Raw genomic sequence first — 72,089 nt, forward strand, 5'->3', positions numbered from 1 at the left:
GCGGTCTTTTTATATTCACTAGATGCAAATATTACTGTGCTGTTGCTCGCACGGGATTGGTTGTCTTCTGAGCAGGACGGAGCATGCGCTTAACGAGTTTTAGAATCAAAACAGATTGGATGACAACATGTAAAATGAACCCCCCATTGATTATGTATTTGTATTATTGGGGTTTTATAATGTGTTGTACATGAATAAATAAATCGGTTGGAATTAATGTACTTTTAACTCTTTCATATGTTTTTAACTATGTATAACGTGGACAACAGAGAAACATATTTTTCATGACCAACTTTGGAATTTAAATAAAAAAGTGAGGTGAAAGTGATGCTTGTCACCCTCTAGTCCACACTATTAATCCACATGAATCCCAATATGTATGATTTCAAGATCCTGAAATACAAATGTATTCATTATAAGTGAGTTAGTCCTTAACATATCCCAGTGTATATCAACTTAAAACATATTTCAAACGTTTAAGAAACCCCAAACAGCTGGAAGTACAATTCTTTGGAGCAGTCATGGTTGTGGCTGTAGTTGTGGAGACTTTACTTGGATGTCGGATTAACAACGTTGTGAAATTATCTACATTTTTAATATCCTAGCAAGAGTTTTGGAGATGATTGGCCCAGGGAAGATGACACGTGCGCTGTAGCTTATCAACTATTCGACGAAAGTCATTTGAAAAACGAAGCCTCTTCTTAACAGAAGCTGCACCGCCAAAAAAACAAGTGAATAAGAAGAAAAGCAGCTGCCCTAAAGGCCTCTGATTGAATACCTTTGTTTAGTTTAAAGTGAGACTAAACAAAGATAGCAGATTGTTTTTACTCTCTGTAAATAATAAACTAGTATTTGTTCCATGAGCCTTTAGAGGGGATATTAAGACATACCTGTTAAAGCCTCACTGTTTTATTTGTACTTATGAGTGAAAGGTTAACAATAGTTATTCTATCAAAATACATCAACAAGCATAGTCAGAGTTAACCATAACTCTGACTATGCTACCTTCTCCCAAAATACAATATCTAGTTTAACAAACAAAAAAAGAAAAGGAGTTTATAAATTCATTTACACACACAAAAGTAGTCACCTTAAAACACACCAATAACATTAAGAAATCATATTGAATTAACTGAAAAAAAGTGCAGAAACTGAAGCTTTCCATCTGTTGTCAATTACACAGTCAGCACTGTTTGATATAAACACATCTGATTCTATATTTAACTGAAAAAAGGACATTTCCAATATATGCAGTGCACATGTCTCTATAACTTTCAAACACACATGTAAAAGGATAAAATAAATTGAGGTGGAAACATTGAAGGAAAGGTCAATACTGTACAACGGTAATTGGAAGAGGATGGGACCGCTGCCACCGAGCTGGAAGTTCCAGAGCTAGCTAAAGCTGCCAAGCTAAGCTAACATGCTCCCCATCTGCACGCTGCCGTCGCATTTTACGTTTCTAAGGTAAGCGGACATGAAACTATTCAGCAAAACTATAAATAATAATCTAAGTTATTGAGCTTTTAGCATAATACTTCAGAATTTTAAAACCCCTTAACGTTTGTATGCAATTGTGCTAAATTCAACACTGGAATCAAGCAAATATTAATATGTTTGCATGACATTAGTTATTTATATTTTGCCATCACTGAACTATACGTTTAATACATTTAAGTCAAGCTAAGGTACATGTGATGGTAGCTAGTTAGTGCTCTTACCTGTGAGGCCTCCTCCAAACAGCATAATAACCAGACTGTATCATTAAAACTAAGTACCAGTTATAGATCCTTGACTTTAGACAAACAATTCAAAAGACAAAATGTATTTAAAGACCAATCTTTATTTGAATGTGCCTCTTAACCTGAGATATTAGTTATACAGTAATAGTATTGACAATCTAAAAAAACTGAGCAACTCAACAGTCAACTTTATGTTTCTTATTGTCTAAAGCATTTATTATTTTAATTTTCCCAATCTCATATTCAGTGTGGACGGATTGAGACAGCATGGTGTCCAGAGAGCTGCAGAGACTTGAGGGAGAAACCTCCGTGTGATGGACGTCCTGTCTGTTGGTTTGGAGAGGACTGAGGGTCTTCCCTCTGCGAGGAGGACTGAGGGTCTTTCCTCTGCGAGGAGGACCAGGGCTGATGAAGGAGCCCATGCTGGGCAAAGCTGATACCAACTGCACAGGCCTAGTCGGTCACTTTATTTGACTAAATGTGTTTAATACATTTAATAGGTTTACACCTTCTGTCCATATGTGCTTTTTATTTAAAACATTTGATTAACTTTTGGTTCACATTTCAATAAATTGTATTTGTATTTGCACTCCTTTTGTCCATTATTCTTACTGAAAATGTTAGATTACACATTCACATCTGACTGAAGATTGGCCCCATTTATTTGTGACGTTGCAAAACAAGGTACATGTTATGAAGCTCATAAAGTGAGGCAAATAGAAATAATCAGCTGATGGAGTGTAGATGTGGAAATAGCTGCATTCGATCAGCTGACTGTTTTTTACAATAAAAGTAGTTTCTTAGTGAATGTCCTGTACTGGTCTTAAAATCTCATAACATCAGCTTTTAATGTTCCTCTTGGATGTTCTTCTTGACCCTCAGAGAAGGAGAAAATGTCTTGTCTTTCAGGCATGTCCTTTCCTAACAAAAATGACAGGAAACATAAAACATATTATTGCAGAACAAGTGTGTTATTTATGAAAGCGGTGTGTTTGTGTGTTTAGGGGCTGTAGATATAATTATTTTGTAATTGTAATGTTTTTTTTTTTATTTCAACAATGAGCTACAAAGACAATCAGATTAAGAATGAACAGTATGAAGTTCATCAACATTGAAATATATGTTATTATCAAAATAATATTTAACTGTTATCAAAACGTAGTGCAACTGTAGAAGCTTGCTCTGTTGTCTCACTGAAAGAATCACTTTTACCACGTTTTTTACAGACAATATTGAGAGATAAATAGTAGCAGTTCTCACTATGTGTTAAATATCTTTGCCTTCAATACATTAAATTAGAAAGCTGACAAAGTCATATTGCTTGTTATCATCTAAATGTAACTTTTTGCATGGAAAAAACCCTCAACTTAACTGATGTGTAGGTGATCTAGTATTTAGTATTGTTTAATGGAATGTATATCAGTGTATTAAAGTCAATACTTCATTCATTTAAACCAATATCTTTCTTGATTCTTTGTACAGTATGAAAAAATAGTCTTTGTACCTGTGCTGAAGTTCACTGCTGTGAGGAGTCCAGTTCTGTCTCTCACTCTCTGGTCCAGCCTGTCTGCATCACCTGGACACCTTAAACAAACAGATATATATATATAAGTACCATGTGTACAAACAATATAACTGATTATCTTCTGTTGAACATGTTGGATTGTGTATTGTCCGAGTCAGGGGCCTTTTTATTTTACTGTAACTTTGGAAGTTGTGTTACCAATGCTTACTGTTTATTTGATACCCATTTGGTAATACAATTAATAAAAACAACAAGGTTTGGGTTCGTTCTTCAGATGACTGTGACGTTAACGTGTAAGCTCAATAATGAACTCCAGCTCAACCAACCATATTGTAATATATAAGTAATCATCTTGAAATATGACATTAATAATTGTAATATACACACATCTTATTGTGAGGTTGATTTCACATGCACTACTTCGACATTAGCTTGTCTACATACTTGAGCATAGCCAATTTAAATTAACCTTAGATGCATACAGTTCTACCTACATAATAAAATATCTCTAAGTTACAAGGATGTAACCTTATTTTATCAACCTCAAACAGAAGCCGTTTGTTCAACAGTATTATCCCACTTAACACTTGTCTATTTTGTTGTAACCTTTATATATACAGTCTATGATTTTAACTTGGAGGCTACGATTACAATCGTTAGCACCGATGTAGCTACCACTAGCTTACATGCTAACCCAAGCCTTACCATTCATTACGTAGCTGATTAAAATCATTAAAACATAAATAAAGCACTAGAATTTCACTTACCGCAAAACCGCATTCATGCACCGTCTGTTTTAACCGCAGAGCGAGTCACAATAGTCCGATATATAAGCATGAAGAACAAACAACCACGGCCGGCTACAAGTTGTGTTTCCTGGATGAGCTGAGCAGGCAGAGTCCCTGTAGCTAGCTTCACGGAGCAGCTAGCAGAGAGACAAGAAGCTAACAGCGGCAGGCACTTGACAGAGCCGTCACTCAATGTGACCACGCCCTAATTTATGCACAAACTTTAAGACCTAATATAAATAAAAGGGTCGCGTTAGAAAACAATTCACTCACAGATCCATTATCATGAAGGTGGAATCTAACTATATCGATAATAAAATGTATGGAGCCAGGGGTAGAAAATGTTTTTTTCTGCTGTAAAGTTGGGCATTTTAACATGGGGGTCTATGGAAATTGCTCCTTTCTGCAGCCATCGCCTATCGGCTAATATATGAACTGCAGTGTGTGGCACTTCCGTATTGGCTTCCCGGCTCTACCCCACAGTTTGCCGCTTGGTTATAGCGCTAACTACACTTCTGGACTTTGTACTAGTGATGTGTCGGTCGCGAACGAGCCGGCTCAAAGAGCCGGTTCTTTCAAGTGAACGACGGGAGCCGGCTCTCGCCCGCGAACGAGCCGTTTTTTTTTTTGTTGCGGAGGGATCTAAATCGGTATGAAGGCACATTATGCAATGTGCACATTATCCCGCTTATTACATGGCCACATTCTCAACAAAGTAACGACATGACTCCCAATATTAATTGAAATGCTTTTATGGATTTAGAAATGATTTTATTGATTTAAAAAATAGTTGTATTTATTTAAATTGACATGCATCCGCTAAGAAAAATAGTCCGTTGTTACTGTTTGAACTAACGTAGCAACGGCAGGAACTGCTTCGATAGTGTTTTTGAGGAGCTTTTTGATTACAGATTTGAAAACATCGTTGCTTGCTTTAAAAGTAGCACAATTCATTATGTCAAACCTTGGAAAGTATCTAGATATCCCTGCCCTAATGCCAAAGTAACTGGCAACTGAATATGTGTCGCCGTTTGATGTCTATGCCTGGACCGCCGCGTAAAAAGGAGGGTTTCTGCCCCGTTACTTCTCTTCCTACTTCTATAAGAATAAAACACGGAGGAGGGAGATCTCTTTTTCTCCCCCTCTTCTGAGAGCCCATCAGCTGATCTCAGAGCACGCTCCCCTCTCCTGCAGGGGGGCGTGGTTTCTATAGCTAATAGTTACTGAAATAGAGCCCTGCTGTTTTGTCAGGGCCTTTTCTTTAAATGTAATTTTAAAATGTCGATACAGTAGCCCCTTTTTTAAAATAGCCTAGTTTTTAAAGGTGTTGCTATCTGTTTTGTGTAGCGTGGTTCTACAAGCAAGTCAGTGCATTCATTGGGTGGTATCAGAGAGTTACAAGGGTCTGTAAATGCAATGAAAACATTTGGCCACAGCAAATCATGTAAATTAAACATGTAATTTTCACTTTTGAATACTTCAGTATAAAGGATGTATTGAATAATTTAAGTGATATATGTGTACACATATACATAATTAATTAGTCAAAACAGGGCTACATTTGATTTAATTAAAAGGTATAATATGTGGTAAAGTGAAGAGCCGTTTGGGAGCCGAAAGAGCCGGCTCTTCTTGGTGAGCCGAGCCAAATGATCCGGCTCACCAAGAAGAGCCGGAATTCCCATCACTACTTTGTACATATTCAACAGTACTGTTTCTGTTAATCGGATTGCCCCTTAGGTATAATAACCACTGTAGCGGAAACTTCTGTGTAGCTATGCAGTGGGAGTCACCGACTCAGGAAGGAGACACGGGAAGAGCAGTAGCTTTGATGTCAAACACATGATGGTTTATTTGGAGTTAAACGGCCGGAGGATTCACATCACAAGTCCAAGAGTCAGAGGTTCTGACTTCACGGTAGAGTTGCCACGTCAATTCTGGAGAGCCTCTCTCTTGCCAGCCCATCTAACTGGTTTCGCAGAGAGTAAACAACATATTTGAGGAGATAGCCTAAACAGTGTGGGAACACAGAGCTACTTGCCTCGGACACTTATGACCTCGAAGATTTTACCTTGGAGTCCACAAATACAGAGAAGGAAGTGTCCCAGTGTACCCACAACACAGACCATCTGTATCCCAGTATTGACCGGTCACAGAATGGGAACAATAACATTATTGGCTAAGCCGCCTGTGTCCTTAAAGAAGGTAAACAGACATCAAGGTTTGTCCTGTATGTTACTAATTGGCGTCTTATGATAATTATTTCCACAACAGTCCTCTCTTTTTATCATTTATGATAACCTAAAAACATTAGTCTAATAATAATTTGGTCAATAATTAACTCAATAGGCGTCTCCAGATTCGAGTGTGGTCTCACCTTACATTAATTACATCACAAAGTAGAATAAGATTGAAACATTCAATCACAATGATTGATACAGCCAATCATAATAGGAAAAATCATCTCTCATCAGTGTTTGATCATCTTTTGTCAAAAGCATAATAATGAACACACATAAAACACAGGTGCACAATAGCTAAATATTTGTTTTTAAACTAATATATTTGATCATTTACCATTAGTTAATTGCATTCATCAAACTATAAAATCAAAACCAGCTTGCCGCTTTAAAGATTTACTTCAAGGCAATCACTAGTCAAAAGCATTTTAAAACTCAGGATCGTAAGAGATCCAGCTAAACATTCACAGTCAGAGTATAGAATTCACACTGGTGATTTGATCAATCTGTAATCTGCAAAAGTGCAGTGTCCTCAATTTTAGGATTACTTTTACGTTTACTTAAATACGCTTTAGTCAAGAGTAAGGCACTTAGTGAAATCAATACATTCATTTTAGTCAAGTACATTGTTCAAAATCTGAAAAGGAAAAGTTAGGCAAATATTCAAAGACTTTTGTAAAAACCTGGAAAGGAAGGATTAAACATTTTTAAACCTTGAATTATTACATTTGTAAATGCTACCACTGATCTGTACCAAATTAAGTCTATCAAGTATTCCTATTAGCCATACTTACCTGAGCTACTTATGGTACTTGGAAAGGATTCTTCTGTGTTTATCTAATGTTGAGAATATCAATTTCTTTAAATTATACTTCTCTAATTTGAGGATCAAATATGCTACATAATTGTTATATGAAATATTATAAATATTTGTTTTGGGCCAAAACTGAAATTAATCCAGTACTTGAAACATCATTGTAGGTCTTTCTATGCATGGATAATACATTAAAGAGTAGTGTTGTTAAGCCTGATTGCTGGATTCAAATCCACTAGAGTGCATGTACCTATCCAGAGGGGAGCCAGAACTTGATAGAGCTTGTCGCCGCACAACCAAACGTAATCTTGTGGCGAGCTAAACCCCACATCACTGGGCCAGGCCAGTTGTATTGCTCACGGTTGCGTTGTCCCAGGCGAGCCGTCATCACGAGGTGGGAATGCTCCATGGGGTGTGTGTATTCCTTCGGTCGATTTTGTGACACGGTCAGTCAGACTCCGCACACCGGTAACACAAACGAGGAACCAGAGAGCATATGGAACCGCTCAGCTGGCACTTGCTCGTGATACCTTGTGTGTAGTGTGTTTTGGTGTATGTAGTGCAAGTGTGGTGCAAGTTGGTGATTAGGACACATCACTTGTTGTCATCTACTTCTGTTGGTGATTAGGACACATCACTTGTTGTCATCTACTTCTGTTGGTGACTAGGACACGTCACTTGTTGTCTTCTGCTTCTACCGTTTCTCCTTTCCTGTGACTACGACCTTGCAGTGGCTGGCGTGGACCCACGTAGCTCTCTCTCTGACCCTTGGCCTTCAGAGCTGTCCTACTGTAGTTATTGGGTTAACACTTGATAGGGATGTTTTCCTGAGTGCAGACAACTCAAGGTAATGGATTAGCACATTATCATTTAAATACAAAAATAGGATAGGCCCCTCAGAATTATTTGGGAGCCTTCCTGAGACATGCACATGCATAAATATAAGGTTTGTGTTAGTCATTTAACATGCAAGAATCATAAACTCATCAGTCCAAAGTAGAGAAATGTTATTGTAATTTAAAGGTGAGCTAGTCCCTGCGGATATCACCCCTTCTCAATGATTCTAAATGTTATATTAATTCACCATTTACCGTTTGATAACATATTAGTTTATCAGAAATATGTTCCTCTTCCATAAAACAGGTTTGAGAAATAAATGTTCCAATATAAAATCAATTACTCAATATAATTGACTCTTCCCTCCCTTTTCTTACATATGTCTCATATGAAATAATAACTTAGGAGTCTATTTAAGCATGGTGTAATCTATTACTCGAGAAGACTCAGTATCACCTGTGTGTAGCTTACAAAAAAACAAACAATTGTGAGAAACATATATTATGCAGGAACTGTATACCTTTGTTGAAAAACAAAGCATATCTGATTTGGGAGGAAAAGCTTCTTCCCCCTAACATCTGAGTCACTACTGAAGGCATAGCATGAATGATAGTGAGTGTCTGAGGGTGTTTTTACTGAGAAATGTCAAACACATTCAAAACCTTACATTTGAAAACAGGTTTGCATTCCTCCACTTAAAATGACGTTATCATTGGAAACAATAAAAGCTAATTGTTTTGATGTAGAATCTATCAATTGAATTGTTAGAGCAGAACAGAATGGTCGTATTATAGCATGAGTACCGTGCAGCCTTCAGTTTCACCAGGTGGAAACATTGTCCATATAATGTGAATACATGTAGAACTAGACATTTAAGAGGCCCCTGACATTTAGGCCTATTTTAAAAAATAGTAGGGGCTTTTAACAGCTTGCCAACCTACAGGCATCCTCTGCATAGCAGTATGAATAGCCTTAAAAAAACAACCCACTCTGCGGTAACGAGAGTCATATTTCTGAACCAAATGCCCTAAGTTAAGCCGTTAGTCCCATCTGACTGACCCAAGGGTTGGTGCTGGTGTGACCGGGAGGCTTCCAGGTGTTCAAAGCAGATGTCAAGCTTTCAGTTCATGGCTTGGTGGGGGGAGTGGCCCACGTTAGACAGTATTGTTCAGTTTGAGGAGCGGCATTGTCTCTGGAAGCAGGTAATGGTGTCCATTCTCAGACCAGACCATTAATGTCATTTCATGTAGAGCAGCCATAGCATCTCTGTGACTGCACTCAGAACTGTGTCAGAACTGGGTGATTCTTAGTGAAGCCGTCCAAGGCCATAGACAGAATGGAACCACGTACCAACAAAAGGGACACAAGGTCATCAATGTCTCTCTTTACCTTTGGCCTAATTGCACAACAAATTAGTGGGAAAAATGTGGAGCACTAATCCATCATCATGTGAAATGTTGAGTTAATCTAAATAATTACTTATGGGTTGAAATCAAATTAACATTAGAACTAAAGTCAGTCATAATTGGACTTTGCACGGATCCGAATCTAAGCAATACACCATTTCCCCAGCTCTGTAATGAAAAGGATAACAAGATTAGGTACATTACAGGAGTGTTCCACACCCAAACATGCACACTTATCTTATTCTAGTAGAGATTAGAGGACAAGGTCTAATGTCGTGAACAAAATGATCAAGTCAAAGTTATTTTGTTTATTGTTATGTACCTAATTTAATTTAATAATTAATCTTGAATTACTAATAACTTTAAAGAAGGCAACAATTTACAATTTGGATGAAGTGATTACTCATCCAAAGTGTGTGTGTGTGTGTGCTTGTCTGCCCCAAGGTTTCAAACATTTGGGACAGCACAGCAGTGAGAATGTTATGAGAACCAATCTGTTGTTTATATTAAACTCGAAGGAAGCTAGACTGGAACATTTTAAATAAATCAAAACACTTGCACTTTAATTAAATACATTTCACATTTAGCTCGAGCTGGGTTCAATACTTTTCTTTATGGTATTTAAAATTGGGCTCGAGTAGAACCCCTGGATTTGGCTTGCAACACAAAGTGATACTGATCTCTGTAGGACTTGGAAGTGTTATGATTCAAAGTGCCTGTGAAAGAGAGGCCCTTGGAAAACAACACCTATTTTTTAACTGTGATTACTTATTTTAAAGAAATTGCAACATTATACTTTTAAAGAATTGCTCAATTAATTTAACACATTTATTATGCACACAATAAAAACTTCAACAAATATATTGATCCTGGCTTAACCAGCAACCTTTACTCTGTTGTTCATAAGCTCGGTTTCAGAAAACTTGTCAGTAGTTTAACAACTATTTTAATTTTAATGTTAAACTATTTTTAAAACTGTAATTGAACTTCAACTTATATTAATTACCTGATTCCAGTGGCCAGTTGGAACAGAATAATTAACACAGTTTCCATTTTGCTGCAACAGCGCAAAAGGTTTCAACAACAATTAATATTATGTCTGAGTCTAGTTCTGCTTTGTTTCGGAATGTGTTCAATACATTACGTTTTTATTCATTATTACTATACAATACATAGATTAAGAATAAATGAAACAAATAATACAACATTGACCTAAAACCAGATTTTGCAACCCTGATCTCCTCAGGCAAGTCTCTGAGGGTCTCGGGGCGCAGGACGGGCATAGGGTTTATACAAGGTCACAAAGATATCTTAACATACCAGCAATACCATCTAAGAATGGATTCTTAAAGAAATATAATCTTATTTTCTTCTTACACCTAGCGCTCACCCTGAACAGTGGGCTTCTTGTTTACATTTGCCCCTGCACTCAGAGGCAGGACATAAAAACACTTTTTATTTTTCTCAGGTCATTTACTTTTGGTGAGATAATTAAAGTTTAGTTCATGTTACCCTGTCTATGGACTGATTAATTATTGTTACAAAACATACACAAGACGGCGGGACAAACCAATATAGACCCCCATACAAACAATCAGACAAACAAAACATGAACTCTTAATAAACACCAGCGCGACAGCAAAGCTCTTCAGCTCAATTTAGTCCGGATTTTAGAGATCTTAGAGGGGGTGGGAATTCTCTCCAGTGCGGCGTCTTCTCACGCCTCACCCTTGCATACAAGTTATTTATCGGTGCCTGAAAGCCGTCCAAGAACGATAACTAGCTTATCCTCTTGCGACAACCACTAGGCTATTTGTTTCTAGTGGCGCTGTGCCCCCCCGATCGGAGCCCACAGACTTTTTCCCTGCCCTTTCTATCCAAACAACAGCTCAGTTGACTGTAGTCCGTACGACCAGCCTATATCTACTCGCCATCGAGTTCACCTCAAGGTGAAACACAGTTTGCCTATGCTTGCTTGCCACTACACACCTCTGATCAATTAGCCTATAATTTTATGTATGCACTCCTGACCGCCACCTGCTCCAGAGAGCCGTAGCGCATCGGGTGATGCACGCACCTCGTGCTGGCCCGTCTAACCATGAGAAAGCGGTCCTAAACAACGAGTGCTTTTAGACCGTCCCGTTTGAAGGACGGCGGTGCCGTGAGTTAAAACCTATAGGCAATAAGCTGTGACTTTCTCCCTCTCAGCCTGCACTGCTCCAGCCCCACACACACACAGTGAGGTTTCTTTTACACACACACACGCAAGGCTGCAGCTGGAGCCGTGTTTTTACAGAGAGGTGATAGCAGTAAATATCTTTGGCTGCTTATTTTCAACTGCTGTGCTTAGCCACTAAGACCCCCAAAATCCGGCGATTTGTCCAATACAAATCTTTTACATTGCTTTCAATTCACACAGAAGCTCCACTTCACTGATGCCCTTTCTTTAAGGTATCTCTAAACATGAGCTGTGTATGCCTGTATGGCACTTCCGTCCCGAGCAGCATACACAGAGGAAATAAGCCAGGACTGAGTCCCCAGACACTGATTCCCTGGGTTTATCATCCCCAAATGTTCATTAACCAAAAGGAAACGCAGCCGATCAGTTTCACAGGTAATTTTAGGATACCGTCAATCACAGATTCTGATAAGGCAATGTCCAAAGTAGATTTGAAAATCACACTTACCACAATCTGAAGATCTGTTGGCATCCTGCCGACAACGCCAATTTGTAGCGGAAACTTCTGTGTAGCTATGCAGTGGGAGTCACCGACTCAGGAAGGAGACACGGGAAGAGCAGTAGCTTTGATGTCAAACACATGATGGTTTATTTGGAGTTAAACGGCCGGAGGATTCACATCACAAGTCCAAGAGTCAGAGGTTCTGACTTCACGGTAGAGTTGCCACGTCAATTCTGGAGAGCCTCTCTCTTGCCAGCCCATCTAACTGGTTTCGCAGAGAGTAAACAACATATTTGAGGAGATAGCCTAAACAGTGTGGGAACACAGAGCTACTTGCCTCGGACACTTATGACCTCGAAGATTTTACCTTGGAGTCCACAAATACAGAGAAGGAAGTGTCCCAGTGTACCCACAACACAGACCATCTGTATCCCAGTATTGACCGGTCACAGAATGGGAACAATAACATTATTGGCTAAGCCGCCTGTGTCCTTAAAGAAGGTAAACAGACATCAAGGTTTGTCCTGTATGTTACTAATTGGCGTCTTATGATAATTATTTCCACAACAACCACGACATTATTTGAATATTAAGATTATTCATTATTATCAAATTGCACATACTGTCTCGATGTCTGAGATCAAACATGTTCATACTAGCAAACGTGTTCATAATAAGACACGTTTTGCATCTCGTCTCTCATCTTATTCTGACTGCAGTTATTGACACAAGAAATATGCTCATTATGACAAAATGGGTGGCTCTTAAAAGAGCCTTTTGTGGATCTTAGTCAGATCAGTCTGATGACAGCTCACTTCTTCTTGGGTGCTGCCTTCTTCGCTTTGGGTTTGGCGACCTTTGCGGGGGATTTCTTGACTGCAGGGGCCTTTTTCACCACCTTCTTGGGGCTCTTTGCAGCCTTTTTAACGACCTTCTTGGGGCTTTTAGCGACCTTCTTCGGGCTCTTGGTGGCCTTCTTGGGGCTCTTGGGAGCTGCTTTCATGGCTGCTGCGGGTTTCTTCACCTTCTTGGGAGACTTATTTCCTGCCGCGGGCTTTTTGGCCGCTGCAGGTTTCTTGGCTGCGGGCTTCTTGGCTTTAGGAGCGACTTTCTTGGCTGCGGGCTTCTTGGTCTTAGGCTCGGCAACCTTTTTGCTCATCTTGAATGATCCGGACGCTCCGATGCCCTTGATCTGGACCAGTGTCCCATTAACGACCAGGCTCTTGATGGTGGTCTTAACGCGGGAATTGTTCTTCTCCACATCGTAGCCTCCGGCAGCCAGAGCCTTCTTGACGGCGGACAGAGACACGCCGCTTCGCTCCTTGGATGCGGCCACAGCTTTAACGATGAGATCGCTGACTTTGGGGCCAGCTGCCTTCGGCTTGGAAACCTTCTTCTTGGCGGCTTTGGCCGGTGCAGCGGCTGGAGGGACTTCTGCCATTTTCTGCTCAAGGTTTCTGTTCCTGCTCACACTAACACGAGTCTGACTGAACTGCTGGAGAGAGCAGAGCAGGGGCTGCCCTTAAACACACCATGAGAACCGTGGAGACTCAACTAAGCCCATGGCGCCACTCTGCAGTCTGAAAACTTTGCCACTTGTGTTTTCTCTTCACTGATAAAAGCCTCCAAAGTCATTGTAGAAAAAGTGCTGTATGCTGACTGTTAATGGAACTGATAGCAGACTTGATTCGCTTCATTTTGAAAGTATGTATAGCTCTGATGCTAACTGAATTTTGTTTGTGGAGCTTCCAATCGTCACATTTCCCCCGCTGTGGCCAGCACTGTTCAGCTGCTTATCCTCTAATTATTCTACTGAAAACATTTCAAATGCACCAAATCTTTGATAAAAGCTGTTTTCAAGTGACTCACATGTGTGTCCAGTGACTCCCTTTAAAAAACAGCTGTATTTTGTTTATGATATTATAATAAAGTGACGTTTTCTGGTAGGAGCAAACACACTGATGATCCGGGGCATAGGGTGCGGTTTAACCAGGCTTCCCATTAAAGTTGCTCGCTGTGAACATGTCTCCAGGTGAAGAGGACTCATTTCATTATACAAAGTTAGGCTTTTAATTATATGAGACAAATGTAACATTTGTGATATTGGGCTATATAAATAAACATTGATTGATTGATTGATTGATTGATATCAAACAGCGTGGCAAATACAGCTAAGTAAACTGTTTGGGAGGCTGTGGCTCAGTGGGTAGTGTGCTGGGGTTCTATTCAGGGGGTAACAAGTTCGAGTCCCACTGCAGTCAGCATGTCGTTGTGTCCCTGAGACACTTCACCCCAAATTGCTCCTGTGGGGATTGCCCACAGTATTGAGTATGTAATTCGCTTTGGATAAAAGCGTCTAACAAGTGACATGTGATGTAATGTTTCACTGACACTCATCAGAAAACTTGATGCTGATTTAATGGGCTAATTAAAATATAAAAAGGACAAGAGTGGCTTTTAAGAGGCACTGATCTGTAAATGTAAACATGACATTGTTTCCCTTATGTTACACACACTATGTATGAAATGTGTGCATACATAATATCAATTTTAAATTTCCCTATTTTAATTACATTTTTACATTGTGTTTTTTTTAATGTTAAAGGGATAGTGGAAATCCGCGAATTTTGGGTTTAACTTATGTATTTTTATTAAAAATAAGCATAATAAACAATTTTTTGTAATTTCATGCGCCTAGTTTCATTTTATTTTCAATTTTACTGCGCCCTCTCAATGAAACGAAATACTTCGGGAATCGTCAGGAATCTTCGGGTGATGACGAGAGCATAGGAAGACGGGCACAAACAATGGCGGACATTCAATAGCATTTGCATGTGAATAGCCGACCTTTATTATGGTACCGAGTATATTGCCATAAATATGATGATTGATTATCAGTAAAAAAATCTACGTGACACAACGACATTAGATTAACCTTGAGATGCGTTTGTATTCCGTTGAACACAACTTTTGATCACAAATCAAAAAAGGTAAGACGTAATTATTGTAATATTTTTGGAACCGGATGTTGTTTACTTTCTCTTTTCTGGCTGATAGCTCCAGGAATTCGAGGTCTTACAGTGATGACATTACATGTGTGGAATCTGTGGAGTCTCAGCTTTAAATCGTATATCTTGTTTGTGCAGTTAAGATAGTAATAAGGGCATTTCTACCGTGTGTTGTGTGTAAAAAAGCGTTAGCATTAGTTAGCATTGTTTCGCTCAATGCTAATTCAAAGGCTTGGTATTACTCTTGTGTTTTTTCTAGCTAACAATTGTTCTTATTGTCAGTTAGCGGAGTTTCTTACCTTTAAAAGGGTATGAAACATTAATAGTTTCATAAATGTTAAGAAGCCCTGAGACATGTGAGAGAAAAAAAACTGTGGGAGGGGTCCACTGGGGGGACCTTCAGGCTTAACTGGTTAACAATGATTAATATTTGTAAAGGCTACAGGTGATCTTAAGATGCGTGAGCTATGCTTAGGGACCTACCAGTCAAGATTATTTGTGCGTAGGGGTGCATCATCTGGCGCCTGGTCCTGGTCATCCTCGCCATTGCCCATGCCGTGAACCATCACCTCGGGCTCGGGCTCGAACAAATAAGGACGTAATGGTCCATCGTCTGGCTCAATATTGTCACCATCGTCGCTTACTGAACCGGATTCAGATTCAGTTCCTAAAACGACATTTTCGTAGGAAAGCCGAGAGGATGTTTCTGACTCGCTATCATCACTGGATACCTCGTACAATCCTTCTTCTTTGTCTGGTATATTTGCCCTTCCACGTTCATTCTGCATAGACGCCATGGTTTGTTATCGTATCGTCTTCCTAAGTTTTCGTCACTTCCGGTTTGGCTGAGTCGAACATTTCGTTTCTAAAAAACTTCGGGGAAGCTGCAATAAAGTGCTTCTAACATGCGTAAGGCAATTATTATATTTTTTAATCAGGTGTGATTGTTTTGGTACGTAATTATGCTTGTATATAAGTTAAAACGAGACTATTTGAGGTTCCATTTCCACTATCCCTTTAATTTAGAACAATGTACATGGAGTCGGTGGACGCATGCGGACCCAGGTGCGCATAATTCTACGTAATTAATCATATATTTTCGATTATAAGGAGTATAAATATGATTCAGATATCCGCGGAATCGCTGGAAGAGTAGCTTTCCAGCGGCATCTCCTGTGAGACTGTAACCAGGGCACAGCAGTCAATATGGCCGCTCAAAGCAGCTTGACTTTACACTGTGTGGGATTGGTGGATTTGTGTGTCCGTCAAGGAAATCTCGGCCTGCAGCCATCATGGTCTGAAAGGACCAATGGACATCGATAAATCACTAAGGACCTACCCACCAAGTAAACAAAACATAAACCACGTGTCTCCCATCAGTTTACGTCTTTGAGGAGAGAGAGAGAGACAGAGAAAATGGCTAAAAAAAACTTTACAGTTGCCGACCTCGCTATAGATTGTTTTCGCTAGCAGCAGTGAAGATAGAGCCTCAGAACCTGAAGTCTTCGACTCTTCTGAAAAAGAAGAATACAAAGACAACAACAAGGATCCATTTGGACATGGGTAAGTGTAAATATTACAGTAATAGTGTACTGGCAATGTGTGGGGAATACCGCGAACATGAACAATAGGTTTATTGATATATATTTTGTATCGATAGTCATGAACTTTTTATTGGGACAAAATAGACTCTCCATTAGTAAACGTTTACTCTGTGTTAATGTTATTTTGGTGTGTAAAAGTGAGATTACATGTGTAGATGATTAAATTAATCATTTATTCGTCCCACAACGGAGACATTTACAGTGATATGTTTTTGCCATCGATTATTTTATCATACTGTTCTGTACAGATGAGACTTTGTCATAGATTTATTGATGTGTGCCTGTTATTATTTTACCGTCCTGTACAGATGAGACTTTGTAATCAGATGTAGCCTATGTATATGTGTGTCTGTGATTTTATACTGAATGTAAAGTAACTGGAAATACCTGTTTGTGTGTGTGTGTGTGTGTGTGTGTGTGTGTGTGTGTGTGTGTGTGTGTGTGTGTGTGTGTGTGTGTGTGTGTGTGTGTGTGTGTGTGTGTGTGTGTGTGTGTGTGTGTGTGTGTGTGTGTGTGTGTGTGTGTGTGTGTGTGTGTGTGTGTGTGTGTGTGAGAGAGATCGAGAGAGACTCCTTCTCCAACCTCCCAAACTTTATTTGTATGTGTGCATTGTTATTTGTGCTTGAGCAACATTTTACTTGAACTTTATTTCAATTAAATTAGTTGTAATTATTGTCCTACATTTTAATTTGTTTTACAGAGATGTTTCATAGATGTCTGGGCCTAGTGGCCGACAGGCGGTGTTTATCCAGCAGCCACAACATCCATCTGTGCCGGCCCCCAGGTCAAGATCTACTGTGGCTCAAGGGCCTTCACCAGAGCCATCACCACCAAGGACCAGCATCACTACAGCTGCCTCCACCTCCATCTGCGGCTGCCACCAGGTCAAGATACACCTCAGCACAAAGGCTCCACCACAGCCATCACCTTCAACCCAGCCAGCAAGGAGGTCTCGTGGAGGTCTCGTATAGCACTTGTACACCCCACCTACACAGCAGCCCATGCACCATCACCCCCACCTAAACAGCAGCCAGACCCACTGTCTTGGAAGACAGACAAAGACCTTGACACTGTCTTAATATTTATAATGAATAGTTGGTTGAAAGTTCTGATGTTCAATATTGTAAATAGTGAGATTTTCCAGTTTCTTATATTTATATAAATAGTTGGTTGAAAAAAACATATTTATAATAAATTGTTGGTTGAAAAAAAAGGTTGAATGCTCAATTTGTATTTGTACACATCATATGAACTGATGTATCTCAGTCCCTGCTGTGGTGAAAGTAGAGTGATAAACACCTATTTTACTCAACATTCAAATTAAAAAAAAATCATTTCAGACATGAATAACACATTTATATACAGTGTAATTCAAAGATTTCACTGCTTTTGTGATCCTAGGACTTTGGAAACCAAATCTAAAACACCAAAACAATTCGATCACATGAGTAAATGTGTGTTTTCACAAGAGTTTTGAAGATTTTCCAAAAATCAGATGTCAAATTTGAAGCTTTCGAGCTACTTATCTCATCAAACAGTGCTCCAAGGTGAGTAATATGCATATATAGCAAGACCAGAGATTGTCCTGAACATTTTGATATGTAACACATGGGGTGCCATGTTAGAAGAAATACATTTAAAAGGTGATTTAAGAAAACATCTAACAATCGAGAAAATACCCTTTGGGTTAATTTTGTTTAGCTCTTCAACATGAGGTTTCTTATGATTATAACATTACAAATATAGTTCTATATGAGGAAATGCAACAGCATCAAATAACCAACTTCTTTAAGAACTCTTAAGTGGAACAATAACTATCTCAGCTCATATTGTTCTTATGTGTTTTGTTTACCATCAACTGGAACATGCATCTACTGGTACATGTTAACAAGATGATAACGGCTTACAGCTAATGCAAAACCAACATTCAGTTTCTCAGAAAATTATAATATTACTTAATTAATAAGTCATAATACCGAAATGTCAGGCTCATAAAAAAGTATGTTCATGTTTCTGCTCTCAGTACTTGGTTGGGCCTCCTTTTGCACAAATGACTGCGTGGCATGGAGGCGATCAGCCTTCGACTCTGCTGAGGTGTGATGGAAGCCACGGTTGTTTCAATAGCGCCCTTCAACTTGTCAGCGTCGTTGGGTCTTGTGTCTCTTATCTTCCTCTTGACAATACCCCATACATTCTCTATGGCGATTTAGGTCAGGCGAGTTTGCTGACCAATGAAGCACAGTATGTCCATGGTCATTCAACCAGGGCTTAGTAATGTTGGCAGTGTGGGCAGGTGCCAAGTCCTGCTGGAAAATAAAATCAGCATTCAGCTTTTCAAAAAAAGGAAGCATGAAGTGCTCTAAAATGTCCTGGTTGACGGCTGCGTTGACTTTTGACTTAATAAAACAGATAAAATAGTACAAGTGAATAAAATAAAATTGAAAATAATCGAAAGAGAATATGATAGAAACTGTGCAGAATAGTCTATACCAGCGGTTCCCAACCTTTTTCAACTCAGGGCCCACTTAAGAATAAAAAAATGTTCCGGCACACATTCAACCATAAACAATACAGAGGCTAAACAAAGTTCTGAACATGTGACACATTGTAAATCCACGATAACAGACCGCTGTCAAGGACTGTAATGACCGTTGCTAAGGAGGATCAAGAAAGAGAAAGGAAAAGAGGTTAAAATAAAAAAAATCTTAATAATGAAAATGTTTCCACACAAATCATAATGCTTTGTAAATTATTTTGGCAGCCCTTAAATATTTTATTTGGGCTTTTAGATGAAGACACAAGACGTACACAGTTAATAAATACAACTATTCTTCTGGCTAAAATACATATTTTAAGTCAATCAAGGAGTAATCTTAATTTAAGGTGTTTGAAGAGTAGATTACAAATCAAAGGGTGGCTCAACACGCCATGAAATGGGAAATAATGAGCGCTAAAGAAGAGTTGGATTAAAGGAACAATAAATATGCTCGCCATGTTGTGTTTTTGGTGACATTTGGTTGTCAACCTATTTTTGTTTGTGAAATGTCGAAGTGATCCTACTGACTGTATCTTCATGTCTTCTGTTTTTGTCTGAGGTGGGAATGTCATGTCCTATATGTTATTGTTATGCCCATGTTTGTGTCTTTAGCCTGTACAACATAAAATAAAAAATGTGCAATGCCTCCGCGGACCACTAGGGAGCCGCGGCCCACAGGTTGGGAACTGCTGGTCTATACGGTAATAGGAATATGTATATGATATGTGAGTTGCAAACTTGTATTATATATAGATATACCTGTATTTACTGTGTGAGTACAATTTAGTCAAATCAGCTCTACATGTCAGCAGATTCCAGTAATGCTTTGATATTATTCCTACACTTTTTAAAACATAGTATGCACATTGTTATATCTCTTTTGCAAATATATCAGTTATTGTTTTGACCACAAAACGCAGTCGTAGCGGTATTTCCATACAGTTCATGTCCAAATGTTAATTTGCAAGGGATGTTATTTAAGTCGTTTTATTTACATTTTGATCCTGAACATGTTTTTCAGAGAAGACACAAAACTCTCGCCTGCACCAACTTCTAGTGCTCACTAATACGGTATCATGAGGGAATGGAGCTCTCTAATTTGAGGATATGGGTGGCCCTTAAAAGGACCTTTGTGTTTTTGTTGTCAGATGGTGACTATTTAACCTCCGAAACCGTACAGAGTGCGGCCCTGCCTCTTGAGGGCATACACCACATCCATGGCGGTCACGGTCTTCCTCTTGGCGTGCTCGGTGTAGGTGACGGCATCACGGATCACATTCTCCAGGAAGACCTTCAGCACCCCGCGGGTCTCCTCGTAGATCAGACCGGAGATACGCTTCACTCCGCCGCGGCGAGCCAGACGGCGGATAGCGGGCTTGGTGATTCCCTGGATGTTATCACGGAGAACTTTACGGTGACGCTTGGCGCCTCCTTTACCGAGTCCCTTTCCTCCTTTTCCTCTTCCACTCATTTTCAAGTCTTGTTGGGTCGGGTCGTTCAAAACGAATGAATAGAAGCAGTTTGACCGGCAGTATTTAAATATTCACTGCGGACCTAAGAGAAGACGGAGAGCGGGAAAGCTGCGAGGCGGGGCCAACGCTGCAGCCTCCACAACATTCAGGGGGAAAAAGGTATTTCTTTAAATAATATTTATATAATTCTTATATATGGATTTGATTATTAAACGTCCGTTAATATTTAATAAACCCTCATATGCTTAATTACATTTATAATTCAAATTAGATCATTCAGCACCCCTCTCTGTAATTATCATTAAGATTGAAAGTATTACAAAAATACTTTTGAGATCATATACTTAAAGTAGAGACAGTGAAAGTAGTCATTGTGCAGATTGGTCCATTTCAGAATAATAGATATATGTTTTATAATGATTGATCATGAAAGTGTTCTCAAAGCTGGTAAAGGTTCAGCTAGTTTGAATGACTTTGTATACCCTCCTGAGACCCAGAAAGAAAAATGTTTCAAATGTCCTTTTTGTTTAGATCACACAAGTCTTTAGGGTGTTATTAACATAATGACTAACACAAACTAAAAAAAATATTTGAATTTTTGTTTTATTGTGTGTCCTTTGTAGAGGACATTGGGTGTTAGTTATGTGAAGCATAGTATACAAACAACATTAACATACAAGTACATTTAGACAACATTAGAGCACAACAACTCAATGCAACAAATACTAAGCCCTCATTTGTAGTACTCCTTCCTTTTTTGAAATGCTGAGATACATCTGACACTTGAGGCACTTGATGTATGTGTTCCCACTGCAATTGTCTGCCATTAAAAAAGCTGAGATGTTCCATTGAACTTCATATTCATTTTATTAAGTATATGTTATGAAGTTAGAAATGGATGTTGGTCAAGCTCCCGCACTTTTTATAAATTAACTGCAAGTACATGCAAACAGCAACATGTATCCATATGTTTTATGGGGCAGGGTGGACAGCAATGTCAGGGACACATGCAAAATGTTCATTATTATGAAAATAGAATATACATTGATACAAATGACTCGTTTTATCAAATAAATCGTGGACAACAAAATCATATACTTTTTCTTTTTTAAATGTAGTATAATTTAATCACTTATTACACACACTGTAGTTAGCAGAGCAGTGTACTGTGGGACATGCCAAAATCACTTACATCCAATGAAAAAAAGGTATAAAATGAAGGAAACACATTTCAAGATGTACAGCACTTTGGCTCGACCAAAAATCGTTTATAAATGTGCTATATAAATAAAACTTGATTTGATTTGAAGAGACTTATCATTGTACTGATGTGTAAATGTTTGGCCTTTTATAATATGACCTCAGTTTCATTATTCTGCTACATTTTCATGATCACCTGTAGCTGCTCCGTCCACACTCACGTCATACAGACATAAATAAAGCAGCGACTGTATTCGCCATGACACAGACAGTCTGTGGTTTGTACATGTTTAACTTTTGTCCAGTTTCTGAACAGATATGAGGAGCTGTGAGCTCTGAGTGCCAACAGCTAACGACTGATGTGTTGGGACATGTTGCGATGTCCAATCACGAAGCGTCATTTGTTGACTGGCAGCAAAAACAACCAATCACAGCAATGCTTCTCTGGCTCTGTCCAATCACAAACAAGTGTTCTCCCTAAAGGAATACCCTTTCCGTCCAATGTGAAATGCTGTGGCGTTTTCTGAAATGCTGTGGTGTCTCGCACTTCAGGTCCACCGTAGGAATCAATACATGGGCTGCACAGGTTGTCAAGTCCGACTATCACAAGTAGAATCATAATGAAAAATACGCCGGTAAAATGTGCCTGTAGAAAACGGCTTATGCCACAATAGGATAGCAACAACAAGTAGTCAGTTTAGCTTCGGTTGCTATGCTAACATCACCCATTTTATACCAGAGAAACTTTAATAACAGCGTTGTGATGCCAAACAGCGTCAATTCATACTGCAACACATTCACTTATGGGGAATTGGGGATATGTATCCCCTGCTTGTGTGACAGTCATACAGTGAATACTTTACAGCGTCCGCTGCCGTGTGAGCTCGCCCGGAGCTAACGGGAGAATACAATCCGGTGGAAGAGCAGCACTGCAGCGGTATGTAAATGCCGCTAAAACACATTAATAAACAATGAACCACGGCACTCTGGAGAAAAGTATAAGGTTGGAGAAGTCGTTATTTAATTTGATCTGGCTTCGTATGATTAAAAGCAACACGATCATCGACCCGATGCAGTCCCCCATTGTTGTTGTTGTTGTTGTTGTAGTGAGCGCCGTAACGCTGTTGGAGAGAATCTGTGCGCTCATGGAGCCTCCAGCATATTTTCCCCTTCTTCTTGACCCTCTTCTATCCCAGGTGTGAAATCCTCATCGATCTCATCATCTGAGAGCTCAACTTCTGAATCATCCTGAACTATCTGGTACAGAAAATGCCTGCTTCAGTTCCGTCTCCTGCAACAATGTTGAGTCATTAAGTCCATGAAGATAATCTTTATTATGGAGAGAGTCGTTAACAGGATGTTCAAAAGAAGCCACTGTACAAAACCTGCCCAGCAACAAGCAGAAGACCCTCATCAGAAAGGCATTTCATTGGTTGATTGATACGAACTGATGACTCTGTGGCATTTGTAAAGTGCAAGTTTCACTGATATTTGTAAGGAAGTTGTATTAAAGTATCCGTATTCTTTAAGAACACCTTAGGAATCTCAATCATTGCAAACTTTGTTAACACACTCTGAAAAATGATGTATAAGAATCAGGCGGAAAGTATTCAATCTTTCGACTTGAAGATCACGTTATAAATAAATATATTACAGAAAATGGTAAATGTAGCTAGGGAAACCAACCAAGACATTACATTACATTACATTGCATTTAGCTGACGCTTTTATCCAAAGCAACTTACAATAAGTACATTCGACCAGGAAGACACAACCTTGAAGAAAACAGAATCATATAAGTACATCAGGTTTCATAGAGCTAAACATTTCAAGTGCTACTCAACTGGCTTTAGGTAAGCCAGTCCTTTATTAGTATAAAAGTGCTTCGTTAATAGTTCTAACGCTCGAAGTGGAGTCGAAAGAGATGAGTTTTCAGTTTGCGCCGGAAGATGTGCAAGCTATCTGCCGTCCTGATGTCAATGGGGAGCTCATTCCACCATCTTGGAGCCAGGACAGCAAACCCACGTGTTTTCGCCGATGGGAACTTGGACCAACCAGTGATACATAATTAGATAAGACATTAGATATCACTCCTACCTTAGGAAGCACAGCTTTTACCCGTAAGAAATACACTGTTTACGAGGAAGAGCTGTACAGCAAATACTTTCTGACAAATATAATTATATCTGTTTGTAAAACTGACTCGATTCTCCCGTGTTAATTCATTTTTCAGTTTCACTTTGTCCCTGCTGTTTTCCACCATAAACTGCCCTATACCACTGTGTGTAGAAGATGAAGTGGACTACATGGAAAGAGATGTTCAAAGTGTTACTCTGAGGAAACATTACTGCTATTTTCTTACAACTGGATGTAGACTTGTTATACCACTGCTTACTAATAAAACACTGTACACCATGAACTGCATGAAACTATCTATGCACACATTAATGGAGTGTCTGATCACTGAGCTATTAATGCTTGATGCACATGCAGCAGATACCACAGTACTTATTTAATAATATTGGCATTTATGTATGAGTTTTGTCCCTTTTATTTAATATTTCTAATAAAGCCACACTGAAGAAAGCTGTTATTGAGTAAACCTGAATATTAAACAGGCTGAAAATGATTATCTGTACTATGTATTTATTGTAGTTTTGACCATCAGGGGGCTTTGGCATCGTGGAAATGCATGGTCCAGATGTTCTCAGGTTAGAAATAAGTGTTGAAAAAGCAGTTACACTACATGATACATCATTACACATCAGGGTAGTGGAAACTACAAATAAGACATTATAGTCGTCGATTAAATAAATGTAAAAGTGTTAGATGAAGGAAAGCTCTCTGGATAGAAGTGTGTGGCTCTTAAAAGAGCCTTTGTTGTTTGTTGAAGCGGGATCAGGGTGTTCACTTCTTGGCAGCCTTCTCGGTCTTCTTGGGCAGAAGCACAGCCTGGATGTTAGGCAGTACACCGCCCTGAGCGATGGTCACTCCTCCCAGCAGCTTGTTCAACTCCTCGTCGTTGCGGACGGCGAGCTGCAGGTGGCGGGGGATGATACGGGTCTTCTTGTTGTCCCGGGCGGCGTTTCCAGCCAGCTCCAGGATCTCAGCGGTCAGGTACTCCAGCACAGCGGCCAGGTACACCGGGGCTCCGGCACCGACACGATGAGCGTAGTTACCCTTCCTCAGATGCCTGTGGACACGGCCGACGGGGAACTGGAGCCCGGCACGGGAGGAGCGGGTCTTAGCCTTGGCTCGAGCCTTTCCTCCGGTCTTCCCTCTTCCAGACATAATTGCTTTCTGGGGGGTTTACAAAGAAGTGTGACAGTCTACTCGCCACAGCGGCTCTTTATATCCACCAGCTACTCTCTGATTGGCCATCAGCGAGCGTATTGAAGATCGTCCAATCAGAAGGAAGCTCACGTCTTCTTCCAGTTGCTACTAAAAATAAAGACACTAAACCTGGAGCTATTCTAGTAAATGTATTATAATCTCTGTCAGATGAGCACAGTGTTAACAATTTCGGCCTATGTATTTATTGTTCATCATTTTACAATGTGACGCTAACAGGCTACTGATGCAGGCAGCTCACAGCAGCAAGTAAAGAGAAAGAGAAAGAGATGAAGTTATACAATGAAATAATAATCAACACATGATGAAACCCAAAGTAATTCTGACAGTGAAGTCCTATGTGTCAATATGTTATCACTTTATTGTATTAAAATGACACACATTTAATACATCATATTGAAGTTCTAGTTGTAAATCACTACTATCATCTGAGCAGATCTAATGGACCTAAAGGCAGCTTTATTCTTTGTTGAGAAAAGGCTCATTGATGTTCAAACAGAACAGGAAGCTTCATTTACTTGTTAAGATAATGTGTATTTAGAAACACTGATTAAATAAAGTGCGTGTTCTCTGACGAAAATCTAAGAATGAGTCAGTGAAGGATGGAGATAATCAAAATAAAAGATGGAAGAAACATATTAATACCACACTGTATGAAGTAATACACTAGAAGTAAAAGCAGTGCAGTAAACATGTTCCTTCAAGTGTTTACATTATCATGAAAAGGCGGATAAGGATGTCCCAGACCGAGTGTTATATCATTATATCTAATATCACTTATTAGTACTACTTGTACATGTAAGAGCAGGATGTTATGAAACTGTTTAGTTCTGATTAATTCTTGTTTTATTTATTTGTTACCTCTTGAAAATCTCTTTCCACATTGTTGTGCGATACATTCCTCATTGAGATTATTACTGATACTGCCTGCTTCTTAGTTATTCCATCTTTTGCTGGTACAAGAATCTGTATCTAACTCTATGTTTCCTTGTTATCTACCTCACTTCCTTCTACATGTTACACTTATTTCATAAATAAGGGAGGATACGATGGACCTTTATTCATCCCTGTTTGTGGATATTCAGGATTTAAAGCAGAAACAGAGTGAGAGTGAAAAACAGGACAGTACATATTCACAAGGATAAAAAATGATACACAAATAAAATAATATAGTAACTGTTGTGATAAATAGATATTTGGGTTCGGATTGTTAGATATATTGACATGTAAGTGTACAGGTGTTTGTACAAACAGTACAGTTACTGTTACTTGGTTCCAGGTTCGGCCCCTGGCTGTTCAGCCTGACGGCTCCAGCCACAGAGGACTGTCCGAGGAGGGATGAGTCTGAGGGAGGACGTACTCCTCATATTTATATCCCCCTGAATGTGTTCCTGTTTTTTGATCATGTTTTATTTTAAAATGGAAGTGCTGTATTGTGTATTATGTAACTTTGCTGTCTGGGACAAATAAAGGTCTTCTGATGTACCCCAAAGCTGTTTGTCATTTTCAATTTCTTTGACCATATTTAATCAAATAAATGTGTATTGTCAATAGGTTTAAAACATATCTGAACTATTTTTGATAGCTTTTAAATTACAAACAAAACAACTAAATCGATTTTAAATAGTCTAAAGTTTATATTAATAATAACAAAATACACAGTTTAATACAAACTTATCATAACTGTGAAAAAGTTCTGTTTCAAGCTAATACAATGTGATAGAAATCACCAATAATACTTACATGTGTTTTGTACATTTGTAATGATCAGGAAGTCTTCATCAATTGTTCCGTTATGAGATTGATGTCATATTCTTTAGGAAATAGTTGACTCTGTTGTGAAATGAATCTAAAACTTGCTTTCTTATTTTACTGATGCATCAAACATCTTGGTGGGAGAACAATTTCACTAAATAAAATACAGTCAAGTCATCCATATTATCCGTTTTGTCACTTTGCCTTAATCACATTAACTTTTTTTCTATTGGCAGAGTAACAAACTATATTATGGCCTTTTATTATTTTAGTACCGTTTATACTTTTACATTAGTTAAAGTTTATATTCAATGTTCTGTTGTAACATTGTTAAATGAATGGTTCTTGGCTTGATTACCTTTAAAATAATAACATGTGTTAATAAGGATAAACCAATCAAATGACACGTTGGACTAAACTATGCCGTTAAATCACTATCCGACTGTTTTTCAGTAGGATGGCAAGTTCCTATCTATAAACAATTATTTGTTTTTTTCTCATAACAGATTTGATTTTCTGAATTGAAGCTAACGTTGGCGACCATGTAAGGTCATTATTAAAAGGTACAATGAATTTGTTTAGGGTTATTTATGTATGTATTTATTTATAGAAGGACCATGCATACAAATACATTAATCTCAGCAAAGAGAAGAGATGCAATATGTCAGATTATAGCCAATAGCTCATTTCCATCTGTGGTCCTCAGGTTGACTAAAATGATGAAATACATTTCATTTGGATAATTTACTGACAGAATACAAAACTCAATACTGACTTCACCACCTTCAAAGAACTTCACTTCTTCAATCTGGTTTTTAATGTGTGGCTGTTGTTATTGCTTGCTTTTAAAATTTGACTTCAACCATATATATTTGTTCTTTTTACCATCTCTGTAAAGCGACTTTGAGCACCTGTAAGAGCGCTTACAAAATACATCCATTATTATTACTCACCTGTTCATAGTGTTTAAAGTGAACAAGTTATAATGATAGCTTTTAGTACTTAAAACAACCTTCCCCCAAAGTTATTAAGGAATATACGTATCACTTGTGGCTCTTGGGTTTTAGAACTTTAATAAATATTTTAAATAAATAGTTTGGATGATCCATAATTGACATACGTTGTGTTTACACTGATCTATTGCTCACATTTTAATGTCTTTGTAACTTTAGTAAACAACAACCTTTCTTGTTTCATTCATCACGGTACAGCTAACCAAAAATAATATGAACCAGTATCATAATTGTTGAATTATGAAATGTAATATATGAATTCTGTTTATTTAATACTCTTATACTAATCACTTCCTGTATTCCCGTGATAAAAGGGACATGCGCAATAAAACGTGTCACTTCCGTTTGAAGCACAGCTGATGGTGTATGTGTGTATTTATTCCTCTGTCACGTTAACTATGTTCACGGTATTCCTGCCCTAAGATCATGGCATCACTAACAGGTTATGGGCCCAGGAGGGACCATGGAAGCCGGTGGAACCGTTTGTGTTTCGACGGAGATGAGAAGAACTACGAGTTATGGGAGACAACGTTTTTGGGTCATCTGCGACTGCTAGGATTGAAGGCTGCCATCCTAGAGGAGCCAGGTGAAGAGGATGAGGCTGATGATCAGAAAAACGAAGAAGCCTATGCGGAATTGATCCAGGTACTGGACGATAAAAGCCTTTCACTGATCATGAGAGAAGCAGCGGACAACGGAAGAAAAGCGTTACAAATATTGAGGGACCACTACGCTGGGAAAGGGAAACCACGGGTGATCAGCCTCTACACTGAACTAACGTCGCTGCAGAAAGCCACTGACTATATTATTCGTGCCGAAACGGCAATTACAGCACTGATAAATGCTGTAGAGACTCTTAGCGACGGGCTGCTGATAGCCATGATTTTAAAGGGACTGCCAATCTGTTTTAGGCTGCTTGCCATCCACATTACACAAGGGGATGAGAAGCTAACTTTTGGTGAGTTCAAAACAAAGTTGAGGAGCTATGAAAGCACCGAAAAATACAATGCCAACTTGAGTGAGGAATCTGATAATATTATGAAAGCGAGTGGCTGGGTGAAGTGGAGAGATGGCCCCAATATCACCTGCTACAACTGCGGTCAGAAAGGACACCGGGCTCGTGAGTGTCGAAGTGCGAGCAGCAAAGACCAGAGACAGTGGTGCAGTTTTTGCAAAAATTCCACACATATAGATGCAAACTGCAGACGCAAAGAGAGAGACAATGCTAAACAAGCAACTGACGTTGAGGACCACTCATTTGTTTTTAAAGTACGTGACAGTCCAGTAACCGGAGTTACACATAAAGGGCTGATGGTCGACACCGGAGCAACGTCACACATAATAACGAACATCGACAAGTTTAAAAGGTTCGATGAGACTTTTCAACCGAAAGACCACTTTGTTGAATTGGCTGACGGGACAAGAACAAGTGGTGTCGCTTTGAAGAAAGGAAAGGCGGAGGTCTGCCTGCAAGACACGGAGGGACGACGAGTGACAGCGATGCTGAAGGACGCGCTCTATATACCGTCCTATCCACAAGACATTTTCTCTGTTAAAGCAGCGACAGCCTACGGAGCATCAGTGAACTTTCGTCAGGGTTGTAACCAGCTGATTCACCAGAGAGGTAAAATATTTGACATCAAGGAATATGATAGACTTTATTTTGTAAACACTGTGGACTGTGAAGCTGAGGACGATGCATGTTATGGATGTTATGACATTCAAACATGGGATGAAATACTTGGTCACTGTAACTATGATGATGTGTCACAACTGGAAAAACTCACTGAGGGGATGAAAATTAAGGGTGGGATTGATGCATCTAACCTTAACTGTGAAGTGTGTACTCGAGGTAAATTTGCTCAGAGTAGGAACAGACAACCAGATGCAAGAGCTAAAGCAGCGCTCAATCTTGTGCACACTGATTTAGCAGGTCCCATTGAGCCAGAGGCTAAGGAGGGATTCAGATACACATTGGCTTTTACAGATGACTTTTCAGGGGCAGTATTTGTGTATTTCCTAAAAGCTAAAAGTGATACTTTCAAAGCCACAGAAAAATTCATTGCTGATGTCGCACCTTATGGTAAAATCAAATGTATAAGGTCTGATAACGGTACAGAATTCACCGGGACAAACTTTCAATCGCTCCTTAGACAACATGCAATACGACATGAAACTTCAGCACCTTACTCACCCCATCAAAATGGGACAGCTGAGAGAAACTGGAGAACACTTTTTGAAATGGCAAGATGCATGCTTCTTGAGAGCAATTTACCAAAGAAGCTATGGACATATGCCGTCATGACTGCAGCTGTAATACGTAACAGATGTTACAACAGACGTGTAGGACAGACACCTTATTATATGCTGACAGGACGTAAGCCGAACCTCTCGAAAATGAATATATTTGGATCTGTATGCTATGCATACAAGCAGGAAAAGAAAAAGTTAGACTCGAGGTGTGAGAAGGGGATTTTTGTAGGGTATGATAAAAACAGCCCAGCATACCTAGTCTACAACCCAGACACTGGTAGTGTTCGAAAACACAGGCAAGTGAAGTTTGTCACAAAAAGTATAGTCGAGCGACATACACAGACTGATTTTGAGGCAAGTGATGATGATTTTTATGAGAAAAGGTTTGTATCCACCAAGCCAGAAACCCAGGGGACTGACTCGTGTCCAAAAGAGACACAGGAGGCTCGAACTGAGACAGATGACACAAACACTCAGACAGGAAAGGGAGCAGAAGGTCAAAATAGAAGCTATCCCCAAAGAGAAAGGAGGAGACCTCAGTATTTACAGGACTATGAATGTAAAGTACAGTGTGACGACCAAAAGTATGTAAATATTGACTACTGCTACAGAGTAATGTGTAATGTACCAAACACCTTTAAAGAGGCCATGAATTCAGCAGAGTCAAAACTCTGGACTGATGCTATGCAGGAGGAAATGAATTATCTTAAGGAAAATGACACATTCACATTGACCACACTACCAGAGGGCAAAAATGCAGTGGGGGGTAGATGGGTCTATACAATCAAAGAAAACACAGAAAAGATATGTTGCCAAGGGATATAGTCAAGTGGCAGGAATAGACTATAAGGAGACATTTTCCCCGACTGCAAACATGACATCAGTACGAAGTTTGATGCAATTGGCAGCTCAACATGACTTACACCTACATCAGATGGATGTTAAAACTGCATATTTACACGCTCCAATTGATTGTGAGCTCTATGTACAGCAACCTGAAGGTTTTGAGGTCAAGTCAGACACAGATGAAAAGCTAGTCTGCAAGCTGAATAAATCACTGTATGGGTTAAAACAATCTGGAAGAAACTGGAATAAAATGTTGCATGATCATCTCTGTGAGAACGGTTTTGCACAAAACCCAGCTGATCACTGTGTCTACAGTAAAGGAATAGAAAATGAGAGGATCATTCTGATTATTTGGGTGGATGACTTAGTTATCGCAGCTAATGATATTCACACAATTAATACTGTGAAAGAAATGTTGAGCACAAAATTCAAAATGAAGGATCTTGGGAAACTTAAACATTTCCTAGGCATTGACTTTACTCAGGAAAAAGGAGAAATAAAGATGGGTCAAAAGAAATTCATTACAAAAATACTGGAAAAGTTTGGTATGAATGACTGTAAGCCAAGGTCCACCCCGTGTGAACAGAAACACAACTTTGATGATGATGGTGAAGCTGTTGATGCAACACAATATCGTGAAGTGGTAGGCAGCTTAATATATGTAATGACATCTACACGGCCTGATCTAAGTTGGATAGTCAGTAAACTGTCACAGTATTTTTCAGAGCCAAAAGAACAACACTGGTTAACTGCTAAACATGTATTGAGGTACTTAAAGGGCACAATTAATCAGGAGCTATGTTTTAAACAAGATGAAAAACTGAAACTTGTTGCATACTGTGATGCGGATTGGGCAACAGACCAAAATGACAGACGGAGTATAACAGGGTACTGTTTTAGTCTAACTAGCAATGGGCCTGTTATTTCTTGGAGATCAAAGAAACAGCAAACAGTAGCTTTGTCGACATGTGAGGCAGAGTACATGGCACTGGCTGCCACAGCACAAGAGAGTGTGTATCTTGTGCAGCTAATAGAGAGCATGGATAGTGAGGGTCAATATACTCCTGTAAAAATCTTTGAAGATAACCAGGGTGCAATTGCTCTATCCAAGAACCCAGAATGTCGTCAACGATGTAAACATGTGGATGTCAAGTATCATTTTGTTCGAACTGTACTGAGTGATAACATGATAACCATTGACTATTGCCCTACAGCTGATATGGTTGCTGATATTTTCACTAAGCCTGCAACAAAGGTAAAAAGTGAGACATTTGTAAAGTATTTGTTTGGAATGTAAATAACCCCAGAAGTTTCAAACACTGAGTTATTGTGCAGGTGTATAAGGTGTTTACATTTGAATTCATGTTGAGAAATTGTGCAGTATAAGAGTAAGTGGGGGTGTTGAATTATGAAAAGTAATATATGAATGTTTATTTAATACTCTTATACTAATCACTTCCTGTATTCCCGTGATAAAAGGGACATGCGCAATAAAACGTGTCACTTCCGTTTGAAGCACAGCTGATGGTGTATGTGTGTATTTATTCCTCTGTCACGTTAACTATGTTCACGGTATTCCTGCCCTAAGATCATGGCATCGCTAACAATAATAATGAGTAGGACTGTAACTCTTTGAAAGTGTGAGTGGCTCTTAAAAGAGCCGTTGTGTTTGGGTGTTCTGGTCTCAGGTCAGTCTAAGCTCTCTCTCCGCGGATACGACGGGCCAGCTGGATGTCCTTTGGCATGATGGTGACCCTCTTGGCATGGATGGCGCACAGGTTGGTGTCCTCGAACAGGCCGACCAGGTAGGCCTCGCTGGACTCCTGCAGAGCCATGATAGCGGAGCTCTGGAAGCGCAGGTCGGTCTTGAAGTCCTGAGCGATTTCTCTCACCAGGCGCTGGAAGGGCAGCTTGCGGATGAGCAGCTCGGTGGACTTCTGGTAGCGGCGGATCTCCCTCAGAGCCACGGTACCGGGCCTGTAACGGTGAGGTTTCTTCACTCCGCCGGTGGCCGGGGCGCTCTTACGAGCAGCCTTGGTGGCCAGCTGCTTCCTGGGAGCCTTTCCTCCGGTGGATTTACGAGCTGTCTGCTTGGTTCTGGCCATTATGGTTTCTCAGTGTTCACAGTGAGAGAAGGAGTGCTGTGGTTCTGTGAGCAGCGCCTTTATAAAGGAGCTGCCGGAGCAGGGCAGCGCTGATTGGTGCATGCCGGGAGACACGTGCGCTGAGCAGCTGCTTTACTATTGGATAATGTAATCCACTCCTCCACAGGGGATGATCCTGGGGTTCCTCAAAATGAACTTTTGTTTAGTTTAGGGGGAAATAAATATGATTACATATAATATAACCCTAACCCTGTCATTTTCTAATGTATAACTATGATTTAATTTGTAGTGAAAAACTCGCCCTGAAATAAAGGAATCATTTAGTCAACAACACTAAACATTTGCCCAAAAGTTAAATATGAGAATTAACATCAGTTACAACCCAAAGGAATGAATTCATTAATAATGTAGTGAGCAGAAACAGTATTTAAATGGCACCAGCTTTTAGTGTGAGTGTAAGACGTCAAATGAATCATGATCTTCTGCAGTAAAATTAGATCACCTTATAAAAGTATTTGAGTTTATTAGTGTGAAAGATGTAGGTATATAGCCTACTTATCCATATGAAATGTATGTGCCCATATGAATGTTGTGTATATGTATTATGTATTTCACAAGCATTTGCAAAGCATTTTTCGTTTGTGTGTTTGACATTACTGATTGGTGAAATGATTCTCTTCTCTTATTAAACCCCATCACTTTGTATTACCGGTATCAATCATTCAAGGGAGGCTTTAAGTGTCAGAAGAAACACCATTTGGATTGTTGTTACAGCACATTAGAGTTTGTGGTGGCAGAGGGACAACATTTAATAATAAATGTGTTCATTTGTCTCCTCTAAAGATTTGCTAAGATAAAGATTACCACTTAGCATTTTCTCTCAGGATTGCAGTAAAATAACCACCATATTTCCTTCATATTGTGAAATGTATTTATTTTCATTTTGGAAAAACAAACACCAGTGAGGTGGTATAAACACGTATAGTGAAGAATGACAATATTCAATCATGGTTTATCTTGATTTACAAAGCATTCTGTATAAATAACATTTAAATATTTAGATTTCTGGTAGAGTAGTTATAGAGTATAACAGGATGAGCTCTTTGGATGGGTTGGGTGGCTCTTAAAAGAGCCTTTGTGTTGTTGGTATGTCAGCAGCAGAGTTTACTTGGAGCTGGTGTACTTGGTCACGGCCTTGGTGCCCTCAGACACGGCGTGTTTAGCCAGCTCTCCGGGCAGCAGCAGGCGGACAGCGGTCTGGATCTCCCTGGAGGTGATGGTGCGGCGCTTGTTGTAGTGAGCCAGACGAGAGGCCTCACCGGCGATGCGCTCAAAGATGTCGCTCACGAAGCAGTTCATGATGCCCATGGCCTTGGAGGAGATGCCGGTGTCGGGATGAACCTGCTTCATCACCTTGTAGACGTAGATGGCGTAGCTCTCCTTCCTGGACTTTCTCCTCTTCTTTCCAGTCTTGGTGGCGGTCTTAGCGACGGCTTTCTTGGAGCCCTTCTTGGCCGCTTTGACGGGGGGTGCATCAGCAGGCATGATGAGAGAGAGAGGTGCGACAGAGTCGAAATACTTCTTTGTCACAGCGCGGTCTATTTATATTCACCAGATGCAAATGTTACTGTGCTGTTACTCGCACGGGATTGGTTGTTTTATGAGCAGGACGGCGCATGCGCTTAACGAGTTTTAGAATCAAAACAGATTGGATGACATGTAAAATGAACACCCCATTGATTATGTATTTATATTATTGGGGTTTTATAATGTGTTGTACATGAATAAATCAACAAATTGGTTAGGATCAATGTCCTTTTAACTCTTTCATATGTTTTTAACTATGTATAGCGTGGACAACAGAGAAACACATATTTTTCATGACCGTTAGAATTTAAATAAAAAAGTGAGGTGAAAGTGATGCTTGTCACCCTCTAGTCCACACGTATTAATCCACATGAATCCCAATACGTATGATTTTAAGATCCTAAAATAAATACAAATGTATTCATTATAAGCGAGTTAGTCCTTAATATCCCGGTGTATTTCACCATTAAAACATATTTCAAAAGTTTAAGAAACCCCACACAGCTGGAAGTAGAAGTTTTTGGAGCAGTCATGGTTGTGTAGACTTTATCCTCTACGAACATATCATTGGATGTCGGATAAACAACATTGTGAAATGGTCTACATTTTTAATATCCAGTATCCTAGCAAGAATTTCGGATGGAATTTAGGTTCGATATAAAGTTCATCAAAAGGAATGTCTCTTTTTGAGTAATGTGGGTGGCTCTTAAAAGAGCCGATGTTGTTCCAAGTATGTCAGGGTGTAGATGTTTAACCTCCGAAGCCGTACAGAGTGCGGCCCTGCCTCTTCAGGGCATACACCACATCCATGGCGGTCACCGTCTTTCTCTTGGCGTGCTCGGTGTAGGTGACGGCATCACGGATCACATTCTCCAGGAAGACCTTCAGCACCCCGCGGGTCTCCTCGTAGATCAGACCGGAGATACGCTTCACTCCGCCGCGGCGAGCCAGACGGCGGATAGCGGGCTTGGTGATGCCCTGGATGTTATCACGGAGAACTTTACGGTGACGCTTGGCGCCTCCTTTGCCGAGTCCCTTTCCTCCTTTTCCTCTTCCACTCATTTTCAGGTATTGTTATGTCGGCTCGTTTAGAATGAATGAGTAGAAGCAGAGTCTTGGTCCTAAATAGTTCCTCAATTTGGTGAATGAAGTCAAAGACTTCTTGGGAGGGACGACAAAGAGCACCTGCCTTGAAGTCTTTCAAGTCCTCTAACAAGCTGTTGTCACCAGAAGGACTCTCATCATGGTGCTCTGTTGCAATTTTGCATTTTTCACAGATGCTGGCAAACTTGATGATTTTGTGGACGATGTAGCCTGCAAGATTGAAGAGAATACATTTCTCAGTTTTTGTGAGGTCAGGTGCTGCTGCTCTGTTCACCGCCATCAGCTGTTCCACTCTGACTGATGGAGTGATTTTTGGCTCCCCTGTGTCCAGGAAGTCTGCCAAAAGCTACTGTGGTCTTCCTGGTAGCTCCCAGAGCTGATGGTGGTGAGGAACTGCCCCACAGATATGATTCTCAGTGCATGATGGAATTCCACTGGAGTTGGGACAGGATTTTTAGACCTCACACAGCTGAATGTATTTTCAAGGCAGTCTTGTGTGAACCTTGACGTTAACACAAACCTGTGTCCTTGTGTAAGCATCTCCTCTTGTATGGCCAAAATTGATGTTGTTGCCATTATCACCCCTGTTTGAACAGGCTTCCAACCTCCCTTTTGACCTATCTTTATCCCACGAAACAGATGGACGATGTTCTGGAGGAAGGTGATGGCCTTTTGGTACTCCTCCATCTTGAGCCTGCTCAGGGCTGTAATTGGATGGCAAGATGACATCAGATCAAACCAACGATCAACCTGCTCCAGGAACCACGCTGTCGTCAGGTATGACAGAGGGCGGTTTTCTTGCTGCACCATGTATTTCAGCCCAGCACTTGTAGCCTTACTGAACACATTTAGAGCAAGACCAACCTTCATCTTATCAAAGTGACTTGGCTCGATGGCTGCAGCTGAAAGATGGGAGCTATTTAAGGCCATCCCTTCCTGAAAGGTCAATAAGTCCTTAATGGGGACCACAGAAACCTCGTTAGAGGGGAGGTTCTCTCTGTTAACAACATCCTCAGGAATTATGAAGACCTGCCCACGGACAAGGGCACTTTTTAAATGTTTTACCAGATGTGGGACATCGGGCATGAAATAGAGCTGCCTGTCTGGTTTTGCTGGATGTGGCACCGATGTTTTATTTTGGTCCACCCCAAAGGATTTCCACATGGCTCGGTTAGGGCTACCCATGTCGGTGGTGACATCAAGCACATGTAGCCCTATGGATGCTGCCCTCTGTATTATCTCAATAATGATTGGCCTGTACTCTGCTCCATTGATAGAATTGCCAGTGTAATGATATGCCACTACTTGCTTCCACCGTGTTGTGTTTCCAGCCAACATAAACACACAAGCATGTGTTGCCACCCCTGTGTGACCTGGTAAAGTCACATCACCGTACAGTTTGCCTGTAATCATGTCTAACTCCACACTTGGTGTGATTGCCATTTCATCCAAGGTCAACACACACTCCCTTTCAAGGTCTGTCAATTTATCTGCCTTCAATTTTAGGAAATCAAAGACCTCTGTCAACACACCAGGCTCAAACTTAACACATTGCATCCTTCTTTGCAGTGTCCTTATTCCTGGAAGAGGAATCTTCAATTCCTGCAGAGTTTTGTAACCCGTTGGTCCGCTCGCAAAGCGAATTTTTAAAGCCTTCTTAATTGTCTCATTGCTCCATTTCATCCCCTTTGTGGTGAGTCTGCCTAATGCCTTCAGTTGGTCTTTTGAAAACGTTTTCTTATATTTCTTGTCCCTAATTTTCATTGTTTTCTTGAGAGCTGCATTTTCCTTCCTGATTTTTCTTAGTGCAGCCTTTGCTTTTTTGGTGATTCCTTCTTGGCTCTTTAATTTTCTCTTTAATTGTTGTAATAGATCTGTTTGAATGGCTGCTGGTTCCCTCGTATGCTGACTGGCTGCTGGTTCCCTCATTTGCTGACTGGCTGCTGGTTCCCTCGTATGCTGACTGGCTGCTGGCTGAGTGGGTGGTGTCCGTCCTCCCTGTCTCTCCTCACCAGCCATGTCCTCTCTTTCTTCACCCTCACTTTCCTTTCTCTCAGTCTCCTCATCCCTTCTTCCCTCAATCTTTGAGACTAATGTAAGTAGAAGACATGGCACTGTAAATGTTCGAACATTTAAAATATTATACCACTTAAAAATAAGAAATATTACTTTTGTTACTAAGAGTTCATACTTATTATACCTGTGTCACCTTTCACACTATATCTGTGATCATGAGCTATGGGCTTTGTAGATACAGGTCCCGGGGTGAATCGTGGTGCAGGGGCCCTTCTCTTTTTGACCACAGGGCAATGCACGAAGATGGTGGGTATAGCCTCTGCTCTCAGCCTAGTCTTGCCCTTTTTTGTCTTGACAAACTGGTCTGCATCAAAATGTGCCTGCGGAGTGACTTGAGGTTACTTCACACACAGAACAACTGTGTCTGAATCTTGTCTGCCCACATACATATTCCATAGTGGTTGAATACACAGTATTAGGAAACACTTTATACTTACTGGACATGTTATACTCATTACATACTGTATATAAAATATGACCAAGAATGTGAGACAACTTTATAGAAATTCATATCACATATGTTACTGATGCCATTTGTCATACTTTATTAAATTCACAAATAATAAAGTTCCATAACTTCAGTTGGGAACAAAGACCACACCTTATCTCCCCAAGGCAATTTCCCATCCAATAGGTGTGCTATATAGGTGTGTATAACCCTTTCTCCTGTCTTTTTATCCCTCTTTCAGCACAAGAACCAGAGGGGGATTCAATGGAGCCTGAATACCTGCACTGAGACCCTCACCCTGCACCCTGAGTCTCAACTCTGTGTTTTTCAAGCCTTTCCCTGTTTTTTTGTATTAAACAAAACATTAAGCTTTCCCAATGGTGTGGTTTTCGTTTTGTGAAAAAGTGCAAATGCAGTGTTTGTATATAATTACCTCACATATTTGTTTGCTGTTGGTTGTGAAATTGCTCCTGCTGACTTGAGCCAGCCATTTTTTCCTCCGCTCTGTGTCAGTGGGGAAACCGTACATTCGTACTCCTTTCTCGGAGCGATTTGAGCATCCCCAGGCAGCACAGCAAACCATGGTGGCGACTGGGAGGCAGCACAGCAAACCATGGTGGCGACTGGGAGGCAGCACAGCAAACCATGGTGGCGACTAGGAGGCAGCACAGCAAACCAGGACAACACGGAGGAAAAGGCACAGACAAACTGCATGATATGCTATTCAATGTTTATTGAATTCCATGTATTTGCAATGGATGTTCCTAAAACAACACATTTAACATCATCATCATGCTGCTGCTGCTAGTCCTTTGATAGTCACCTGTCGGTCTCCTGTCCTTTCTGAAAGCCATAAAGATGACATTAGTCATTTAGATAACTTGTGTCCTCAATTACCATGGGATTACTGAAACTACCATGAATTTAAGAAAATGGTAGACATTAATCTAATCTGAATTTTAAAGCATTACTTTAGATCCCCTCCCTCTAAATATATCAATAAACATTAGAAAGTGATGCTCCTGACTACCATACAAGTTTAAGAAGATAATATTGGTTTTAAAGAATTCAAAGCTATAAACAAACAGCAACAGGCTCTTTAACCAAGGCACTGTTAGCCTACCATGTAAACTAGTTGTTCACACTAATCCTAATATTATCACTTAATATTAGCAAATTCTATTTTATTTTTTAAAACATATTGATGTAAATACATACACATATCGATTTGTTGTATAAATATTGCAAATCAAAACCTTTATTCACTAATAATTACCAAAAATCGTAGTTCTATCTCCTGTTATCAGTGCATTCACATTGCCCGCCATGAACTTCCGGGGAACGATCCTCGTCTACATGAACCACGTGACGATAACCGTTTTTGGACTTCCGTTGTCGTAACTCTTCTATTATACGGCTCTGGGCGGGGCCAACTCTGCAGCCTCCACATTATCTTTCAAAACATTTTCTCTTCCTTCTAATATTGTTTATATAATTCAGTCAGGCTTTATACTAAGCATTTGATGATTAAACGTGTGTTAATATGTAATAAAACCCTCACATGCTTAATAACATTTATAATTGAAATAAGAGCCTTTCTGAGATTAACATTACATTTAAAGTTGATCAAAGTTTTTAAAAAATACTCTTTATAGGAGACTTTCATTCTGTTTCTGATGAGTCAAGACATTCATTTGTATAAAACACGTCAACAATTTGACATAAAAGTAATAATTAGTCCAATAGAAACACCTGAATGTATACACTGTATTTAGGTTTGGGTGTGTGACCATCAAGAAATGTACCAAATTGTTCATGTTAAATATAAAATATAAAGTAACAGACAAATAACCATGGACTTCTTCAACTTATAACATATTTCAGCTCTCACAAAATGTTATAAGTTTGGTCAATTAAAGCTTTTAATTTACACATTTAAAAGATACTTTAGTAGAGAAAACTATTTATTAGAAAATGGTATTGCCTCATGGAAACAGTTTTGACAGATTGTATTTTTTAAAAGAAAAGAAAAACAATATAACTACTGTTTAGCTCTGATAATGATATGCTATTGTATCGAGTCTTTAGAAGGGTTTAGATAGAAACAATTAGAAGGGTCAAACTCCTTTTCTGAGAGTATGATTACGATTCAAAAAGTATTTATTCATCCAGTTTATACTTCTGACAGAAGATTAAAACAAAACATATTCATGATTTGTGTCACTTATGAGATTGAAAGATAAGTCGATTTCATTAATCATATAGAGACATGCCTCGAAAGGAAATGTTTGGAATAGGTGTTCAGATGCAGTGGGTGGCAGAGCCTTTGTGTTGTTGGTATATCATAAGAGGTAGATTCACTTGCAGGTCTACAGTAGAGCCAAATGAAAACAGGGCATACAGTGCCATGCACAAGTATTCACCCCCTTGGCTCTTTTTCTATTTTCTATTATTAAAGCCAATAATAATTCAATATTTTGATTGGGATTTTATGTCATAAACCTGCACAAAGTCAGTCAAGATTGGTGAAGTGAAAATAAAAATTATCCTTTTTTAAACAATGAAAAACTGAAAAGTTGTGTGTGCACATGTATTCACCCTCTTTGCTATTTAGCCCCAACAATGACCTTCAGAGTCAAAACATTATTTAAATAAAGCTAACTTAACCCGTGTGCAATCAAATGTCTGATTATATCTGTATGTATACACTTGTTGTAGAAGGCCCAAATCTCCCACACCACTTAACAAGTGGCAATACTTAGCAAGAAAACGACACTATGAAGACTAAGGAGCTCTGCAAACAGTTCAGGGACAAAGTTGTGGATAAGTATAAATAAGGTTGGGTTATATCAAAACCTCACAAACTTTGTACATCCCACGAAGCACGATTAAATCCATTATTTCATGTTGGAAAAAATATGTCACGACAACAAACCTGCCAAGAGAGGGCCGCCAACCAAACACACTGTGCAAGGTGAGCATTGATCAGAGAGGCAACAAAGAGGTCATGGAAACCCTGAAGGAGCTGGTTAGCACCACAGTAGAGAGAGGAGAATCTATAGGACCACAGTAAGCCGTACACCCCACAGAGCTGGGCTTTATGGAAGAGTCGCCAGAAAGAAGCCATTGCTTAAGGAAAAAAACAAGAAAACACGTTTGGAGTTCACCAAAAGCCATGTGGAAGATTCCCCAAAATGGATGTGCCAAGCTTATAGACACATACCCCAAGAGACTTGCAGCTGTAATTGCTGCAAAAGGTGGCTCTACTAAGTATTGACTTTGGAGGGGTGAATAGTTATGCACGCAAACGTTTTTTCTTATTCATTATTATTTCTTGTTTTTTTCACAATGAAAAATATGTTTTGCATCTTCAAAGATTCATGTTGTGTACATCAATAAAAACAACATCTGCAAAAATCAAATTGAATTAAATGTTGTTGTGCAATAAAACAAGAAAAAGGCCAGGGGGGCTGAATACTTTTGCAAGGCACTGGAATGACACAGAAGGATGGAGCAAGTATGGAGCCAAGACCACTCCATAGTGTTACTAAACTGCAGGACAATAGTATATAATATTGTATATAAATGGTAAGTTATTGCAGCATTTTATCCAAAATTCTGAGCCGACATTTCTCTTCGATTGCTTCGAGCAATAACAATACTTCATGTTTATCCACAGAAATTCAGTTTGCAGGGAAACCTATGTTCAAAGTACATTAGTGCTGACTTAAGAGAACTTAAGGGTCCATATTCGATAAAGGAAATATTTATAAGAATTAGTGATACTAAAATGTGAACAAATCCACAATTTCTCAGGATGTGATAATGGTACAATCCTGTGGATTTTGGTAAACATTAAAACATAGGATAAAACATTTATTTAAATTCAAATGTAGAGAATTAAATAAAGCTACAAATAGTAAATATGTTACTCTAATCAAACAGTATATTATTTTAAAACAGATTCAAGTTAAATCTAAAACGGGTGAAGAAAATATTTCTAATTTGAAAACTGACTAAACCGGGAATTATCATAACAAATCTGAAATATATAATAGAGGAAACTTAACTTATGCCATTAACGTTTAAGTTAAATTAAACAAGAAATAAAAATACTTGGTTTGACTGTAATGAAAACTGTGCTGACCTAAATTGGGAGAATAAACTGATTGAACCCCTCCCAAATAATTAAATAAAATAACAAACACGTACATTTGGTGTGGGGCACAACGAGGGAGGTTACTCAACGTAATTTATTATTTAAAAGAATGGAATATGGAGGCGTATTTGGAGACGTAGACCTAGATATTAAACTTAAAATGACTTTTGTTAAAATGTTTACAGCGGCAATATCAAGGAAAGCACCCTGGGTTGGGGATAAATCAAGGTGGACAAAAAGGAGAGGTAGAGCAAGACATGGCTCATATTACAAATTAATATATACTGATTTCATAAATGAATATACACCTTTGAATGGAATGGACTTCCAAGTATATATATATTTGTTTTAAATAAATGAATACAAATATGGTGGATATATTCTATCACTTATTGAAAGCCCCAAAGTGTTTTCTTCTGCGTCCCTTGTATGCAGATATGGAAGACCAGATGCACCGTGGTAATACATCAAACAATAATTAACAGTTGTACCAAAACAAAACATATCGGAACCGAGCTAAGGAGAAGAGAAAGCCTCGACAAGTCACAGACTACCATGGAGCATACTGAGTCTGTGATTGAACAAAGGCTGATCGGACAATTCCCTTTCTGTCGTCTGAAATACTGTTCTGTTGTGTTTAAGTATGTATTTATGAGTTGTGTGTACATGTTTTTATGCAGTGGTTTGTGTATGTCTATTATGTATTGACAAAACTATTTATGACAGTTTTAAAAATAAAAAATTAACTAATTGAAGTGGTGTATAAAAGGTTGCCTAGAGTTGTCTGGCATGACACACAAACGAAATATATGAAATGATAAAATAATCATGTGTTGTGTCCTGTTGTAGCAGAGGGTGCTGTTGGACAGATATATTGCATTCAGATGCGATAATGTCATAAATGTGTTTTATCCACTAAGGGTACAAAGATTGTGTAGGTTTATATTATATATCACTTTTGAAATATTGTCCCTTTATAGTCAAAAGTCCATCTATGAGCGATACAGCATTTGTGATAACATGATATCATTTCAATAATGTACTGAATTATTATGTTACAGTGTGTTCAGGCATTACACAATAAAAAACGTTTGAATAAAGTATAGAAGTAATAAGATACAAAATAAAATAAACAGTGAATATAAGTATAGAAAATACATATATTAAAAATGATTGACATTATAGAATATTGTGGATGGATTCAAATGTTTAAATGTAGTTGACTTATACCAAAGTATATAAATGACAGATGTGCAAGGTTGCTGTTGTGCATAGGGTTCATGGTTCTGGAGAGGGAGAAGCTAAAGTGAGCTCTCTGCCAGCCGGAGGAGACGCTGGATCAGTATGTGGGAGAAGGAGCTCCGCTGTCTGTCCAGCTGCAGGTGCAGAGGGGGGTGAGGGTAATAGTTCATGTGTAGTAAAGACACGTTTTAATATAATAATAGTATGTCATTATGAAATATGTATTTTAAAACAATGTCTATAGGAAATAATGTACATGTAAGGGATAATGTTTTAGAGAATATGTAAGTAGATGTCTTTATAACAACATAATGAAATGTATTATACTAAGAGGAAATGGATGAATGTAGTATACCAGGTAACATGTTATTCATGTTTCATTCAAGTCATCTTTATATCAGTTAATTGACTTGTAAAAAGTAAGGTAGTCTGGTGTTGTAAAAATATAAACATGTAATATTAAAACAGGAGAAGTGCTCTTTTGGTGTATGTGGGTGGCTCTTAAAAGAGCCTTTTGTAGATTAAGCAGATGGTCTGTTTACTTCTTCGCTGCTTTCCTGGCTGGTGCAACCACCTTCTTCACAGCTTTCTTGGGGGTTAAGGTCTTCTTGGGGGTCGCTGCCTTCTTGGGTGCTGCCTTCTTGGCCGCCACCTTCTTCGGGCTCTTAGTGATCTTCTTCACGGGGGGTTTCTTTGCAGGAGTAGCAGGCTTCTTCGTCGTCTTGGGTGTTACTGCCTTCTTCGCTGCTGGCTTCTTGTTGGCGGGTTTCTTCTTTGCTGCCGGTTTCTTGGTTTTGACGGATTCTGCCATGTTGCTTTCAAAGTGGATTCTCTGGACTCGGTGAGACTGAGAAGAGGCTTCTCAATACTCAAATTTCCCCTCCTCGACTGCTCGACTCCTCGGTCCTCCGGTAGTGACCCGGAAATGAATTTCAGCGCGCCATTTTGCAGGACGTCTCATTTCTCTAAATGCACACCGAGGACCGAGCATCGAGAGTCGAGGAGGCTCTCTGGAGGAGCTATAACCGAGGATACACTGATGGTTCCTCCACGGCTCCTCCACGGATGCATTTCCGGGAACGGTGGAGGCGTGACGCACGGCCGGACTTATCTCAGCCAATGACAGCTATGCAAGCATCCCCTGGATATATTTTAGAAACTGCTTTCATCGCGTCGCGATGTTTCCAGAGAGAACAGCTGTAAGGTCCATGCAGAAAGCAGAGCAGTGTGTATAATATATATCACTCAGTATAACAGGCCTACTCTCTTTATTTGCTTTAGTTTAGTAGATATCTACAAACAAAGAGTCGATATTTTTCTAAGACCATTGCTTCACATAATAAAATACACAACGGCTTATGCTTTTGGAGCTGTAGGTGTGTGTGGTACAGTGTGTAGGTGTGTGTTGTAGAGTGCGTAAATGCGGCGGACAGACGGGTCTCAGTTGGTTTGGTGTCCTCTGCTTTCTTTTAATAGGCCTACTTGTAAATACAACTTTTGGCCCGTAATTTCAATTCCCCATTTCAGCGACCAGAGAGAGGGGGGGATATATCCAGTCTCTGATTGTGTTACGTTATTATGAGAGTGCTCTCATACTTTAAATTGTATATATTTATATAAATATATTTGTGTGTGTGTGTCCGCATCTGTAGCCTGTTATTGTCTCATTATACCGCACTCTCAATGAATTCAAAGTAAATATGTGGGGGAACAATGTTCAGCTGATCTAACAGAGATTATAAAATACAGCGCTATGACAAAACACTCGACAGCTGATGCAGCTGTTGCCACGTAATAATGAACGGACGTCTCTTTAAAATGACCGCTCAGAGGAAAGGAGTTCTCATTTCTTTAAACGTCTGCTGCTTCCCCTCCTCGGTCCTCCGCTCGCATCTCCTGTGGGCGGGTCTAAGTCTCGAGGAGGGGAAATTTGAGTATTGAGAAGCCTCTAGTGAGAAATCCCAGTAAAGAGCGGAACTTAAACACACCATGAGAACCGTAGAGACTCAATCGCAGCCTGTCTCACAGGAGCAGCACTGTGCCACTTTGTGTTTTCTCTTCACGAACAAATGTAATGAAATCACACCTGGAGGAAACAATATATTGTGAAATTCACCCTAAACGATAGCAAAGGAGTTTCTCTTCATGTAAAAGTGAAATTAACCTCAATATTGTGTTATGATTTTAATGGGAAGCCTTTCGACCTCCCTCAAATGCTGCCGTGTGAGTCATAAATATGTGACTTTCCTCTCTAATTTCCCTCTTAAATGCTTTAAAATACTTTGAAATTCGACTTAAACTAGTCTGGAATAAAAATAAGATGTTTAGTTAAAGACCTAACCTAAAAAAAGTTTACTAATATAAATATGTTAATGTTAAACAGAGGTTAGTTTTGTCTCTGCAAACACACTCAAAAGAGTCGTGGGATTGTACTCCGGTTCTGATAGAGAGTCTGTATGTTTTCTTTTACACTTCACTAATTTAGGATAATTTAACTTAACACTTTGATAACATGTAGGCCTATCTTTTCTTCTTCAGAAAACTAAGTAACCTGCCGTTTACATTTACAAAAAACACACAAACAGTTGGAACATTTAAATTGGGGACTGTTTTTGAGAAACTGGATTACTTTAGAGTTATTTGTTACACTCATTAAAGACTATTACAAAAAAATCACTAAATGTGCTCCAAAAAACACCTTTAATAAACTTTAGACTCAGAAGATTAGAAACTTTAAATAGGCTTCTTAGGTGTTTTGGCTCCACACATGTCTGACTAGGATTTTAACTTTATTTATTATTTAACACAATACATTGTTTTTATTCAGAAATGTTAACCAAATAACATTAGAAATAACATAAATTGCAGTAAAAGAAGATGTATACTTTTCTGTATTTAGTCGACGCATAACCTGAAAACCTTTTTAAAATAACTTAATCTATGTATGTTTTAGTTTTTTGCCTTTAAATACTTCTTACATTAATCTTGTGACGCACCAACTTGAACACACCCGTAATTGTGTGATTCGAGTCTTGAAACAGAAAGCCTCTTCCAGGCTTAAAGCCTGAGTCCAAATAAATATCACTACAATAAACAATATTTATTTTTACATTCTGTTTTTGTCCATCTTATTCTATTTACATCTATATAGACTCTTTCATTTCAACATAAAATGCACTATTTTATTCTACTGTTTCTTTTTGCACTATTTTAATTGAATTTTTTTTTTTTTTAAATCAGTTTTATTGTCTTTTGTCCTATATAACTATGTTGCATTGTTGGAGGAGCCTGGGACTTAAGATTTGCATTGCCACGTCTACACTGTAGCTACTGTGCATATGATTATAAATAATAAATGTATTTTGGGTTAATTTTATATTCAAATTAAGTTAACGAATAATGGATCAGGGAAATGTATCTCTATAACAATAATGTAGTCAAGCAGAAAATAGTAGAGCTATAAACAGTATTTAAAGAATATAATTCAAACATGAATAATTATGTATTGTATATTTTATTAAGTTGAGTTTTTAATCCTAAATATTTTTGTTTTTATTGAATGTAAATACAATTATTATAATTACTGTTATATAACTATTCTGCCACTGTTTCTAATTGTGGCTCTTGTACTTAGTGTTTGAGTTTTAAATAAAGTTGAGAAACGTTTTTGTCCATAAAATACAGTTTAGTTTAAACAATATTCTTCAAGATGTTAATATTTACATGCTTATCTAATCTTGAAATAGTGCTGTATAATAGCTTGTGCCATATATGTTTTAGAGCTACTAAACTAACTCCTAACGGTATAAACAATGGTCACATTAAATAACTGCTAATTGGCTAAAATATTTTAACTTCATTAATATATGTACTGGATGTACCTCATTTCTTAAAATGCTAATACAACATAAATAAAGAACTGTTAGAAAGACACGTGTGTTAATATTTATTCCACTACAATAGAGCCACTATTCTCGTTCTGCTCCAAACATTAGTTGGTGAACACTTACATCTGGTGGATAAAGGCTGGAACTAAATATAACCTGTTATTCATTTCAATGTGCGCGTGGGATAAAGATACCATCGAGTGCTTAAATGCTACGGTACGCTATTGATCGGTGAACTGCAGACACCTGCCAATAAGTAATACTGATATAGTGTGAACTGAGTTAAACACTAATGATGGGTCCAACAAACGTTGTGGCTTTATTTATGTGGACTGACAGATGTAGAAACCACACCGCTATTCATTTGAGAATGTGGTGATTAACCTGCTGGATGTACGAAGGAAATTGTGAAAGTAGTTTGCTTTAGTTGAAATAAGGCTTTATTTTAGAGAGGCTACAACCTGCAATAGATGATATCATTAATAGTAATTTAGGGTTATGTTTCAATTGTATATTGCTCTATAATGTGGGTGTTTTAGTTGGGTGACTTGGTGTAACATGACATGTTGTGCACATCAATACATATAGGGCAAGACATGTCTTTAGTTGGAAGTGAGTGGCTCTTAAAAGAGCCTTTGTTGTTTGTTGACGCGGGATCAGGGTGTTCACTTCTTGGCAGCCTTCTCGGTCTTCTTGGGCAGCAGCACAGCCTGGATGTTGGGCAGCACGCCTCCCTGAGCGATGGTCACTCCGCCCAGCAGCTTGTTCAGCTCCTCGTCGTTGCGGACGGCGAGCTGCAGGTGGCGGGGATGATACGACTCTTCTTGTTGTCCCGGGCGGCGTTTCCAGCCAGCTCCAGGATCTCAGCGGTCAGGTACTCCAGCACAGCGGCCAGGTACACCGGGGCTCCGGCACCGACACGATGGGCGTAGTTACCCTTCCTCAGATGCCTGTGGACACGGCCGACAGGGAACTGGAGCCCGGCACGGGATGAGCGAGTCTTGGTCTTCGCCCTGACCTTTCCTGCACCTTTTCCGCGACCAGACATTTCTGTGTGATTTTTCTTTGACGTTTAGAAGAAAGTAGATCGATCACCGTTCTCACCAGTTTATATAGGAGCGCAGCTAAACGCTCATTGGTCAGATTGATCCGTAACTGTGATCGTCCAATCAGAAAACAGGTCGGTCTGCCGCCTGAATTATTTTCAGAATGAAACTGAATTTTCTGAAATTGTTTTCACCCGTTCAAAGATGAACATAAACTCCTGTAATTTAAGAAGCGAAAGTCTCAATATGTAGAGAACATTAAGACATTCAAAAAGGTGTCATACTTAATGATTATTTACAGTGTGTAATTAACTTATTAAATAATATATTTGGTATTATAACTCAAATTACACACCCACCTAAATACATGCAGCTGTTTGGGCTAAACATTTAACGGGGAGAATATGATCATCAATTGTAACTTATTTGTGTAGGTTGTAATTTGTGTAATGTCTATTTTTTTAATCTTATCTTTATATTTTGAGGACATCTCTTATTTCATATTTAGATTGTAATAGTTTTGCTAGGTATTATTCATTGTCTTTGTATGCACCAAATATACCAAAGCAAATTCCTTGTATGTGTCAAGCTACTTGGTAATAAAACCTATTCTCATTCGTGTATGTATACAAACACACTGTACATACATTATATTTGCAGCACTTAACACATATGATGTATAATACAAACAAAACTGTAAAAAAACTGCTCAGAAAGTAAAATGAACTAAATGTAAATAGTAAAAGCCAGATCACAGGAAGATGATCCAAGTGAGCATGGCAGTTTAATGTCACTAAGTATTATTTTAGTTGTATTAAAATGGAAATCATGTTGAGGTATATTAGACACTTTGTAAGAAGAAAGCAGCAGTAGATGAAGTGGGTGGCTCTTAAAAGAACCGTTGGTTTGTAGCAGTAGCAGCAGTTTACTTGGAGCTGGTCATGTCAAGTCCAATCCAACTTTATTTATATACCACTTTAACACCTTCAGAACAAAGCGCTGTACAGAGATATAAGCTCACACAAAATAATATAAAGTGATTTACATATCATCTATTTGAGTCATGGATCGTGCATGACACTTATTCAAAACAGAGGAACACGTCTATAGAAGTAGTGGGTGGCTCTTAAAAGAGCCTTTGTGTTGTTGGTATGTCAGCAGCAGAGTTTACTTGGAGCTGGTGTACTTGGTCACGGCCTTGGTGCCCTCAGACACGGCGTGTTTAGCCAGCTCTCCGGGGAGCAGCAGGCGGACAGCGGTCTGGATCTCCCTGGAGGTGATGGTGGAGCGCTTGTTGTAGTGAGCCAGACGAGAGGCCTCACCGGCGATGCGCTCAAAGATGTCGCTCACGAAGCAGTTCATGATGCCCATGGCCTTGGAGGAGATGCCGGTGTCCGGGTGGACCTGCTTCATCACCTTGTAGACGTAAATGGCGTAGCTCTCCTTCCTGGACTTTCTCCTCTTCTTTCCAGTCTTGGTGGCGGTCTTAGCGACGGCTTTCTTGGAGCCCTTCTTGGCCGCCTTGACAGGGGGTGCGTCAGCAGGCATGATGAGAGAGAGAGGTGCGACAGAGTAGAATGACTTCTGTGTCACAGCGCGGTCTTTTTATATTCACTAGATGCAAATATTACTGTGCTGTTGCTCGCACGGGATTGGTTGTCTTCTGAGCAGGACGGAGCATGCGCTTAACTAGTTTTAGAATCAAAACAGATTGGATGACAACATGTAAAATGAACCCCCCATTGATTATGTATTTGTATTATTGGGGTTTTATAATGTGTTGTACATGAATAAATAAATCGGTTGGAATTAATGTACTTTTAACTCTTTCATATGTTTTTAACTATGTATAACGTGGACAACAGAGAAACATATTTTTCATGACCAACGTTGGAATTTAAATAAAAAAGTGAGGTGAAAGTGATGCTTGTCACCCTCTAGTCCACACGTATTAATCCACATGAATCCCAATACGTATGATTTCAATATCCTGAAATACAAATGTATTCATTATAAGTGAGTTAGTCCTTAACATATCCCAGTGTATATCACCTTAAAACATAATTCAAAAGTTTAAGAAACCCCAAACAGCTGGAAGTACAATTCTTTGGAGCAGTCATGGTTGTGGCTGTAGTTGTGGAGACTTTACTTGGATGTCGGATTAACAACGTTGTGAAATTATCTACATTTTTAATATCCTAGCAAGAGTTTTGGAGATGATTGGCCCAGGGAAGATGACACGTGCGCTGTAGTGTGTGATGGGCTGTGTGTGCTGTGGGCTGGTTATAGCGCTAACTACACTTCTGGACGTTGTACATATTCAACAGTACTGTTTCTGTTAATCGGATTGCCCCTTAAATATAATAACCATGACATTATTTGAATATTAAGGTTATTCATTATTATCAAATTGCACATACTGTCTCGATGTCTGAGATCAAACATGTTCATACTAGCAAACGTGTAAGACACGTTTTGCATCTCGTCTCTCATCTTATTCTGACTGCAGTTATTGACACAAGAAATATGCTCATTATGACAAAATGGGTGGCTCTTAAAAGAGCCTTTTGTGGATCTTAGTCAGATCAGTCTGATGACAGCTCACTTCTTCTTGGGTGCTGCCTTCTTCGCTTTGGGTTTGGCGACCTTTGCGGGGGATTTCTTGACTGCAGGGGCCTTTTTCACCACCTTCTTGGAGCTCTTTGCAGCCTTTTTAACGACCTTCTTGGGGCTTTTAGCGACCTTCTTCGGGCTCTTGGTGGCCTTCTTGGGGGCTGCTTTCATGGCTGCTGCGGGTTTCTTCGCCTTCTTGGGAGACTTATTTCCTGCCGCGGGCTTTTTGGCCGCTTCAGGTTTCTTGGCTGCGGGCTTCTTGGCTTTAGGAGCGACTTTCTTGGCTGCGGGCTTCTTGGTCTTAGGCTCGGCAACCTTCTTGCTCATCTTGAATGATCCGGACGCTCCGATGCCCTTGATCTGGACCAGTGTCCCATTAACGACCAGGCTCTTGATGGTGGTCTTAACGCGGGAATTGTTCTTCTCCACATCGTAGCCTCCGGCAGCCAGAGCCTTCTTGACGGCGGACAGAGACACGCCGCTTCGCTCCTTGGATGCGGCCACAGCTTTAACGATGAGATCGCTGACTTTGGGGACAGCTGCCTTCGGCTTGGAAACCTTCTTCCTGGCGGCTTTGGCCGGTGCAGCGGCTGGAGGGACTTCTGCCATTTTCTGCTCAAGTGTTCTGTTCCTGCTCACACTAACACGAGTCTGACTGAACTGCTGGAGAGAGCAGAGCAGGGGCTGGCCTTAAACACACCATGAGAACCGTGGAGACTCAACTAAGCCCATTGCGCCACTCTGCAGTCTGAAAACTTTGCCACTTGTGTTTTCTCTTCACTGATAAAAGCCTCCAAAGTCATTTTAGAAAAAGTGCTGAAGGCTGACTGTTAATGGAACTGATAGCGGACTTGATTCGCTTCATTTTGAAAGTATGTATAGCTCTGATGCTCACTGAATTTTGTTTGTGGAGCTTCCAATCGTCACATTTCCCCCGCTGTGGCCAGCACTGTTCAGCTGCTTATCCCTCTAATTCTTCTACTGAAAACATTTCAAATGCACCAAATCTTTGATAAAAGCTGTTTTCCAGTGACCCACATGTGTGTCCAGGGACTCCCTGTAAAAAACAGCTGTATTTTGTTTATGATATTATAATAAAGTGACGTTTTCTGGTAGGAGCAAACACACTGATGATCCGGGGCATAGGGTGCGGTTTAACCAGGCTTCCCATTAAAGTTGCTCGCTGTGAACATGTCTCCAGGTGAGGAGGACTCATTTCATTATACTAAGTTAGGCTTTTAATTATATCAAACAGCGTGGCAAATACAGCTTAGTTAAACTGTTTGGGAGGCTGTGGCTCAGTGGGTAGTGTGCTGGACTTCTATTCAGGGGGTAACAAGTTCGAGTCCCACTGCAGTCAGCATGTCGTTGTGTCCCTGAGACACTTCACCCCAAATTGCTCCTGTGGGGATTGTCCACAGTATTGAGTATGTAAGTCGCTTTGGATAAAAGCGTCTAACAAGTGACATGTAATGTAATGTTTCACTGACACTCATCAGAGAACTTGATGCTGATTTAATGGTCTAATTAAAATATAAAAAGGACAAGAGTGGCTTTTAAGAGGCACTGATCTGTAAATGTAAACTTGACATTGTTTCCCTTATGTTACACACACTATGTATGAAATGTGTGCATACATAAGATCAATTTTTTCATTTCCCTATTTTAATTACATTTTTACATTGTGTTTTTTTAATGTTAATTTAGAACAATGTACATGGAGGTGTGCCCAGGTGCGCATAATTTTACGTAATTAATCATATATTTTCGATTATAAGGAGTATAAATATGATTCAGATATCTGCGGAATCGCTGGAAGAGTAGCTTTCCAGCGGTATCTCCTGTGAGACTGTAACCAGGACACAGCGAGTCAATATGGCCGCTCAAAGCAGCTTGACTTTACACTGTGTGGGATTGGTGGATTTGTGTGTCCGTCAAAGAAATCTCGGCCGGCAGCCATCATGGTCTGAAATGACCAATGGTCATCGAGAAATCACTAAGGGCCTACCCACCAAGTAAAAAAACATAAACCACGTGTCTCCCATCAGTTTACGTCTTTGAGGAGATTGATTGATTGATTGATTGAAAAGTTTATTAACAGCTTGTATATTGGGTACAGTACAGTACAGCTCAAAACATACAATTGTTAAGGGGATGCAGACCAGAGAAAGACTTTCGTCTTGTTTACATCAGGGTCCCCCATTTCCAATTCATCATATCATTTAAGACATATAAGACATATTTGACATACAGATGGCTTATTTACAATTTACATACAGGTGGTTTTTTACATACAGATTGCTTATTTACAATTTTCATTTTAGATTTCGTTCTAATACATCCTAACCGGACATTTAAGACATACCAAGTCTACAGATATACAGTTAGTAACAGAGTCTAAAATGCGAGTATATACATAGATGGGGGGGGAAGCTGTCCATTGTACGACAGGTTGAGATTTGTACCATTACCGTTTTGCAATGCTCTCCCCCGAAGGTGCTCTTTAAGAGAGAGAGAGACAGAGAAAATGGCTAAAAAAAACTTTACAGTTGCAGACTTCTCTAGAGATTTGTTTCGCTAGCAGCATTGAAGATAGAGCCTCAGAACCTGAAGTCTTCGACTCTTTTATCATACTGTTCTGTACAGATGAGACTTTGTCATAGATTTATTGATGTGTGCCTGTTATTATTTTACCGTCCTGTACAGATGAGACTTTGTAATCAGATGTAGCCTATGTATATGTGTGTCTGTGATTTTATACTGAATGTAAAGTAACTGGAAATACCTGTGTGTGTGTGTGTGTGTGTGTGTGTGTGTGTGTGTGTGTGTGTGTGTGTGTGTGTGTGTGTGTGTGTGTGTGTGTGTGTGTGTGTGTGTGTGTGTGTGTGTGTGTGTGTGTGTGTGTGTGTGTGTGTGTGTGTGTGTGTGTGTGTGTGTGTGTGTGTGTGGCCATGTAGTAAGGATGCCCTCAAACCGCCTGCCTCGCAGAGTGCTATATGGCCAGCTACACCATGGTCGACGCTCTGCTGGAGGGCAGAAGAAGCGCTATAAAGACCAGCTGAAGACTGCGTTAAAGAAATGTAAAATCAGACCTGAGGCCCTGGAGGATGCTGCCGCTGACCGTAACACCTGGCGCCAGCTGTGCCGGGATGGGACCCAAATGCTGGAGGAGGAAAGGACAGCCAGGAGACAGGAGAGGAGACTCAGGAGGAACACGCCTACAGTTGCCGTTGCTGCTACCACCACATACACTTGTCCTACCTGCAATAGGATCTGTGGGTCCAGGATAGGGCTATTCAGCCACCAAAGAACTCACCGATAGAAGTGGACGTCATCATCGGATTCGATGGACAACAATAAGCAAGTGTGTGTGTGTGTGTGTGTGTGTGTGTGTGTGTGTGTGTGTGTGTGTGTGTGTGTGTGTGTGTGTGTGTGTGTGTGTGTGTGTGTGTGTGTGTGTGTGTGTGTGTGTGAGAGATCGAGAGAGACTCCTTCTCCAACCTCCCAAACTGTATTTGTATGTGTGCATTGTTATTTGTGCTTGAGCAACATTTTACTTTATTTCAATGAAATTAGTTGTAATTATTGTCCTACATTTTAATTTGTTTTACAGAGATGTTTCACAGATGTCTGGGCCTAGTGGCCCACAGGCGGTGTTTATCTAGCAGCCACAACATCCATCTGTGCCGGCCCCCAGGTCAAGATCTACTGTGGCTCAAGGGCCTTCACCAGAGCCATCACCACCAAGGACCAGCATCACTACAGCTGCCTCCACCTCCATCTGCGGCTGCCACCAGGTCAAGATACACCTCAGCACAAAGGCTCCACCACAGCCATCACCTTCAACCCAGCCAGCAAGGAGGTCTCGTGGAGGTCTCGTATAGCACTTGTACACCCCACCTACACAGCAGCCCATGCACCATCACCCCCACCTACACAGCAGCCAGACCCACTGTCTTGGAAGACAGACAAAGACCTTGACACTGTCTTGACATTTATAATGAATAGTTGGTTGAAAGTTCTGATGTTCAATATTGTAAATAGTGAGATTTTCCAGTTTCTTATATTTATATAAATAGTTGGTTGAAAAAAACATATTTATAATAAATTGTTGGTTGAAAAAAAAAGGTTGAATGCTCAATTTGTATTTGTACACATCACATGAACCTTGGTATGTAATATTAAGTCATTATGTATCTCAGTCCCTGCTGTGGTGAAAGTAGAGTGATAAACACCTATTTTACTCAACATTCAAATTAAAAAAAATTCCTTTTAGACATGAATAACACATTTATATACAGTGTAATTCAAATATTTCACTGCTTTTGTGATCCTAGGACTTTGGTAACCAAATCTAAAACCACAAAACAATTCGATCACATGAGTACATTTGTGTTTTCACAAGAGTTTTGAAGATTTTCCGAAAATCAGATGTCAAATTTGAAGCTTTTGAGCTACTTATCTCATCAAACAGTGCTCCAAGGTGAGTAATATGCATATATAGCAAGACCAGAGATTGTCCTGAACATTTTTATATGTAACACATGGGGTGCCATGTTAGAAGAAATACATTTAAAAGGTGATTTAAGAAAACATAAAAAAATCGAGAAAATACCCTTGGGTTAATTTTGTTTAGCTCTTCAACATGAGGTTTCTTATGATTATAACATTAAAAATATAGTTCTATATGAGGAAATGCAACAGCATCAAATAACCAACTTCTTTAAGAACTCTTAAGTGGAACAATAACTATCTCAGCTCATATTGTTCTTATGTGTTTTGTTTACCATCAACTGGAACATGTATCTACTGGTACATGTTAACAAGATGATAACGGCTTACAGCTAATGAAAAACCAACATTCAGTTTCTCAGAAAATTATAATATTACTTAATTAATAAGTCATAATACCGAAATGTCAGGCTCATAAAAAAGTATGTTCATGTTTCTGCTCTCAGTACTTGATTGGGCCTCCTTTTGCACAAATGACTGCGTGGCATGGAGGCGATCAGCCTTCGACTCTGCTGAGGTGTGATGGAAGCCACGGTTGTTTCAATAGCGCCCTTCAGCTTGTCAGCGTCGTTGGGTCTTGTGTCTCTTATCTTCCTCTTGACAATACCCCATACATTCTCTATGGCGTTTAGGTCAGGCGAGTTTGCTGACCAATGAAGCACAGTATGTCCATGGTCATTCAACCAGGGCTTAGTAATGTTGGCAGTGTGGGCAGGTGCCAAGTCCTGCTGGAAAATAAAATCAGCATTCAGCTTTTCAGAAAAAGGAAGCATGAAGTGCTCTAAAATGTCCTGGTTGACGGCTGCGTTGACTTTTGACTTAATAAAACAGATAAAATAGTACAAGTGAATAAAATAAAATTGAAAATAATCGAAAGAGAATATGATAGAAACTGTGCAGAATAGTCTATACCAGCGGTTCCCAACCTTTTTCAACTCAGGGCCCACTTAAGAATAAAAAAAATGTTCCGGCACACATTCAACCATAAACAATACGGAGGCTAAACAAAGTTCTGAACATGTGACACGTTGTAAATCCACGATAACAGACCGCTGTCAAGGACTGTAATGACCGTTGCTAAGGTGGATCAAGAAAGAGAAAGGAAAAGAGGTTAAAATTAAAAAAATCTTAATAATGAAAATGTTTCCACACAAATCATAATGCTTTGTAAATTATTTTGGCGGCCCTTAAATATTTTATTTGGGCTTTTAGATGAAGACACAAGACGCACACAGTTAATAAATACAACTATTCTTCTGGCTAAAATACATATTTTAAGTCAATCAAGGAGTAATCTTAATTTAAGGTGTTTGAAGAGTAGATTAAAAATACAATTTATTTTGGAAAAACGTATTGACACAAAAAAATCAAAGGGTGGCTCAACACGCCATGAAATGGGAAATAATGAGCGCTAACGAAGAGTGGGATTAAAGGAACAATAAATATGCTCGCCATGTTGTGTTTTTGGTGGCATTTGGTTGTCAACCTATTGTTGTTTGTGAAATGTCGAAGTTATCCTACTGACTGTATCTTCATGTCTTCTGTTTTTGTCTGAGGTGGGAATGTCATGTCCTATATGTTATTGTTATGTCCATGTTTGTGTCTTTAGCCTGTACAACATAAAATAAAAAATGTGCAATGCCTTCGCGGACCACTAGGGAGCCGCGGCCCAGGTTGGGAACTGCTGGTCTATACAGTAATAGGAATATGTATATGATATGATGATATGTGAGTTGCAAACTTGTATTATATATAGATATACCTGTATTTACTGTGTGAGTACAATTGAGTCAAATCAGCTCTACATGTCAGCAGATTCCAGTAATGCTTTGATATTATTCCTACACTTTTTAAAACATAGTATGCACATTGTTATATCCAGGGCTGCACATAACTGGTGCGCAGGTGCGCATGCGCACCTCCGCCAAAAAAAGAGCACCGGGTCATTTGAAAAAAGGCGCATTTGCGTACCAACATTGAGAGAGAGGGAGAGAGAGAAGGGAGAATAGAGGAGAAAGGAGATAGAAGAGAGGAGAGAAGAGAGAGAGAGAGAAAGATATTTGCGAGTTGCATATTAACTGAGGGCCGGCCCGTAGCACTGGCGTTATAGATGTTCCCCTAGGGCGCCAGATCTGTGGAGGCGCTGCGCTGACAGCTCTGGGAGGGAAAAACATTGTTTTAACCGTTGGCGCTCATCCTAATTTCGGTCCTATATTTATGATCCATGTCACGTTTCCAGTTCATCATGTTTGTCTCATCAAGGCTCTATAAATAGAGAACTACAGCAGATATATAACATTTAATGCAGCCGAACCGTGTATTATAATGCCGTTATGTGATGACTTTCAAAGAGAAAAGCACTGGACCAACACTAATAACGGTGTTGGTAACGGAAAATAACGTATCTATTGTGGTGATTGACATTATTCACCCACGGATCTATGGGTTAGGCCAGGGTATTGTTCTGCACGGACATTTTAGTGAGCCGGACTTCCTGTCTCCGCCGGTCCGATGTGTTTTGAGATGCTAAATAAAAGTCTAGCTTGTACCTTTGATTTTGTTAAACTAATAGGCCTACGTTTGCACTGTGGACCAACACTATACATTGACGGGGAAGGGGGTAGCAATAAAGATAACACCATTTTACACAACATAACAGAAATAATATCGATAGCAGCGTCTCTAGCAACCATCTTGGTAACAATGAAAACGTTGAATGGACACAATTTCCTGAAGTAATCTTCGTAATAACTAGCAAACTAAAGATCAAGTACACCCACTGCACACATAATCTTAAATAACAACTCATATTTCTCGCATGAAATGACATCAAAACGCATTTTAATGGCAAACTAACCTTAAAATAGGCATTTTACACAGAGAATAAAACGAAGGTCGGCCATGTTTTTTTTTCTGCAGGGAGAAATTTGAAGATCACGTGACATAGAAGCCAGCCATTGGAATGAATGGTGAAAAAAAACGTAGGCATCTTACAATTTCAGAGGCGTTTTTGTATATATACTACGTCATACGTTGTGGACCAACGTAGTTATTACACGTTTTTTTGTGAGACTGGGTTGGGGCCAACGTTGCAGCCTCCACATTAACATTCAGGGGAAAAAGGCATTTCTTTAAATAATATTTATATAATCCTTATGGATTTGATTATTAAACGTCCGTTCATATTTAATAAACCCTCATATGCTTAATTAGATTTATAATTCAAATTAGATCATTCAGCAGCACCCCTCTCTGTAATTATCATTAAGATTTAAAGTATTACAAAAATACTTTTGAGATCATATACTTAAAGTAGCGACAGTAAAAGTAGTGATTGGTCCATTTCAGAATAATAGATATGATATGTTTTATAATGATTGATCATGAAAGTGTTCTCAAAGCTGGTAAAGGTGCAGCTAGTTTGAATGACTTTGTATACCCTCCTGAGACCCAGAAAGAAAAATGTTTCAAATGTCCTTTTTGTTTAGATTACACAAGTCTTTAGGGTGGTATTAACATAATGACTAACACAAACAAAACAAATATTTGTATTTTTGTTTTATTGTGTGTCCTTTGTAGAGGACATTGGGTGTTAGTTATGCGAAGCATAGTATACAAACAACATTAACATACAAGTACATGTAGACAACATTAGAGCACAACAACTCAATGCAACAAATACTGAGCCCTCATTTGTAGTACTCCATCCTTTTTTGAAATGCAGAGATAGATCTGACACTTGAGGCACTTGATGTATGTGTTCCCACTGCAATCGTCTGCCATTAAAAAAGCTGAGATTGTCCATTGAACTTCATATTCATTTTATTAAGTATATGTTATGAAGTTAGAAATGGATGTTGGTCAAGCTCCCGCACTTTTTATAAATTAACTGCAAGTACATGCAAACAGCAACATGTATCCATATGTTTTATGGGGCAGGGTGGACAGCAATCAGGGACACATGCAAAATGTTCATTATTATGAAAATAGAATATACATGATAAAAATGACTCGTTTTATCAAATAACTCGTGGACAATAAAATGATATACTTTTTTTTTTTTAAATGTAGTATCATTTAATCACTTATTACACACACACTGTAGTTAGCAGAGCAGTGTACTGTGGGACATGCCAAAATCACGTACATCCAATGAAAAAATAAGGTATAAAATGAAGGAAACACATTTCAAGATGTACAGCACTTTGGCTCGACCAAAAATCGTTTATAAATATGCTATATAAATAAAACTTGATTTTATTTGATTTGAAGAGACTTATCATTGTACTGATGTGTAAATGTTTGGCCTTTTATAATAAGACCTCAGAGTTTCATTATTCTGCTACATTTTCATGATCACCTGTCGCTGCTCCGTCCACACTCACGTCATACAGACATAAATAAAGCAGCGACTGTATTCGCATTGACACAGACAGTCTGTGGTTTGTCCAGTTTCTGAACAGATATGAGGAGCTGTGAGCTCTGAGTGCCAACAGCTAACGACTGATGTGTTGGGACATGTTGCGCTGTCCAATCACGAAGCGTTTTGTTGACTGGCAGCAAAAACAACCAATCACAGCAATGCTTCTCTGGCTGGCTCTGTCCAATCACAAACAAGTGTTCTCCCTAAACTTTGCAGTGCTTCTCAAAGTGTGGTCCGCGGACCACTGGTGGTCCGTGAGCGCCCCCTAGTGGTCCGTGAGTATATTGGTAACATTTCACATTTGAAATTAATTAATCAATTTAAGTTTTCCGCACTCTCGCGGGAATATCTCCGCAATGAAGCAAGGTTACGTTTCACTTTCGATTGCATGATATAGCCCAGCGCAACACCTTCATCACACATGTTGCCACTTGTTTGTACCATTTTCAGGCGATGTGTAATCTGTTCTAGAAAAACGATGTGGTTTTTGATATTTGTGGAGTTAGGTGGTCCGCGAGTGTTTTTGTATTGGTTAAGTGGTCCTTGGTATGAAAAAGTTTGAGAAACACTGCCCTAAAGGCATACCCTTTCCGTCCAATGTGAAATGCTGTGGCGTTTTCTGAAATGCTGTAGTGTCTCTATGAAGGTAGATATGGTGCAAAATGCGAGTGTGTAAAACCTGATGTGAGCACTTGCAGAAAAAAAATCTGAGCTTGTGTGCATACATTTACACTTGTATAAAATATCCACCTAACTGTGAACCAAAATTGAAGTCACAGAAGAAAAAAAAAGTTTTGTAGCTTGTAGAAAAAAAATGAACTTAGTGATGAAATGTTCACTTGCAGAAAAATACATATTTTTTAAATATATTTTCCATTACAACTGCAACTTTATTTATTACAACCTCTCAAATCAGTCATTACAACTTGACGAATCTGCTCTGTGGCAGTATAAATCGACGAATCTGCGGTCTTGACTTTTGCTACACTTCTTGCGATAAATGTGTCGCACAAGTAATTTTCACCTGTAGATGTGGGGGGAGGGAGGGTGGTTGGAGCGAAGGGGCGGAGCTATCAGAACAACGAGGCTCGGGTCAGTCACACAGTCACAGCCACAGTCAGTCACGTCACTGCGGGGCTAACGGTTCGTGTCGCTACCAGTCCGCTGACATGGCGCATCAATCAACGGTAAATGTTACCCATTACTTGCCCAGTATTACTTTGAATATTATTATTGTGATTGAGGATTAAATCCGCTTTGAAGACCACCGTTTTATATCGTGCAGTTTAGCGGCAAAATAACGTCAGTCAGCCAGCTAACGCTAGCTTTGTTGAGTTTATGCTAGCTAAACAAGTAGTGGTTGTAGTCTACAGCAGTAATTAATATATTATAGCCTACTGCTTTGGCACTAACGGTTGCTAACCGTTTATGAAAATAAAACCAATTGAACTGTACTGAAATAATGACAAGTTTTATAATTGTCTTGGGCTCCTGCTGTGTTTTTAAAGCCTTTGTAAATTATCCATGCTATTTTCTATTTAGAACGAATACTTCAGAATCTTAAAATCCCTTAACGTTTGTATGCAATTGTGCTAAATTCAACTCTAGAATCAAGCAAATATTAATATGTTTGCATGACATTAGTTATTTATATTTTGCCATCACTGAACTATACGTTTAATACATTTAAGTCAAGCTAAGGTACATGTGATGGTAGCTAGTTAGTGCTCTTACCTGTGAGGCCTCCTCCAAACAGCATAATAACCAGACTGTATCATTAAAACTAAGTACCAGTTCTAGATCCTTGACTTTAGACAAACAATTCAAAATATAACATGTATTTAAAGACCAATCTTTATTTGAAGGTGCCTCTTAACCTGAGATATTAGTTATACAGTAATAGTATTGACAATCTAAAAAAACTGAGCAACTCAACATTAAACTTTATATTTATTATTGTCTAAAGCATTTATTATTTTCATTTTCCCCCTCTCATATTCAGTGTGGACGGATTGAGACAGCGTGGTGTCCAGAGAGCTGCAGAGACTTCATGGAGAAACCTCCGTGTGATGGACGTCCTGTCTGTTGGTTTGGAGAGGACTGAGGGTCTTTCCTCAGCGAGGAGGACCAGGCCTGATGGAGGAGCCCATGCTGGGCAAAGCTGATACCAACTGCACAGGCCTAGTCTGTCACTTTATTTGACTAAATGTGTTTACTTATACATTATTAGGTTTACACCTTCTGTCCATATGTGCTTTTTATTTAAAACATTTGATTAACTTTTGGTTCACATTTCAATAAATTGTATTTGTATTTTCACTCCTTTTGTTCATTATTCTTACTGAAAATGTTAGATTACACATTCACATCTGACTGAAGATTGGCCCCATTTATTTGTCCATCCATCCATCTTCTCCCACTTATCCGTGGTCGGGTCGCGGGGGTAGCAGTTCCAGCAGAGAGTCCCAAACTTTATTTTCCCTGGCGACATCAACCAGCTCTGACTGGGGGATCCCAAGGCGCTCCCAGGCCAGCGAAGAGATATAATCCCTCCACCTGGTCCTAGGTCTACCCCTTGGTCTCTTCCCAGCTGGACGTGCCTGGAACACCTCCCTAGGGAGGCGCCCAGGTGGCATCCTAACTAGGTGTCCGAACCACCTCAACTGGCTCCTTTCGACGCGAAGGAGGAGCGGCTCAACTCCGAGTCCCTCCCTGATGACCGAACTTCTCACCTTATCCCTAAGGGAGACACCAGCCACCCTGCGGAGAAAACCCATCTCGGCCGCTTGTATCCGCGATCTCGTTCTTTCGGTCATGACCCATCCTTCATGACCATAGGTGAGGGTAGGAACGAAAATGGCCCGGTAGACAGAGAGCTTTGCCTTCTGGCTCAGCTCCCTTTTCGTCACAACGGTGCGGTAAAGCGACTGCAGTACCGCTCCCGCTGCTCCGATTCTCCGGCCCATCTCACGCTCCATTGTTCCCTCACTCGAGAACAAGACCCCGAGATACTTGAACTCCTTCACTTGGGGTAAGGACTCATTCCCTACTTGAAGTGGACAGTCCATCGGTTTCCTGCTGAGAACCATGGCCTCAGATTTGGAGGTGCTGATCCTCATCCCAGCCGCTTCACACTCGGTTGCGAACCAATCCAGTGAGTGCTGAAGGTCGCAGACCGATGAAGCCATTAGAACCACATCATCTGCAAAAAGCAGTGGTGCAATCCTTAGTCCACCGAACTGCAGACCCCCTCCCCCATGACTACGCCTCGAAATCCGATCCATGTATATTACAAACAGGATTGGTGACAAAGCGCAGCCCTGGCGGAGGCCAACCCTCACCGGAAATGGGTCCGACTTACTGCCGAGGACCCGGACACAGTTCTCGCTTTGGGAGTACAGAGATTGGATGGCCCTGAGTAGAGACCCCCTCACCCCATACTCCCGCAGCACCTCCCACAGTAACTCCCTGGGAACTCAGTCATACGCCTTCTCCAAGTCTACAAAACACATGTAGACCGGATAAGCGTACTCCCAGGCCCCCTCCAGGATCCTTGCGAGAGTAAAAAGCTGATCCGTCGTTCCACGACCAGGACGGTCCATTTATTTGTGACGTTGCAAACTCTGCGGTACAAGGCACAGGTGATGTGAAGCTCATAAAGTGAGGCAAATATAAATAATCAGCTGATGGAGTGTAGATGTGGAAATAGATGCATCCCATCAGCTGACTATGTTTTTCGCCACACTTTATAAGCCTGACTATAACCACCCCTTCTCTGAGGTGCAGGCAGCGTCACAAACAAATGATGGTCCTGATAGACTACAAAAATATTCGGTGTGCAGATCTTTTTGTTCACAATAAAAGTAGTTTCTTAGTGAATGTCCTGTACTGGTCTTAAAATCTCATAACATCAGCTTTTAATGTTCCTCTTGGATGTTCTTCTTCACCCTCAGAGAAGGAGAAGATGTCGTGTCTTTCAGGCATGTCCTTCCCTAACAAAAATTACAGGAAACATAAAACATATTATTGCAGAACAAGTGTGTTATTTATGAAAGAGGTGTGTTTGTGTTTAGGGGCTGTTGATATAATTATTTATTTTTTAAAATTGTAATCAGATTATGAATGAACAGTATGAAATTCATCAACATTGAAATATATGTTATCAAAACGTAGTGCAACTGTAGAAGCTTGCTCTGTTGTCTCACTGAAAGAATAACTTTTACCACGTTTTTTACAGACAATATTGAAAGATAAATAGCAGCAGTTCTCACTATGTGTTAAATATCTTTGCCTTCAATACATTAAATTAGAAAGCTGACAAAGTCATATTGCTTGTTAACATCTAAATGTAACCTTTTGCATGGAAAAAAAACCTCAACTTCACTGATGTGTAGGTGATCTAGTATTTAGTATTGTTTAATGGAATGTATATCAGTGTATTCAAGTCAATACTTCATTCATTTAAACCAATATCTTTCTTGATTCTTTGTACAGTATGAAAAAAAGAGTCTTTGTACCTGAGCTGAAGTTCACTGCTGTGAGGAGTCCAGTTCTGTCTCTCACTCTCTGGTCCAGCCTGTCTGCATCACCTGGACACCTTAAACAAATATATATATATATATATATATATCTACCTTCATATGTCTCGCACTTCAGGGCCACCGTAGGAATCAATACATGGGCTGCACAGGTTGTCAAGTCCGACTATCACAAGTAGAATCATAAAGAAAAATACGCCGGTAAAATGTGCCTGTAGAAAACGGCTTATGCCACAATAGGATAGCAACAACAAGTAGTCAGTTTAGCTTCGGTTGCTATGCTAACATCACCTATGTTATACCAGAGAAACTTTAATAACAGCGTTGTGATGCCAAACAGCGTCAATTCAGACTGCAACACATTCACTTATGGGGAATTGGGGATATGTATCCCCTGCTTGTGTGACAGTCATACAGTGAATACTTTACAGCGTCCGCTGCCGTGTGAGCTCACCCAGAGCTAACGGGAGAATACAATCCGGTGGAAGAGCAGCACTGCAGCGGTATGTAAATGCCGCTAAAACACATTAATAAACAATGAACCACGGCACTCTGGAGAAAAGTATAAGGTTGGAGAAGTCGTTATTTAATTTGATCTGGCTTCGTATGATTAAAAGCAACACGATCATCGACCCGATGCAGTACCCCGTTGTTGTAGTGAGCGCCGTAACGCTGTTGGGGAGAATCTGTGCGCTCATGGAGCCTCCTGCATCTTTTCCCCTTCTTCTTGACCCTCTTCTATCCCAGGTGTGAAATCCTCATCTATCTCATCATCTGAGAGCTCAACATCTGAATCTCCCTGAACTATCTGGTACAGAAAATGCCTGCTTCAGTTCCGTCTCCTGCAACAATGTTGAGTCATTAAGTCCATGAAGATGGTCCTGAAGTCCACTAGAATGGAATAAAAGAGCTGTTATTTCAAAACTTGAATTATTGAATTGCTTTCAGAACTAATTATATAGTTCCTCACATAACATATATGATTTTCATGTTAAAAATAACAATTAATCAACAATATTTGCCTTCTCTTCCTGCCTCTATAAAATGTTGTTGTTGGTATGCCAGCCATTTTGGATGAAATGAAAGAGGAACTTCCCAGTTCCCAGCATGCAAGGATATATTGATGATAATACTTTTGCACCTTTACTTGAGGAACATTTTGAATGCAGGACTTTTACTGTAACAGAGTATTCCTACACTGTTACTCAAGTACAAGATCCGAGTACTTCTCCCACCTCTTTGTTTTAATCTCTTCAGGATATTTGACAGTTTGAAGGACAGACACAGACAGAGACCAGTTCAAACACAAGACGTGCCCTTTATTAAATGTAAAGAAATTATAAGTTTGAACACATCAACGATGCAAAAACAACTATGCATTATTAGTTTTAAATGATATTAGTGGCAAATAAAAAATGTGAAAGAAGATAAAAGCACGTGGGTAATAAGAACTGTGCGATATAATCAGAGTTAAGACGTTATGGAGCTTGGCGTCTGCGTCCGGAGAGCTCGGGGAAGTCGTCGGGCATCAGAGCGTGATCTCTGCAGGTCGGACACGTGCTCTGCTCCTTCAGCCATGAGCGGATGCACTGAGGAGGGGAGAAGAGAAGAGAGGAGGAGGAAACGCTAAGTTAAAACCTGCAGCTCCAAAGGCTGGACCAATTAAACTGACCGCGCACAAGTGACACAAATTCAGATTCATTCGGTCTAAAGTAAACTAGAAACTAGAATTATGAATTAAATGTTCGGTCTAAAGCAGGGGTGTCAAACTCAATTTAATCTCGGGCCACATTAGCATCATGGTAGCACTCAAGGGCCAGTTTTATATATAAGACTATATAAAAATACATATAAATATTTAATATATATAAAATAATGTATTATATTACGTTATTGCCTCTGCATTAGATTATTATCGGATAGGGTAATAACTTCATAATTAACTACGTCTGAAAGCAGAAGTCTAGGGCCAATAATTGCAAGTCTCTTCAGGGAGAATGTCACAAAATGAGATGCATTGTGGGACATGTAGTTTATGGGCAACGTGCTTCTGTAAATCAGCATGTAACCGTATAATAAACCTATTATATTCTTTCAGAGCTCTTGCGGGGCCACATGAAATGAAGTCACAGGCCGGATTTGGCCCCCGGCCGGGCCTTGAGTTGGACACCCGTGGTCTAAAGTAAACTAGTAACTAGAATTATGAATTAAATGTTCGGTCTAAAGTAAACTAGAATTATGAATTAAAGGTTCGGTCTAAAGTAAACTAGAATTATGAATTAAATGTTCGGTCTAAAGTAAACTAGAATTATGAATTAAATGTTTGGTCTAAAGTAAACTAGAATTATGAATTAAATGTTTGGTCTAAAGTAAACTAGTAACAAGAGTTGTCAAATACATGAAAAACTCCGGAAGTAATTAATACTTTTTGACAGTTTTCCATACATTTTTAGATGAAAGGTCTGTGAACGGCTAAAGGAAATATATAAGACCTAACCACATTAAAGATATTTCAATACATTCTTTTTGAGGTAACTGAATAATACACTTGAATACGACTCTGCAAACTGATCTGACGCTGCCAGGTGATAATAATAAATCATCACTGCTTATTTCTTCAGTTTATAAAAGCGTTTTAACAAATAATTGCATCTTTTGAATGGCTTTTATGGGACTATATGTTTTTATAACAATTTATATAATAAAACCTTCATAATGTGTCATGACATCCTCTCCTATGATGTGATTGGCTCACCTTGTCGTGGAAGCTGTGTCGGCACTCCAGCACACAGATGTCGTCCGGACTCATGTCCTCGTGACAGATGATGCACGGGTCCTCCACGTTCAGCTGCAAAACAAAAACAGAATGGAGTCAAGATGAGAAAGCTGAATTAATCCCATAGTAACTTGCAGGGATACCTTAAGAACTTTAAGTCAGTTTAGTTTTCATACCAACTATGTGCAATATATACCTGTCCGCTAAATCCTCAGAACTGTTACAGGATGTGTATTTTGTAAATTGTGTAATTTCTATTATAATTTTCTAAAAGGGGACCTATCATGCAAAATGCACTTTTTTATGTCTTTTATATATGAATATGTGTCCCCGGTGTGTCGGGCAACTCACGCAGCGTCAGAAAATAAAACCTTCTCTCTTTTCCTCCGTACCCAAATATCTAAAAACGGGGGAACAACGGAGCTGATCCAGATTTGCGTCCGATATGACGTAATATCTGAAATGTGGACCCACGGGCCTATCAGAAAGTTGCCATCAGAAACAATGCCCAACTGTTTTGGACGTAATATGGTCGGTGTTTACATTAGCATCGCTAACACTCAGAGCTAACCTGTACTGGAGAGCATGTGTGTGAAGAAGCAGGAAGTAAAAAAGGAACTCACCTTGTGGTATAACCGGCAAGAGAGAAAGCCTTTGAGCTCCATACTGTTTCAGAGATAATCCTTGATAATCCATGATATGGAGTTTCATCACGGCAGTATTTAGTTTAGACAGTAGCTGCCGGGTCCCGCATGAGCTCAGACCCCTCCTTTTTATTTTTTAAAGCTTTATACCCAAAATCAGCACTTTTGAAACAGGAAGTGAAATGGAGGGATATGAGGCATGGCTAGAATGGGTGATCTGTTTGGTATTTTGAGCAAAACACTTCATTGATATGTTTTTTATATATCTGAGACCTATGCTATTGCCTAAAAATAGCATGATAGGTGACCTTTAACTTTAGTATTTTTATATATATATATATATATATATATAGAAATGTATTTATTAGGATAAACCCCTTGAGATGCACCATGTTGTTTTCAAGGGGGTCCCGACAAAAGCAACGTCTTACATGAACAAAATAACAGAAAGCAAAGCATGACAAACCACGTACAGTCTGTCAAGTCAAATTCATGAAGTCATACAATCATTACAATTTGATAGACAGTAAAACTAATAAGACTCATAGATCAGTTTCATCAATAACAAGAACAGACTAAATTATGTTTCTTAGGTAACATTAAGCTGTCTTTGGCTCTTCTCTGCTGTAACAATGTAAATGTCCCCTCTGTGGGACTAATAAAGTTATTCTGATGTTCTAGTATTATCCTGCAGGTCTTACTAAGGACTGATTTCAGGACTTACTGCGTCAGAGTGTTTGACTCTCGGGTGTCCAATCGGTTGCCAGACCGGCGCGGCGCACTGAGCCGGACTGCCACGTCCTTTGGCGTTCAATTTGGCTGCATTTAGTTTCTCCTGAAAGAAAGAAAAATATTTGATTTATACAAAATAAAATAAATTGTGATTTTCACTTTTTATGACATTTTTTTTTAGACCTTTCTTTAACATTCAGAGCATGACATGTTTACTACATTCTATGCTATGACTTTCTTTCAATGCAATTTTTCACAACATACTTAAAGCATGAGATTTTTTCCGACATACTATAATATGGCTTTTTTTCCCGACACACTATGTATGACTTATTTTATGGCATTTTTATAAAATAATATACTATCACATGTTTTAAGACATATTATGGTATGACATTTTTACATATTATACATATACAGTGGGGCAAAAAAGTATTTAGTCAGCCACCAATTGTGCAAGTTCTCCCACTTAAAAAGATGAGAGGCCTGTAATTTTCATCCTAGGTATAACTCAACTATGAGAGAAAAAAAAAAATCCAGAAAGTCACATTGTCTGATTTTTAAAGAATTTATTTGCAAATGATGGTGGAAAATAAGTATTTGGTCATTAACAAAAGTTAATCTCAATACTTTGTTATATACCCTTTGTTGGCAATGACAGAGGTCAAATGTTTTCTGTAAGTCTTCACAAGGTTTTCACACACTGTTGCTGGTATTTTGGCCCATTCCTCCATGCAGATCTCCTCTAGAGCAGTGATGTTTTGGGGCTGTCGCTGGGCAACACAGACTTTCAACTCCCTCCAAAGATTTTCTATGGGGTTGAGATCTGGAGACTGGCTAGGCCACTCCAGGACCTTGAAATGCTTCTTACGAAGCCACTCCTTCGTTGCCCGGGCGGTGTGTTCGGGATCATTGTCATGCTGAAAGACCCAGCCACGTTTCATCTTCAATGCCCTTGCTGATGGAAGGAGGTTGTCACTCAAAATCTCACGATACATGGCCCCATTCATTCTTTCCTTTACACGGATCAGTCGTCCTGGTCCCTTTGCAGAAAAACAGCCCCAAAGCATGATGTTTCCACTCCCATGTTTCACAGTAGGTATGGTGTTCTTTGGATGCAACTCAGCATTCTTTCTCCTCCAAACACGTCTAGTTGAGTTTTTACCAAAAAGTTATATTTTGGTTTCATCTGACCATATGACATTCTCCCAATCCTCTTCTGGATCATCTAAATCAGTGGTTTTCAACTGGTGGGTCGTGGACCCGTTTCGAGTGGGTCGCGGATGTGTGAGTGAAGAAAAAAAAAAATTGTATTTTTTTTTTTTTTGGGTAAAAAGTCAAACTTTTATTTTGAAGGCCCGATTTTCTAATGCTGTGCATGCAGTCGGCGTTGGACTGGAAGTACCAGAGACCATAAACGGTTTTGAAAACTACTGTCACATAGTGATCATCTTCTTAATAACATGTCTTTGCTGATGTTTTTTCGACTCTTCTGGCCAATCAGAATCAAGATTGTTGCCGGAAGTCCCCACGGAGAATAACTTTGCGGTAGAACTCTTCTTTATACATCCATGGTTACAACTTCAGATAGAAATGAACACATAATGAAATATGACCCCGGTCTGATGACTGACAGGTCACAGAACAATGGGAGCCATCTACCCTTACCCACAATTTAAAGTAAGTCACACAGACTATCTCCTCTTTACTCTTCTCGCAGCAAGATGTCAGAACAAAGTGAAAAACAAACAATGGCATAAAATATTATTAATATGTCGGGTAGTAATAGATTTATTTATTTTCTTCTCAGTGTACCAGAATGCTTAGTTTATGTTAGTATTTCTAAAAATCTTCTGGGGGAGAATCCCCCCAGACCCCCCTGCTGGGGTTGGGTTTTCAGCATGCGTGCCTTTTTATATAGTTCAGCTTTGATTCCATCATCTCATTAAACCTTTTTTAAAAGCATACTTTTGTTCTGTGAAGGGATATATGCACTGTACTTCACTTTTATGAATATTGTATGCTGAAAAGCGTATATATTACAGCACGATTTTTTGTTGAATAGATTTCAGTGCTTCAAAATGTTGGGTCGCAATGTATTGACCAAGTAAAAAGTGGGTCCCGAGGCCTGACCAGTTGAGAACCACTGATCTAAATGCTCTCTAGCAAACTTCAAACGGGCCTGGACATGTACTGGCTTAAGCAGGGGGACACGTCTGGCACTGCAGGATATGAGTCCCTGGCGGCGTAGTGTGTTACTGATGGTAGCCTTTGTTACTTTGGTCCCAGCTCTCTGCAGGTCATTGACTAGGTCCCCCCGTGGGGTTCTGGGATTTTTGCTCACCGTTCTTGTGATCATCTTGCGTGGAGCCTCAGATCGAGGGAGATTATCAGTGGTCTTGTATGTCTTCCATTTTCTAATAATTGCTCCCAGTTGATTTCTTCACACCAAGCTGCTTACCTATTGCAGATTCAGTCTTCCCAGCCTGGTGCAGGTCTACAATTTTGTTTCTGGTGTCCTTTGACAGCTCTTTGGTCTTGGCCATAGTGGAGTTTGGAGTGTGACTGTTTGAGGTTGTGGACAGGTGTCTTTTATACTGATAACGAGTTAAAACGGGTGCCATTAATACAGTTAACGAGTGGAGGACAGCGGAGGCTCTTAAAGAAGAAGTTATAGGTCTGTGAGAGCCAGAAATCTTGTTTGTTTGTAGGGGACCAAATACTTATTTCACCGAGGAATTTACCAATTCATTCATTAAAAATCCTACAATGTGATTTCCTGGATTCTTTCCCCCCATTCTGTCTCTCATAGTTGAAGTGTACCTAGGATGAAAATTACAGGCCTCTCTCATCTTTTTAAGTGGGAGAACTTGCACAATTGGTGGCTGACTAAATACTTGTTTGCCCCACTGTATGTCATGGCCAGAGGTGGGAAGTAGTGGAGTACAAATACTTCATTACTGTACTTAAGTACATGTTTCTGGTATCAGTACTTTACTCCGCTACTTATTTTTCTGATGACTTTTTACTTTCTACTTCTTACATTTTGAACACAAATACCTGAACTTTCTACTTCTTACATTTTCCAAACAGGCTGGTTCCTTTAGTTTGAATGTGTTTGGTGGC

General features: G+C 39.6%; 6 protein-coding genes and 2 pseudogenes across 8 annotated transcripts in view; all 8 read right to left on the reverse strand.

The window, feature by feature from the left end:
- Window positions 1-12,488: 12,488 nt before the first annotated feature.
- LOC117554552 (histone H1-like) lies at window positions 12,489-13,532 on the reverse strand. The gene has a single exon (XM_034228979.1). It carries the CDS (start codon window positions 13,472-13,474, stop codon window positions 12,845-12,847), a length of 630 nt encoding a protein of 209 aa, XP_034084870.1. The 5' UTR covers window positions 13,475-13,532; the 3' UTR covers window positions 12,489-12,844.
- A 6,619-nt stretch (window positions 13,533-20,151) lies between these two features.
- LOC117554593 lies at window positions 20,152-35,846 on the reverse strand (annotated as a pseudogene).
- LOC117554546 (histone H2A) lies at window positions 24,709-25,175 on the reverse strand. Its single transcript, XM_034228973.1, has one exon. The coding sequence runs from the start codon at window positions 25,142-25,144 to the stop codon at window positions 24,761-24,763; it is 384 nt and encodes a 127-aa protein (XP_034084864.1). The 5' UTR covers window positions 25,145-25,175; the 3' UTR covers window positions 24,709-24,760.
- On the reverse strand, window positions 34,094-50,286 carry LOC117554550 (histone H2B 1.2-like). Its single transcript, XM_034228977.1, has 2 exons — window positions 49,862-50,286; window positions 34,094-34,309 (listed from the first exon to the last, which is right to left on the reverse strand). Exon 1 carries the CDS (start codon window positions 50,271-50,273, stop codon window positions 49,893-49,895), a length of 381 nt encoding a protein of 126 aa, XP_034084868.1. The 5' UTR covers window positions 50,274-50,286; the 3' UTR covers window positions 34,094-34,309; window positions 49,862-49,892.
- LOC117554549 (histone H2B 1.2-like) lies at window positions 34,289-34,751 on the reverse strand. Its single transcript, XM_034228976.1, has one exon. It carries the CDS (start codon window positions 34,719-34,721, stop codon window positions 34,341-34,343), a length of 381 nt encoding a protein of 126 aa, XP_034084867.1. The 5' UTR covers window positions 34,722-34,751; the 3' UTR covers window positions 34,289-34,340.
- Window positions 48,102-48,744, reverse strand: LOC117554548 (annotated as a pseudogene).
- A 926-nt stretch (window positions 50,287-51,212) lies between the features above and the next one.
- LOC117554553 (histone H1-like) lies at window positions 51,213-52,003 on the reverse strand. The gene has a single exon (XM_034228981.1). It carries the CDS (start codon window positions 51,945-51,947, stop codon window positions 51,327-51,329), a length of 621 nt encoding a protein of 206 aa, XP_034084872.1. The 5' UTR covers window positions 51,948-52,003; the 3' UTR covers window positions 51,213-51,326.
- A 14,106-nt stretch (window positions 52,004-66,109) lies between these two features.
- The window catches only part of ttc3 (tetratricopeptide repeat domain 3), a 62,278-nt gene continuing 56,298 nt past the window's right edge, over window positions 66,110-72,089 (reverse strand). For 2 of the 3 annotated variants that reach the window (XR_004570284.1, XR_004570283.1), the window contains exons 44-45: window positions 68,956-69,066; window positions 67,610-67,659 (exon numbers count right to left, since the gene is read on the reverse strand). Coding sequence is in view for 1 of the 3 variants with exons in the window: in XM_034228986.1 (XP_034084877.1) it covers window positions 66,290-66,400; window positions 67,567-67,659; window positions 68,956-69,066 (315 nt within the window). In the remaining 2 variants the exon portion in view is untranslated. Of the gene's footprint in view, window positions 66,401-67,566; window positions 67,660-68,955; window positions 69,067-72,089 lie in introns of those variants that run through there. The other variant, XM_034228986.1, reaches the window with a different exon arrangement.

The sequence above is a fragment of the Gymnodraco acuticeps genome, unplaced genomic scaffold (genome assembly GCF_902827175.1).
Source record: "Gymnodraco acuticeps unplaced genomic scaffold, fGymAcu1.1, whole genome shotgun sequence".
NCBI classification, from domain to species: Eukaryota; Metazoa; Chordata; class Actinopteri; order Perciformes; family Bathydraconidae; genus Gymnodraco; species Gymnodraco acuticeps.

Bases quoted from the DNA above. Each gene is read 5' to 3' on its own strand.
- LOC117554549 (XM_034228976.1), bottom strand. From the start codon at position 34,721: ATGCCTGCTGATGCACCCCCCGTCAAAGCGGCCAAGAAGGGCTCCAAG.
- LOC117554546 (XM_034228973.1), bottom strand. From the start codon at position 25,144: ATGTCTGGAAGAGGGAAGACCGGAGGAAAGGCTCGAGCCAAGGCTAAG.
- LOC117554552 (XM_034228979.1), bottom strand. From the start codon at position 13,474: ATGGCAGAAGTCCCTCCAGCCGCTGCACCGGCCAAAGCCGCCAAGAAG.
- LOC117554553 (XM_034228981.1), bottom strand. From the start codon at position 51,947: ATGGCAGAAGTCCCTCCAGCCGCTGCACCGGCCAAAGCCGCCAGGAAG.
- LOC117554550 (XM_034228977.1), bottom strand. From the start codon at position 50,273: ATGCCTGCTGACGCACCCCCTGTCAAGGCGGCCAAGAAGGGCTCCAAG.